Genomic DNA, 70,969 nt, shown 5'->3' on the forward strand with positions numbered 1-70,969 from the left:
ACTCTGAGAACTACATCAACAGCACAGTTAGCTAAATGAGCACTCTTCTCAGAAATACTTGGAGGAGTCAGATGACTGAAAGTCTCCAAAAGTAAAGGACTTTGAGGCAAATCCAGCTGATATATTTGTAATATGGTGCCAGCAAAATTTCCCCAAATGGCTAAAGAAAAAGGGAAGCATGAAAAGGGTCAGTTGGGAATATATGTGCACGTGGGGGAGGGGGGCAAAGAAAAGGCAAAACTAGCTGAGAACAGGCTCTATTTAAATTGCATACAGACCTCACACAAAGCACAGAGAATTGGTCAGTAGATTGAAGCCATCTGGCTGAAGGAGCCATAAGAGTAAAACCCTGCTGGAGATCTCCCCATCACGTCCTATCATGGTCCAACATCAGAGCACAGCACGGGCTTCCCCCACTCCGAACTCATGGAGTGAAATATGGGAAGATGAGGTAGAAGAGGATTGAAAATTTCATCCTTATGACACAGCCCCTGCTCTTTTCACAAAGTATGTTGTCCCAAGGCCTCTCCAATAAATCTCAAGCTTTGGTGGCAACAAGAGAAACTGAGTCAAGGCTCTACGTGCTGCAGCCAACAGCACAGAACACTGACACCAACAGCTGGCTTCAGGCTTCCATGACTCCCCAGTGAAAGACCACCCCAGGGCTCTCCTAATGTGAATGAACCAGAGGACTCCGATCTCTTCCCGCTCACCCTGGCCATTTACAAACAAGTCCGTTGCAGAAGGCAGATGCAGCATTTGTTACAGTGCAGCCTGGAAACATCTGAAGAAGCAATATTTTTATTATAAAAACATACAAATGTATTTTAAGACTTACAAAATGTATCTTGATTCATGTCTCAGATAAAGCCTCTGATTTCATTTAATGCAAATTAAGACTGCTTGTGTTTCAGAACACTGGAATCTGAACACTTAGCAATGCAGTGGTCTTTATGCCAGCCAACCATTACAAATTTAATGGGTTTTTATTGCCTGTTTTTCTGACGTCCCTCCTTCACCTGGGTTGGAAAATCAAGGCACTTAACATCTGGAAAAATTAAAGCTTTGGAAGTTTGCCAGTCTGATTGCCATAGTGTTGTTACAGAGTTTTTGTTCCTTATGATTCTTCCATGCAGCCCAAATATTAATTTCCAGAGCTCAAATCCAGTGCAAGTGGTTCTGTTGTTTTCCATCATTTTGACTTACCCACATAGAACATTCCCAAAGCATCAAAAGTCATCAGTATTTTTTAAACACTAAGAAGCTCGGAACTAATCATTTCTATATCAGGAATAATTTTGAGCAATCCTAAAGTCTTCTTCTCTAATAAATGCCGTCACTGAAGTATTTTTGCTGGTGTCAGCAATGCCACAGATACTGAGTATAAGAACAGTAGCAGTGAAAATGTATAAGGAGTGTGGTGGGGGGAGAAACAGAGCTGAAATGCTCTTGCAAAAGGAAGTTGGATTAATTTTCCCACTGGATTTTTCTTGTTTACACTTAGCTTGAAATCTTGGAAGGAAACGTAATGAAATTATTCCTTGGTTATTTTACTTTGAAAAATAGCCATATCCACTGGGAAAATAAGAAAACCTTAAAAATATAAACAAGTTATATTCAAGTGAGTCACTCGTTCTTCTACCCGAGTGCCATCTCTCTCTGCTGTCTTTGCAGCATTTCCTTCTTACCATCTCCAACCGCCTTTTCATCCCCCTTCACACTTCCAACTATTAATTTTTATCCCAATGTCATTCTTCTCCACCCTCTAAAGTCAGTTTCAGAAGCTAGCTGTCACTTCTTCATGGATGCAGGCATTTGGGGTGCACGGTTGTGGTGTGGAATGAGCCAGCCTTTCCTGCTGACAAGATGTGGCCACTCTTGACCAGACACCTGATTCATATGTGATGAACCCTGCAGGAGCCTCCATACCCTAAAGGACTCATGACATTCAAGGACATTCCTGTATCTTAGTGGTTGAGTAGGATGAACTGTATTTTGGTGCAGGATGATTTGGTATTCTCTTCCCTTGAGACTTACGACAGTTTTTGTCACATTTGTCTTTTATAATGAGAATTTTGAGTTTTCCAGCCTTTTGTTTATGTATTTATAAAATATTATAGTAATATGTGCTTTCTAAATATGGACAACTCAGTGGGATAAATCAGTGAATCTGTGTCACTGCCATTACAGCTGAGTCTCCCCAGAACAGTTCTAAGGATCTGTAACATATGTAATGTATGTACACGTCTAACAAGTAATTTTGAAGAGCTCACTAATTTTCCTCACTTAAAATCTTGGATGATTAATTATTGGATTTGAACACATTTCTTCTGCTTTTGATCACCCAACATCAAATTATAGACTTTAACATGAATTCTAGATGTTTTGCAACCTAGTTGTAACCAGATTCAGGTTTCCTAATTTTTCAAGAAGGGGGAAGGGCTGTTGGACGCAAAGAGAGCGCTGACCTGCACTGACCCCTTCTGGAAAGCACCAAGAATGTACCATTGGAAACAAACCTGCACTGGTCCTGGGGGTGCGTGTGGGAACTACTTGACCTAATAGCTTTTTCCATCTTGATTCCTGTGACTTTTAATCATGTTTGGTTGGAACAGCCTCGGCCTTCAGAAGCTATTTGCATGGGTAAGACTCTGGAGCAAATATACATGTCATCCATTAACATCCAGCGGACCAGAAAAGGCTCACAAGACCAGAAAAGCTTCTTTGTAGATGGAAGAAGATAAACTAATACCTAACAAGAAACAAGAAAAATAACAAAACATAGCCCCTTTAAAGACAAGAAAATAACACAAATTAGTATGAAAAGAAAAATGGAGCCTTACAAAACATCTATAATGTGTAATCCCAAAACAGTTCCAACAAGAGAATACAATTTCTTTGAGAACAGTCCCATAAAATCTCTGGAAACTGTGAGCAGTTAGGGCATAAGTTTCTCAGCTAAAATATGGTACTTCCTTGCTCCTGACCAGACCCACATTTGGGAGCACAGGTTTAAATTTTATTCAAAAGGGAAAGGACTAATTCTTCAACGGCCAGTGACATCCTGTTCTGCTCCTTGGAAACGTCCAGTTCTATCTAAACTGGATGACCCACCACAGTGCTGACAAATCACAGACCACGGCTGAACCAGCTTACAGAAAGAAAATCACTTTCTTTTCTCACATGTACAGGGACATAGTATTCAGGGCTATATTTCTTCTTCTCTCAACACAAGGGCTTGATGAAATAAACACATTCAAAAATTATCTGCAAGAAATCAGGAATATGTCAAATTTCCAAATTTGGAAATAGATTATGGGCTTCAACTCAAATTGGCACATGCTTTGTTTTTCTCCTTGGGACTCGATGGTCTGCACTACTAACAGTTGTAGAAATATTCACAAGACAAAAAAAAAAAAAAACCTCAGGAGAAAAATCACTCAAGCCAAGTATGCAGGTTTCTAAGAATGCAACAATCTTCCTTCTTTGCACTAAATTATTTGTCACTTAAACTCCTTTAGAGACAGCATTTGTTTGAAGGTGAGGCAAGCAAGTGGAGTACTTACTGCATTTGAACTATCACCATGTCGCTGGTCTCTTTTTGCCTGATCAAAAGCCACAATGCTGCTTAAGTATCTGCATTCAGAAGTCCCATGACACGGAGAAATTTTTGAACAGCCACTAATCCTTTGTCTCCTTAACTTTACCATGGTGAGCCAGCACCGTGCTTATCAACTGTTGATTTCCATCCCATAAAGAGAGCCATCCCTCAAGTTTTCCCAATCACAAGAGGCAACAAAGCCAGCAGAAGAAGTTGCAGTTATTTTAAGCCATTGAATAAACTCTTCTGTTAGGTTGTTTCTTCCCCTAGGATAAAACTCACTTTATAAAGAAAAAACCCAACAACCATCTCATAAAATTTTGACTTCACTACACCACTGTGCCCAGCAATGTTCCTTCTCCTCATAAGGAAATAATTCCCAGACTGGATGGCAGTAAATATTTTGTTTGGCTCTTATGTTTAAGCTTTTGGACAAGCTGAAAATCACCCAGCTTTTAGAAAACATTATATAGCATAAAGCAGTGAGAGAGGAAGAGGTCTCTTCTGGCAGGCATTCTTACTCAATTTGTTCTCTGAATAAATGGGATGGCCCTGCTTTCACTGCTTGGCATAAAGCACAAGAGTCTGGACAGAGGCCCTGCCTTCATTCCCACTTCTTTGGAAAGTCCCAGAGTTGAGAGCTTAGACTGCAACAGAAAGAGATTTGCGAAGCAGACTGTAACAAGAAGCAAGTGTAACACACAAGAAGAAGGAGATGTAAGGACCTCCTGTGACAGAAAGATCAAATTATATTTTACAATAAATTTTACATTTATGTTGTAGTTTACATTTTGCACCACATTTTAGATACAAACTTGGAAAAACATACAGAACATCTTGGGTGAGCACTGTTGACCACTGATGAAACAGAATAGCATGAATGTCCATCAGTGTGCATGACTCACAAGTGATTTTAATTTACTCTGTTAGTTTTCACTTTCTGGATTTTTTTTTAAAGAGTTGAAATGACAGAAAACAAACAAGCACTTGGAGAAACTCCATGAATGACCTTTGCTCTCAAGTACAGTTCAACTCAAGTACGCTCTTCACGATGATGCAGCATTCCCATCTAAGACAAATTGTTTTTCGGTATCTGAAATCCCAGTGGGCTATGTGGGTCTGAGCAAGCACCTCTGGGCTACCTTCCACCAAAGGCAGGTGTAAGAAGTCAAGCGATGAGGTATGCTAAGAAAGATGATGGGAAAAGTGATCTCTCAACAGCCTTCAAACTGTCAAAGACAAGCAATATTAAAACCAAGATGGAAAGTGTTTAAACTAGACGGACTCTTTACAAGAGTTAGAGCCTGGCAACACACTGCTTCAAATTGTCACCTGATGAAATGCACAAAGCACTGCAGGAACAGGCAGGAACCTCAGGATCCCTGGAATATACACGTGACACTGGTGATTTCAAACAAACCCCTTTGCCGAAGCCCACAACTGGCCTGAAACCCTCCATGATGTGGGAAGAATTCCAGAGTCCATCCAAACAGTGGAGCCATATAGTTGAAGTAAAACAACCTCTCAGCCTTCCCTCGCTGGAGACCTAGGAGATTCAGGAACTACAGCAGGAGTTTAACTCAGGTTTCCACAACACAAAGGCATCTCTACCTCTAGATTTACCTTCATCCTAAACATGAGCCAGCATGTGCCCAGGTAGCCAAGAAGGCCGATGGCACCCTGGCCTGGATCAGCAATGGTGTGGCCAGCAGGAGCAGGGCAGGGGTTGTCCCCCTGTACTGGGCACGGTCAGACCTCGAGTGCTGCGTCCAGTTCTGGGCCCCTCACCCCAAGGACATTGACGTGCTGGAGTGTGTCCAGAGAAGGGCAACGGAGCTGGGGAAGGGTCTGGAGCACAAGTCCTACAAGGAACAGCTGAAGGAGCTGAGGGTGTTTAGGCTGGAAGAAGCACAGGGATGACCCTGTTGCTCTCTACAACTCCCGAAAGCAGGCCGTAGCCGGGCCCGGATCCGCCTCTTCTCCCCGGCAGCCAGTGCCAGGACAAGAGGACACAGCCTCAGGCTGCGCCGGGGGAGGTTCAGGTTGGACAGCAGAAAGGGTGATTCGACACTGGAATGTGGCACCCGGGGCGGTGGTGGAGTCCCCATCCCTGCAGGTGTTCCAGGAAAGACTGGACGTGGCACTCAGTGCCGCTGTCTGGCTCCCATGGTGGTGTTCAGTCACGGGTCGGACTCGATGACCTCAGAGGCCTTTTCCAACCTGGCTGAATCTGTGATGCTGCGATCCCAAGACGATACACGACTGCCAAAACACCCAAGCCCACAAACAAACAAAACAAGCAATCAAAACCCAAAACAAACCCAAGAAAACCCAAGCCCAGTACGAGCCACGCTAAACTTAAAAGAAACCAACGAAAACAGTAAGGAGGACCAGCCCGCGAAGAAGACTCTGCAGGCGCCGCCACGCCCCCGTTCTGCCCCGGCAGCGCCAGGGCGGGGGGGACGCGCCCCGAAATGGCGGCGGCAGCGCCGCCCCCCGCCGGCGGAAGCGCCGTGACGGCAGCACCGCCCCCGGCAAGATGGCGGCGCCCAGCCTGCTGCGCGGGGGGCTGCGGCGGATCTTCTCCGGGCTGCTGGGGAGCCGCTGGGCCGCGCCGCCGGCCCGAGCCCTCCGCCAGGGTGAGTCCGGAGGGGGCTCTGCACGGCCCCGCGCCCCGCTGCCTCGCTGCTGTCTCGGAGAGATGGTCGCGGTCGCTGTAATTCGCCCTCTGCTCCCACCCCCAAAATGCTACTTCTTTCAGGCTGTATGGGTCTCATACCGGCTTCCCGTCTCTTTTTTCTTTTGCAGTCGTGGAGGTGACTGAAGGCAACACGACCACAGTAAGTCCCTGCACCCCTTTTCCTTGGTAGCTGCCTTTCCCGTGACTTCTCCCTCCTTCAGCCGTGTGTGTGTCCGTGCCCTACCCCACAAGAAATAAAGGAAAGAAGGGGGCCGCTTTTCTACCTGAAAGATCTCTCAGGGTGTGAAGGCAGAGCTACGGTAGGAGCTTGTAGCGGGTGCAGGAAACCGATGGAGGGTTTGGCTGCTGAAGGGCAGGAGGAGCACCCTGTTGCTGGTGACAGGTACCTCCAGTCAGAGCCACTCATGAGCACCGAATCCCTCGCCGCAGCCCGGTAAAGTCGCAGTCGCTGACCAGAGGCATTCAGGGTCTGAAACACTAGAGGCCATTCTTCAGAGGGGTTCGTTTTCTAAACTGGTGTCATTTGGCATCATCATGAATGTGGACAGGCACAAGGGAGGACTGCCTGTGGCTTTGTCACTCGATCGTGCCGTGGCACTTGGATGTGGCATTGCAGGACTTGTCTGTACCAGCCGCGTTGCCGCATGCATCTCACGCCTTTGGTCTGCGTGTTTGTTAACCGCAGTGTGTGCCGTACTGGCTTCAGGTGGTACAAAGCTTCTGTCTTACAACACACGTGGTTAAAAAAATAAAATAAAATATTGAAAGGGGTGTTTTCAAAGGAAGACCCTAAATACTAAAGGAAAACGGCTCCTGAAAATGAAGCAGAAGTTCTGAAGTAACTGGTAAAGAAGAGCATCTTAGTTACAGTGTAAGACACGAAGGAAAATATTAAAGCAGTAAAATTAGAATTTTTGCCTAGTCAGCACCATCTAATCTGTTATGCTTTTATCAAGTGAATTGTCTTTTTTTAGAAGCACTGAAATTACTGAAGGGGAAAGGGGAGTGCATTATTCTGCTCACATTGCATATGGCAGTAGTACTGTAAGCCTTGGTTAGTGAGGGATAACACAGATACTTTGATATATATATATAAAAGATGAGGAGAGTGAAGGAGGGATTTGGGAGTAGCTAGAAAATCATGCATTTAAATGTTAATTTCTATATACATAAATCATAAAAAGGGTTGGACTATTTTGCTTGCTAATGAAACAGAAAAAAACCTGCTTATTCATCCCTTTGAAACTCTTAATGATTTTTGTCACAGATATATTGTTGAAAGTTTTGTTGTATTTGTGTTAGCAGACATTGTCACGTCTGAAACCTGCATGGAGCTAAGATAACTTACTCTCTTTGATGTTACATACCTAAAATATATGGCAGTTGGCAATGTGTCATAAGACTGTCAACAAAAATAAGTTTAAGGTGTGACACTAGGAATGATGGAAAGTATCTGGTTTTTGCCTTCAAGTGCCAAACTATTAGTCTTTGCCCAGAAACCTGAAGAGCTTGCAAGTGTGATCTGAAGTTGTTTTAACCAAAACAAGAGGGGAGTGTGCACACCCACAAAACACACTCAGTGGATTGCTGTATTTTGCACTCAGTCAGTTTCAAAGGGATGTAAATTATATTCTCAAAAGTCCAAAACATCAACTGAGGCTTGAAGTAGAAAAAGTAAGCATTAAATTTGTAGAGCCCTTTATGAAAATAACTCTTTCTGAAGCTCTGGCTATATTTGCTGTGTAATATCCTAGCATCAGTCTGGAATCCATCAGTACCCCTAGATGAGGAAATGGTGTAAATTGACAAACTGAAGGGCTGATAGATTTCTCAGTGTGTCCGTTGGTCACCCAGTTTATCCTGCTAATTCTACATTGGTCTTCCCTGGATCCATATTTCCCTGTTCATGTTTCTGTGTCCTCATTTTTAATCAGTATTGAAGGAAGTGTTTGATGTGAACCAATTAATAAATCCCAGAGAAATACAGATTTTGTCAGCATACCGAGAATGTAGAGCCCCTACACTCCCTCTCAGTTGTTTAACAGAAGAATAGCAACTGAGTGGATTAACAGTATGAAGTCCTCAGCAGCTGGGAAATAGTTGCCAAAACTTGTACGCTGACATTTATCTCAAGAAAAATTGATGTTGATGTAGCATTCTGAATCTTTATTTATTTCCAAGATGGAATTACAGTCATAGTACAGCCTGAAGCCAGACTGGCAAGAATCAGAACTAGATACCCCAGCTTTCCTGAAAGTAACTTTACTGATTAGCAGAAAATTGGTAGATAGAAATACTGACCTATATCTTACATTTGTAGTTAAGTATTTGTTTTTGTAAAATTGGCTGTTGTACTTGTAGGGGGAAGAATCTTTCTTAAAAATGGACAATTCTGTCTGAGGTACTGAGATGCTTGAAATACAAGTACTTTACCTGTTTCCATTTTATCATCAGAAAGGCAGAAATGTGGCATATAAAATAGTTCTCTGAGTTCAGCTGGATACCAGCTTTCTGTGCACACTGACAGGAAAGGTCCTGCTTTTCTGTTCCCAGGTTTTCAGGCACAGAACGTGGTGGTTTCTTAAAAGTAACCTTGCATTCCACCCAGGTTTTCTTTTCAAACTCTGGTGCTTGCACTCTTTGAGGCTGACGGTTGGTGTTCAGAATCTGCTTTTAATCTTAATTTGACCAGAGAAAACTCCAAAATATCTTGGAGAAAAAAACAGCTTAGTTTTATTGTCTCTTCTGTTTTTTAGGGTGCAATTTGAGATAGCTCTTGCTTCCATTAGTAAGTCCTCAAAAAAGAAAAAAAAGACAAGTGCACATGTAGATAGACTTTGTATTTCTAACACATCTACGATTAGTCAAGTTCTTCCTTTACATACCTTGTACGTCTATTTGCATGTTACTTGTCAGAAAATTTGAGTATTAGACACCACCACTTTATAGTGATGTGGAAAGATAATTTTATAATCTCATAAAACAGTTTTTCAGAGAATTAAACTGGATAAAATATTGGTATTATTAAATAAATCTACAAGCCTCACAGACATTTCCTAACCATCCTTTCTTAAATTGCATTTTTTCACAGAGTTTTCCTTGCTGAAGATTTATAATCCAGCAAGCCCCTGCATGCTTTCAGCTATAACATGCATCTGCTATTTTGTGACATTCTCGTATTCTCAGAAAAAAAGTTATTTTAAAGCTTTTGGCTAAAGGGCCTCTACACTTTCAAGGCATGGTGGTTCAAAAGAGTACTGCAATAAATGGAATTCAGGTGAATATGAGAACTTCATACTTACTGTCAACTAGTTTACATTTAGAAAAACATACACAAGAATTTGCCAAAGGGTTTTCTATGCCCTTTGAATTTGTCCTTCTCCCCACAGTCTGTGGCATAAATAACCATACCAAAGGACTTGTATCTATGTAAAAGTGAGTTGAATGATGTAGATACTGTTCCCCTTACTTCCGCACAGAACTGGTCAATGTACTGTGGACTTGATAAAAAGTATTCCTTGAATCACAGGTGCAGGTAGAGCTGTACTCTGCCTGATGCTTTGAATTGTTTCCTAGATTGAAGGGAAAATTATAGAGGATGCTGAAGCACCACCTCCTCCAAACCCCTCTGGCCAGTGTCCCATCTGTCGCTGGAACCTGAAGCATAAGTACGATTATGTGGTAAGTTTAATGAAGGAGTTCCCCCAATCCTCATTGCTAGACAAGTATTGCTCTCAGATCTACGTACCCCACAACTTGTCCTTCTCATCTTTTCCTGGGTGTAGGAAAAATACTTAACTCCAGCTCTGCTTCTCTTGGGTGCAGCAAGGTTCTCGTACACAGTAATTGTTTGCCTTGGCTGATGGTGTTCCTGGGAAAAAGTATATGACCTTGTATCAAATAGGAGGTTTGGCCATCTGATCTCAAAAAGTTATATAGCTCCTCCATGCCCAGCTGCCTTTCACCATTGCACTTCCCAGAGAAAGAATGTAGCATTTAGTCAGTGGATACAGACCTAGCTCCAGAGAGGCCAGAAGACTTGACAAGGTCAATTATATGACTTTGAGCACTGTGATTTCTCATTTGTCCACTACGTTAATAACTATTTCATACAGCTTGTAAAACTCTTCATGAGTATGAAGGGGAGCATACATTTGTACTTACTTTGCAAGAGGAAAACCAGGTTTTATTCAAGCATTTTGCAGGAAATGCTAATGAGAAGTTTATTCACTAAAGAGGGGATAACTAACACTAAACCTAGAATATGGGAAGGAAATCCTCTGTGCTTTATAAAACCAAAGCACAACAGTCACGAACACTTCAGAATAAGAAGCATGATGCAGCAGATGCAGAATGTAACTTTACAAGAGGTCATTCAAACACAGAGTTTACAAAAGGACTAAATTCCCCTCTTGCATGCTCAAAACCCAGCACTGGAATTAGAAAAGAAGAAAACCAGACAGAAACATGCTGTTACTAAGATAAGGCAACAGAAAACTCAGAATAAGCTAATGTCAATAGGATTAGAGAGGGGGATACAAATACATTGGGGAAAAAGAAATGTTTGTGAGAAAGGCCATTAATGAGAGGAGAAGGGGACTGAAAGCCACACTGGTTGCAAAATGACTGAGCTGCTCGTGTGTAGTCATAGTGCACACATGCAAAGGAAAAAATATGTTTTAATATCTGTCTGTTGATGGCAATCTGCAAATGTAAAACAACAGGAAAAAAAACAAATACAGAAATTACTTAGGCATTGAATTAGGTACAGACCAGCAGCTCTGGACTGTATGTTGCCTCAAGGTCTTGAAAGAATTAGCTAACAGATACATTACTTCACTCATGAGATTATTTTGAAGCATGAAAAAAAAATCCTAGGGAATCACCAAATGGTTTGAAAAGTGAAATACTAAGTAGATAAGAGGGGAAGGAGAATAATGCTGATGATTACCAATTGGTAAGCAAAATGTTGCAAATCCCAAATAAAAGGTTTTAGCTAGGAGTGAAAGCAAATAGCCTGTTGGATAGGACTAATTAAGACTCATGAATTATGAAGAATATGAGTACAGCAATAGTACCAGACAAAATACTTGCAGTTACTCCGGAGAGGCGAAACAACAGATGTGAGGTGTAAATGAAATATGTTTAGTGTCTTTCAAAGCATGTGTTGCAGAAATGGAGGCATTTAGAATCCAGTGTTGTCAGTGATGCTTACTCAGGCTGGGTGCTATATTAAACAGTGAAATAAGTTGGGAGCAGGGGAGTATTTAGTGTTTTCTGGCCTGATTTCTCTGAGCTTGTGAAACCTGGAAATACAATGAATTTGCAGATTATAATAAATTTGGTGAAATGACAAATACCATTAAGCTTTCTAAAGTACTACAAAACCGAATCATGTCTGTTTTGTGTTGCACATGTTCAAATGCAGAGGTTCCTTGCAATTCTTTTTCATTGTTGCTGAATTGTGTTGTGATCAAAATTAACTAATTACTTGCTCTGGAAAATACTTTTTTAAGGTTCATATAGTTTTATGTGACTTTTAAATGCAAGAAGTAAACAGCATCATTAAACTAAGTAATTCTAAAGATTTACAGAAAGCATTCCATGAGTCACACATTAACAACCCTTGAGAAGCTATAAACTGATGTTCAGGGATGAAATAAGTTATGGCAGTGGATTACATCTTGGAAATTTATATACAGACTTACATAGATTCAGTTCCTACTGCTGTGTGTGGTAGAAGACTCCACTGAGTATTTTCTCTCCACTGGAGAGATAATCCATCAAGAACCAAAGAAGTTTTAGACAATGTGATTCTGTAGAATCTGAGTTCCAGGATTAGAAATTGGTCACAACAGACAGTGAGAAACATGAGTTTTACGTGTATTTGTAGAGTGACCTAAGTTAGGAGTTTTCTTCCACATTTCACTTTGATTCTTAGATCCTGATTTCCACTTTTCAGTAAGGAGGCAAGAGAAAACTAAATGTGAAGAGAGATTCTGTAGCTAGTCTTGAGAATCACTGCTAAGATAACTTCTAAGAAATCGTGGTACTGAGAGACAATCTAGGAACCTGTCCATCTCAGCTGTCACATAGATTTTTAATGCATGTGCATCTAGTGTGGATATATCCAATACTCCCTCTGGACAAAAAGCTAAAGAGAGCAGTCTGAAGTGGTATTTTGGAATAGTAGAAGTTTCTTACTTCCTATTTAGAAGCTTTCCTCTGTGGGGCTGATGAGAGCTAGGAGAAGTTTGAGTTCTGGAGTATACCACTTCTCTGTTTGTGTAAGTCCCTTATGTTTGTGAATGCTTTGCAGCAGTCACAGATTTTCAGGATTTTAAATATTAAGGTGAATAAAAATCTCCCTGTTCTACACTAAAGCACTCTGCTATTTTATTCTTTGTTGTAGCCATGATGAGCAGCAGAATCTTGAGATGCTTAAGTACAAAAGTTCAGGCATTTAACTCTGTGGTCAATTTAACAGTGGGACAATTTTCTCACTGATGGTTAATTGTCCTAAATGTCTGCAAATTGAGAGCAGCTATTTTTGTTAAAGATGTAGCCTAGTTCATACAGCATAACCTATAAGCTGAGCTTGGTGAGAGATTGGAATAGATGGTGGTTCCTTTGAGATTGATAAGCTGAGATCAGTCGGTTGCACAGAAGGGAAAGTGTGAGCTTTTTTTGCTTGGGACGCCTGTAATTGGACTGAATGAGGCACTATGAAAAGGGAAGTGTTGAATTAGCCCCTGAGGGAGTTGAGTAATATGACCTCACAGGACTTTCCTTTTGTCATGTGCAACTAGCACAGTCTAAAGTAGTGGCATAATGAGTTACTCTGGCTGTCAGAGAACTGGGGGACCAGTGTCTCCAAAGTCATTAATCAACTGAACAGGCATTGTGAGCACTAGCAGGTCATGATTCCAACCTGCCTCAGCTGTGGTGTAAAGGGCTGCAGTTGTCTTTGCCAGTTCAATCCTGATCCTCTGCTGTGGCTCAGGATAACAGAGCTTAAGGTATAGATTCCCACAGTTTGTGGTCTGCGTGTGTCTGTTTGTCCAGTGGAACTGAGATCTCAGTTGATGTTTTTACATATCCATCAGAGATCAATTATTTTGGTCATTATATGCAATGCAACTGTATTGAAACCTGCAATTCTGTTACAAAATGCGTGGAGAATGGTGTACAGCAGCTCCCAGGAGAAAGGAAAAACTAGACTCTTGTGTAACTGGAAATAATGACAGGCAGACTTGTCTGATACAGCCCTGTAGTAATTTGGCTGCACAGATAGAACTGTTCTTGTAGTAAATCAAAGTTTTAATGAATCCCATGTCAGTCAAGGGTCTTGCTTTTCAAAGTGTCTGCAGACATTAAAATGCAGGTGCCTTTGCATTTTGGTTAGCATCTATTCAAAGAATGTGCGGTATACAGTGCTCCATCTAGCAAGTTTGTCCAGCCCTTTTAGAAGTGGAGGCTAAACTTGTTTTTAGTTTTCCCCCCCTTATCCACTTCAAACATCATTAGTTTGAGTAGGCAGTAAATATGTCATCTTGCTTTGGCAACAGTTAGGGGAAACCTAACTGCAAGCTTTGCCTATTAGCCCTAGATTAATTCAGTCCAAGTTGTTTTCATCAAATGCTGCAGATTACAGGGGTGGGAATCTGAGTCCAGCCTCATGGGAGCTGTCCAGTGATTAAAGCAAATCCGCAGTTAGAGGCTTGGCTGTCCACTAGCACAAAATGTGAATTTCATGGAACATGACGGCACCATGAGAACTTGCCAGACATATTTTTCAGTTTGACCGCTCCACGTACTTGTTCGCTTCCCTCCACAGCTGCCCCATGAAGTTGGCTGTACCTGTCTGCCTTCTCCCAGTGGTAAGATACATCTGTGTGAATACTCTGGGAGAGGCACCTGGCCTGTTAACTGTGGGGAATCTTCAGAAATAGACAAACCTTTGGTCAAGGGTGCAGCATTTTAAGCCAAACAGTGTGACTGCAATTTGGAGCTGATGCAGCTGGGACGTGACTGATGATTTCAGTCAAGAAATTACTGCCACACCAGGGTGTTGGTCAGTTGGTGACACTGTTGGTCGGAGATGATAACAGAGAACAGATTTTCTTGATGTTTTTTCCCACAGGGAGAAAAAAAAAATATTATCTCCATTTGCTTCCCACCACCCCCCTTTGCATGGAAACACTTGATAACAAGCCTGTGACTCCATGAGGTGTGGTGGTAATATGAGGAATCACTTGGACCACACACATACCCTTGACAAGAGTGCATGGCCTACTTAGACTTTCATGGCTGCAAAGACTGAAACTGCCTCAAACTTGCCATCAGCTCTCTTCTTCCTCTTCTCCTCGGAGTAATGCAGCAGGCTAGTAGCAAAGTCTTGCATATTTTTCTCTTTCTAGGCACTTGGAGCTGAACGGCCCTTTCTCACTTAGGGAAGTGTTATGTGCTAAATGGCAAATTGAGCTGTTGGTGATTTGAAGATTCAGCTAAAGAAGAGGAAAAAGGGGGATGGAATCTTTCTCTAGTTTCCTGAATCCAGTCCAGTGTATTACAAGAGTGGTCAAAAGTCAGTGCCCTTGGACTGTTAGGCTGGCCTTCATACAGTTTCTACCAGTGCAGCTGGCACCATCTGGTCCCCTGGTTACTGTTCTCCTTGGCAGGCACATGTTTTAACTGGGCTGAGAGACACTCTGCTTCCCTTTTAACCATTGATGGCCTCCCAGGAACATGCTGCTAGTTGCTCAGCTGGGCTTTTCACATTCTTTGGATACAGCATCATTCTGTAGGGTGCCTGGTAAGTCATTTTGTATCAGGGAGACATTAAAGTCAGTGTCTAAATGTCAGTGGGCATACATGACATGCCATGTTTTCAAAGGAGCTGGATCTGAAAATCATTCTGAATGTGTTCACTGTAGACGAGTGGATGCAGAAAGAAAGCCGGTTATGGGAAGAAGGAAACTGCGTGTCATGAAGATATTGGCGAGGATGGTATTCATTGGGGGTGGGAAGGACAAAAACAAATTGCAAAACCCCCAAACAAATAAAAACCCTCAACTTTTTGTCTGTAACACTTGTAACTAACATTTTGACCCAGGTGACTGGAATCCATTTTTAATAAGGGTAGAAGGGAGCAACCTGAGAACTACTGGCCCATCAGCCTTACCTCTGTGCCTAGGAAGATCACAGAACTTTCCCCTGGAAGCTGTGCTAAGGCACATAGATGACAGGGAGAAGATTTGATACAGCCAACAAAGCTTCACCAAGGGCAAGTCCTGCCTGACAAACCTGGTGGCCTTCAGTGGTGGAGTGACTCCATCAGTGGACAAGGGAAGGGCTTCAGATGTCATTTATCTGGACTTCTATAAAGCCTTTGACATGGTCCCCACAATATCTTTCTTTCTAAATTGGTGAGAGATAGACTTAATGGCTGGACTGTTGGATGCATAAGGAGTTGGTTGGATAGTCACATGCAGAGAGTAGTGATCAACTGCTCAGGGTCTGGTAGACATCAGTGACAAGTGGTGTACGTCGGGGTCCTTACTGGGGACCAGTTCTATTTAGTACCTTCATTAATGACATAGGCAAAGGGATTGAGTGCACCTTCGTCAGGTTTGCACATGACACACCTGCGGGGCAGGATGCCATCCAGAGGAACCTGGGCAGGTTCAAGAAGTGGGCCTGTGGGAATTTCATGCAGTTTAAAAAGAACATGTGCAAAGTGCTGCACCTGAGTCAGCGCAGCCCCCAGTATCAAGACAGGCTGGGGATGAACAGATGGAGAGCAGCCCTGGGGAGGATGACTTGGGGGTGCTGGTGGATGAGAAGCTGGACATGACCCAGCAATGTGTACTCACAGGCCAGAAAACCAATTCTATCCTGAGCTGCATCAGAGAGTGGCCAGCAAGGCAAGGGAGGGGATGAACTCAATGATCTTTAAGGTCCCTTCCAACCCAAACCATTCTATGATTCTATGAGTGTCAGAATCCATCATTACCAGAAGGGCATCCTAAATTCCAGCAGCCCCCTTGACAGCTGAGCTGGTCTTGGGCAGTGGAGGTGGGCGAATAATTCCTAGCTACATTTCTGAATACTCACTTTATATTCACTTGTGATTATTTGCTTTTGCAAGGCCAGTAAATGAAAGCAGGAATGCTCCAGGGAGCTCTTCGTAAATGAGCAAGGCTGGGGGGTAGGAGCAGGTCTGTGAATGTGTGAACAGGCAGTCAGGGTCACCCAACATGAAAAGCAACAAATATTCTTTGTTCTTGCCTGTTGCCCTGGCTGGGGGGTGCAGAGTTCTGCCGTGCCTCGTTTGAACTCGCTCTGTCCGGACGCTCGCTGGCAGATCCCCTCAGCCTGCAGGCAGCCTCTGCATGGTCGTGCTGCCTCAACTAGGAACATACTTACAAGAGCCATGGACAAGTAAACTCTCAACCAGCGACAAGTCTGTCAACAGAAGGGGAAAAAACAAGTGCAAAGTTTCTGGAGACCCTTTAGGCCAACTTATGCTGATGTCAGGATGTCAAGGATGCCTGCTTATATTGGCCTGAGGAGTATCTTTGCACGGATGTTGTGTGTGGAAATGGAGAGCTTGGATTTGAATCCTGGGCTGTTGTACTGTGTACAGTTAATGGGACACTTGTGCAACAGCTGTTGCTGCTGTGTTTAAAATTTGTCATTCCAGCCCTGTGATACCATCTGATCCTAGAGATCCCTTTAATTTTGTTTTTATTAAAAGGACTGCTTTACATTTCTAGAGTTTTTAATTGTAAAGGTCAACAGCAGCGTAGTCTAAATGGTTCACAGACAAGCCCTCAGCATGCTTCAAGTGCTCCTTTCATCCACCATGACTGTCAGCCCCACCTAATGCACACACAGTTGAAGGACTGAGTGCAGCAATTTATCCTATTAGTCCTTACTCATCAGCATGTATTCTTTTCTTACATAAAGCTTCCTCATGCAAGATCTTGGACCATTTCCCTGTTCTCCACCCCTCCAGAGAGACCTGAGGAAAGCTCCACCATGGGAAATGAAATAAAAGTTTGAGGAGTAGATAGCAGAGAACAGTACTGCTCTGAGGGAACAAGGAGGGGGTCAAAGGTGATCTAACATATCTGTGAACTTTAGGACAGCAGCTGTGATGGCATTTCAAGTTGTGTAAACAATATCCATCTGTAGGTCTTGTGTAACTCTTCCTGAGTACCTAGGACACATTATCTTAGTGAGAATCTTGGAGCAAGTAGTGAAACAGTGAAGGAGCAGGGATTGCAGCTGACATCATGTGTTTATACTAGTGAAGTCAGAGGAAGACTCAAACCATCTGAGTGACCTTACTAAGCTAAACTGGCGGGCAGTGACAGCAAGCAAAAGCCATTTGTTGTCAAGCTGCAGACAAAATGCGTAGGGAGGAATCATTGTTTTGTTTTACATTGTTTTGAGTTCTGTACACAATGCAAGGCTCAGCACAACACCTGAAGCCACAGCAGTGAAGGCAGCTGGGGCACTGATGGTTTTGCCCTTCTCTCTCCCTCAGGATGTCTTGCTGCTGAGTCAGTTCATCCGTTCAGATGGAGGGATGCTGCCTCGAAGGGTCACAGGCCTCTGCCTGGAGGAGCACAAGAAGATTGCTGTCTGTGTGCAGATGGCTCACCGTGCAGGTACATAGCTCTGCCAGAGATAACCCCCGACTGTAGGGGATTTACTGAACCACTTGAAAGGGGTCTCCTGCCCACTTGGTGTAGCTCAGTGAGATGTCATTATCCAGTCACCCAGCAAACTTGTTACGGTCCAGGTGCTGGGACAGGGCGATGGAACAGAGACTACTTGTTCTGCTTTCTCTGTGGCCTGACTCCTGCCTTGACAGCAGACATTTATCCCTGTAGATGAGATGAATGTTGCAGAAAGATCTGGGAAGTGGCTCAGTCTCCAGTAACTAATGATTAAACACCTGCTTCTGAAATTACATGATTTACCTAAGCTTGACCTACCCCATTAGTAACATGCAACTCTGCCATCTGCCATGTGATGACTTCTTTACTTTCCCTGTGAGTGGGACCCTGGTTGATGCAGTCAAGAGTATTGTGCTGATCTTTATGCCTGCTACCTGAGTTGTATCTAAGTTAAATGGACTGAGAATTTTAATAGTCAGATTTTCCATCCTGGAGATGGAACCTGGACACCAGTGCCCTGTGTCCTCTGTAAAAGCCTCTGCAACGAGCCCAGGTGAAAGTGTCTTTGGTGTGTATTTCTTTCCTATACCCAGCACAACTTCCCAGCTTCTGAAGATAAAATACCCTTTCTACTGTACTTGAGCTTTTGCTGTGCTGTCCCAGTAGCAACCTGGGTTGCCTGGCTTATGAGGTGTAATGTGACTTCTGAATGCAATAGAAGCAAAGAGACACTGCAAAATATTCTCACATCTTTTTCTGTTTCAGGTTTGTTGCCAAACCACAGGCCTCCACTTCCTGAAGGGCATATTCCCAAGAAACCCAAGCTGAACAGGTGAATAGTCTTGTCTTTCCACATTTCTTTTTTATAGGAATAAATTGGAATGGGAAAAGCAGTTCCTCACAACTGGGTGAGAAATGCCTCAGGCAGCAGGGTTCATAAAGAGTGCTCAGCATTTTGGAGAAGATCTGTCACGATATTCTCTTGGCAGTCTTTTAAGGACAAGTCATATCTCATATAAACCATTTATTCACACAAGATTAAAACTGCCACACATGTTAGAGTCTGCCTGCCCTGTGCTCACCTCCTCATCACTAACAATCAGTAAGGCAGTCCCAGGAGGATGCCACAGATGGAGTCACAGCACCACAAAGTAGCTGAGGTTGGAAGAGGCCTCTGAAGATTGTCTAGTCCAAGCTCCCTGCTTAAGCAGAGACACCTAGAGCAGCTTACTCAGAGCTATGTCCAGCCAGGTTTTGAGTATATATAAGAATAGACCTTCCCCAGGTTCTTCTGAGGGCAGCTTGTTCCACAGAACCAGCCTCATACAAGACAGTGTTCTCTTACATTCAGACAGAATTTCCTTTTTAATTTGTGCCCATTGCCTCTTGTCCTGTCACAGAGCACCAGTGACTGGGGAGAGTCCGCCCCTCTCTTCTTTACACCCTCCCTTCAGGTGCTTACAAACATTGGTAAGACCTCACTGAACCTTCTTTTCTCCAGGCTGAGCAGTGCCTTCTCTCTTAGCCTTTTCAGCCCCCAGGAGCTAGAGAGTGCCCAGGCAGTGATAGCAGTAGTGAAGGGGGAGGGGGGGCTGAGCAGCCAGCAGGAGCCCATCACAGGCCTGTTACCTTCTGTCCCATCCCAGTTTCCTCCAGTCAGCGATTTGCCCTCTGCCTGCCCTTCCTATGCAACAGAGTCTCTTCCCCCTCCCCGACCTGAATGGCCCCTGGCCTTTGGTGGGAGAAGGGAGAGCCTGCAGCCGCCTCCTGCTCTGTGCTGGGCACTTGGAGGTGCTAATCCCCTGTTTATAACCTCACACTCTGTTTCCATGGGGATGTCAGAGTGGTGTACGAACCTTGCATTAGCAAAGCGTGGGGTTACCAGAGGCCATGGGGCTGTCGCTGGGAGAGCTTAGACTGCAGGGCTGAGCATGGCTGGAGGCTCCTGCATTTCAGGTCTGACTCTACAGTGGAGATTTGAGAGAGGGCCTTGGAAATGCTAGCAGGCTCCATTATGGGTATCAGTGAGGGTCAAATTAGAGGACTCTATGTTTGATGCAGCCCTGTAGACATCAGATACTTCAACTGCAGTAACTTCTTCCTTGTGTCTTACAAGTCTTGGGGATTCTTTAGTATCTGCGTCTTCTCTGGCAGCTGTGGGGTGGAGCACATTATCTTGTTAGCATTCACATTGCAACCCTGAGTAGCAGGTTGAGACTGGAAATGGTAAATGGCAGTATCCTGCTGGAATCACACCGGGACTCCAGATCTGATGCCCTGACTCTTACAAATTTTCTATAGATCCTTAGTAAGAATAAAGAATTAATACCTCTGAATACATTCTACATGCAAGTAGGTGTCCTACACCTCTAAATTAATCAAATTGGAGATTACTGCATTGCTAGCTCCTCCTTACACTACTCTAGTTTTTCTCTTCCAAAGAGGGAATGTAGCAGGCCCAGTGGAAGCAATTTAGAAAAAGAGAGCAGAGCTGTTTGCTGAGGATATGGAGTAGCATTGAAGTAAGCAGACTTTGGGTGGAGACCAGAGAATAGGATCAAGAAATGTGATTGAAAGTTTTGGTGGTGGGACTGACACTACACAAATGAGTCCCAAAAGCTAAGATAAAGTGCAGGAGTACTTCAGGAGTATTCTCCTGATCCCTCATGATACTGTCTCCTCAACCTGCTGGCAGGGGAGAGCTCTGTGTGTTGGAGCCTTGCAAAATCTTGGCCATTCAGTATGAGTTTTGACTGTGTGAACCCACACCTGTACTTCCCTCGTTGCTCTCTGGAGCAGTAGCTGGCATGGCATAAGGCAGGAGTTACAAATTGCTTCCTTCCTCTAGCCTGAAGTGCACCCACATGCTGAATGAGTGAAGTCATTTAGCTGGTACTTATTTTGGGAATGAAGCCAGAGCTCTTATCAGAAGTTTCCCACATAAATGACTTGTCCAAACTTACCTTGTCTTTGCCTCTGTACTTGTTTCCAAAGCTTCCTGTAAGTCTGCAGTTATTTGGGAGGCACTCAACATGTGGTGCTGCCAAATGCAAGTAAGCTGACAGGGGAGAAAAGGGGCCAGAAGTGGGCTTCAGCTTTGGAGTGGAACAAGCTGCCTCGTTCAGTGCCATCAGAAGGTGTCTAGGTCATCCTCTAAACATGTAATATCAGGGCTGTCCACCTGACTTACCTTGTTCCTTCATTGTGTTTATGTTTATTGGATTTTTAAGTGCCAGTTCAAGAAGGGATCAACAGGGTCTAAAGAGAGCCTATAGCAGGCAGTGCATTACACAGTTAAGTGATGTATTTTCCAAACCTTAGAGCTTCATCTCTTTTTGAGATCACTGTATTGGCTGTTCTGGTCATCTTTACTGCTCTGCTTAGAGGAGAGGTAGCAGTGCCTTTCTGCACTGTTGCTATAGGCCTGGGAATGACAACAGGGAGAAAGTGAGATGCCTCATAGTATGCTTGGGCCCCTTGTTAAAGCTTTTCCAAGAGAGAAACACAGGTAATATAGGCAATCTGTTGTCTCTTTACTCTGAATGGAGAAAGTTTTCACTTTTGTAAAGGAAGGGCTTCTGAGAAGTCACTGTCTACTCCAGATGTTACCTCACAGACTTCTGTGGGAATTTGTAGTGTCTGGGAACTGCTTGCCATCTTATACTGAGCTGAAGAATGTTTTGCTCATGGTAGAGCGAAACATTGACACACTACACCATCAGCTGCTAGAATGACAGCATGAAAGCCTAAGATAGCCTTAGGAACTGATTCCACTCACACCACCTGAGACTGAAGGAGATTCATCACGTCAATGTGAAGTGGGAGTCAGAGCCCAGTGCCTCTGCCATGATAGAGACCTGAACCTTGAATTACTGCATGTAGACTCAGAGCAGCAACCCTGGCCTGGCTGAAATCTGGAAGATTACTTCATTTGGATGAGCAATCCCTTTCACTTTTTTCCTGTCTGGCAGAGTTCTGGCTGGTGCTCCCTGTGGCCAGGCTTCTTCCAAGGCTGTGTCAGTGTTTTTGAGAACAGTTTAATTTGTTGCTGAAAGAGGGACAAATGAACCTGATGAAAAGGTGATGCTTCCCTTAAGACAGTACAGGTGTGACCACTACAACACGTCAGCTACATGGGAGGAACTCCACGGCTCGTGGGCAAAAGTATACTAAAGAAGTATGTAAAGGACTGAGGACTGCATTAATGTATACTTTTGAAAGCACTAAAAAAAAAGCTGTTCCTCAGAAAATTTTTTACTGCAGTAGTGGCTGTCTTGGCCAGCATGTTTGGCCCATGTCACTGTCACCCTGATTAAAGTGAGCCTACTTCAAATCCAAAGAGTCTGGCATGCACTGGCCAGCACCTAGCTGGGATTAAAAGGTATCATGCCACCATATGGAGCTATCAGCAAACTTCCTTGTTTTAACAGGGGTCAGGGGTGCTGACATGCCATTGCTTTAGTGTTGTGAAGTGTGGATTTATCGTGCAGAACCCCTCTGCCTCTCAAGAAGCTGCTCTTCTGGTGCTTATTCAATGTTGTTTTCCAAAAAGCAGAATTCCTGCTCTGTTTTCTGAACTGGTTGCGCTATCTCAATTGTACAAACTTTGGACATTCCCTTCTACATGCCCCAGATTTATCTGCAAAGAGATAAGGACTTCCCTGCTTTGCACTGGGTCAGTTGGCAGCTGGCCTTCCTCTACCCACTCCATCTCCTTACTGTTTCCACTACTGGAATTCAAGAAGAGCAGAATGCTTTGAGAACATCTGCCCTGCAGATCCTGCCTTATGCTTGGTTATACAGCTGTCTAGCATAGTATGCAACAATCACCCATGATGTAATGTAACACAGAGGAGGAGACTGGGAACTGCAGAAGGTGGCATAACTTGGAAGTGAAATGCTAAGCTTTGTGGTCCTGGAGGTGGTAGGAGATGTATAAGAACACCTTGTGATCAGAATTCAACTGGGAAGTATTCCACATCTCCCTCTTCTATCCCCTGCAGTTGGGACGCTGTCCAGGTGAGACCTGCCATGATATTTCTTATTTCTTGGACTTCAGTTCTTTGCCTTTTTGCTTTCTGCCTGATTTGTTTTTGACAGTGATGGCTCATGAATGTTACCACTTAACTGCTTTACTAGCTATGGTTCTTTTGAAGAAATGGCCACGAGAGTAACCCACATCATCCATGAACTCTTGAGTCTCATGTCCTCACCTTCTCTTACGTATCATTTGTCTGGAGAAGTTGGACCGTGAAAACAAATGAAGTTTACCCTGTCAATGCAGAATTACTCCCTACAGTTAATTTTCCTCATGTTTGGCCCAGTCTGGGGCTTTCACTCTTTCCAGGGGACCATTCCACAAGCAAATTTGTCTTGCAGCCAAGGATTGTTCCCTCATCCTCAGCTTGTATTTTCCCTTTCATAATTTCCTGCTGTTATTTCTGCATTTGCTCATGCTCCAGCCTGGCATGTTCCAGTTAAGTGCTGCAGCAGTAAAATATTTTCACTAGCCTGTGAGGGTGAGGAAGTTCTAAGCTATTTCACCAGCACTGTGTAGGGTGACAGACTGTTCCTATACTCCAGAGTCGTGTGTGCAGGCCACCACACACCAGAACCATTTGGGAAACAATCAAACTCAGCTGTAGGTCGAACTTCTTCCTTTCAGTAATGGAAACCTGAATAGTTCAGCAGTTTTCACCATGGAGGTTTTTGCATGGAAAATGTGGACTAACAGCCTATCCAGAACAGTCCCTGAATTCAAGCCAGCATCTAGATGCTCTTTTAATATGAATATAGCACTCATGTTCTTCTGGCAGGTCCGAAGTATCGTTTAAATTGCAATATTGTGAATTTGTTCCCTCTCCAAAAGGACTAGGGGATCTCACAGGTTCCCTGACTCTGAGGTCTGTCAGCAAGAGGTGCTGTAAGATTAGGGAGTGCTTGCTTCTGAATGCTCAGCTGCCACTCCATTTCCATCTTCCTACTGGAAGAGCATAACTTGGCACAGATAGTATCCAAGTCAATCCCTCCTCTATCACCTGAACTGGAGGAGTTGCTCTGTGTTAAGCAAGAGGCAGGCTCCCTACAAATTCCTCATGAATTACAAAGTTCTCAGGCTTTGTGGACACCTCTTGTCCCTGGGAGCAGAATCTGGTTTCCCTACTATCAGCATTTCACTCCAGCAGCATGTGGTTCCTCTCATCTGCATGGAAACTGTGTTGCGCGTAGCATGTGTATTCGAAAGCAAAGAGCCAGAGCCGCTGCAGGTGAGCAAAGCCAAGAGGTGTCATGGGAAGGGATGTGGCAGGGAGGAGGCAGTCTCGCCAGCACTTTGATCGAGTGCTTCCTGCAGTCTGGAGCCCTCTGCCTTCTGCTCTTAATCCAAACAAAAGCCATATTGAAAAAATTCAGTGAGGGTTCAGAAGTTCAGACTTGAGCTGTACCAACATGGCCTTTGCTTGAGCTGTGTACAGGATTATGGCTTTCCCATTTCCCTTACCCATGGAAGCCTTGTGCCTACTCCTTGGTATAAAGTGGCAGCCTCCAAATGGGGAGGCGTGCCCACTGAATAGAATCCATGAGAACAGACTTCCGCATTGCTACAGAGATTTTAGGCTATTAAAATGCAGGTGAAATAACCATAGTTGTTTCCATCCTGCTTATATCTTGCCTTTTGCCATCAGGAAAGTCCCATTAGGGTTCCTATCACACTTTATCCAAACTACTCATTTCTGCACTTGGAGTTTAGGAATTGTTGGGCTTGCTCAGGACCCTACCATACTCAAGGGGGCAAGCAGAGCCCCGAGGCGAATCACAGTTCCCAGGACTGGCAGTTCTGTCCCCCTTTGCCCAGAGTGGGAGCTCTGCACACTGAGGTGACAGGTTAGGCCACTGCAGACCAGCCACATTTTACATCCACCTGAAGGGTCTGTCTTGACAACTTTCAGCTACTTGAGAAAATTCAGACTGTGCCAGTGTGTGTTTGTAGGTGATTATAAAAACTCCCCAGGACAGACTTTGTTGGATACAATGAAAAGCAGGCAGACACGGCTAGAAAAGGGTGTACTTTACCTTACATGGATGGCAGAGTTTGCAGGAAAGTCTTGTGTGCTGGGCTTTGAAGCTCTCCTATGTGAGTTTTGTGGATTGTTTTTACTCTCAGAAAAAAACCCAGATCTGTGAAATCAGTAGGAAATGGGAGTTAGTCAAAGAGGAGAAGGAACTTTGTAGATTGACTGCTCTCAGGCTTTTGCACTGCTGAATCCAGGTAAAAAAAAAAAAAAAAAAAAAAAAAAAAAAAAAAAAAAAAAAAAAAAAAAAAAAAAAGCAAACAAAATAGGACAAGTTTGAGTTTGGGACAAAGCAAGTATTAAAAGCCCTAAAAGCAAATGTGCTCCAGGAAGGGAAAGCGTCCAAATGTCTGTTTCAGCTAACAATGAAAAGCCCCAGCCTGCAGTCCCCAAAGGAAGCCAAAAGCCTGGACCAGAGGGCTGGATTAGACCTGCTCAAAAGAGAAATAACAAAAGCTTTAAAATCAGGCCATTACTAAATCCTCCTTCCTATGCAGAATTGGGGTGTGCACTTCCAGCCCCCACACAGAAACAGAGGGATTTCTTAAAAAGCCACTGTCTGTCTAAACCTGCATACAGCATTGATGTGTATCTCACATTCACACATTCACTTCTCTCCCAGTGAGATCATTTATTATCACAGGAGCACTTTCCCGTAATCGTGTGGACACGTGACTAGAATTGCACTTGGCACACTGATGCATTAAAACAATTTGGGATTTTTTTCCCCTCCTTTTCTGTAAGTGTAGTTTTGCAATACCAGAATTTGTGCTATGGCACCCCCATTGCAGCAAGGGGAATATGAAAAGGAGGACCTAGCCCATGTGCCCATCTAATACTCCTACAGTTTCTCCCAAAGGAGCTGCATTACCATGGTCCTTTGCCAGATTCCAAACTGGGGACCTGTGTTTGGTCTCTCTGAACTCCCCTTGCACGTGAAATTAGAGACAGGAAAGTCTCTCCTACTTCCTGTCCCCATGCTGTTATATAAGGGATTCCTCTAATACACTAGCATAGCATTACAGGTCAGAAGGGACGAGTCTAATGCATGTGTAGGAGAACAAGTGGATGGATCTTGCTATGTACCATCACCCAGACCCCTCCTGCTGTTTCTTCTAGGTGTTTTAACTGTCATAAACTCATTAAAGCAAAGCATTTTGAAAGTGGTTTCATTTCAGAGGCGGAAAGCTCCACGTGTGATTCATTTTCAGTTTGTGCTGTTAGGGAGTACTGAGGAAGAAAAGTGCTAAATGGGCTGCTGTTATGTAGTCTGTAGCTGCCTGGCATAGCAGGCTTTCTTTGTAGTTCTCAGGAATGTGCCAAAAGCCTTCAAACAAATGTATTATGTGGTCTCTGTCCAAAGTTCTTAATACCTCAAATTTGCACGACGCAAAGCAAAGGTAAGAAAGCTTTTTGTGGGGAGGATGAGTGATTGAGGTTACATTAAGACCATGGGATTACTCAACAGAGGCATGCAAACATCGCTGGACAAAGTTTATCAGTCTGTTCCAAATTCTAATTTGTTGGAGCATTGTTTGTGCAGATTATGCTAAGGTTTTACTTTGGATCTTTATTGTCTGAAAAGACTCCTCTTTCTCTAAGGACCTCTGTTCCCCTCTCTACTGGTAGCAAAAGATTTAAAGCCTAACAAAACTCCAGGCCACCCAGCCACAGGGTAAGATTTCCAGTAACTGATTCTGGATCTGAAATCCCCTGCCTGTTTGCAAAGCCAAGTCTAAAACTTCAAATGGTAAAAAGCAGAGGATATTTGCCAACACTGTTCTTCACAGATTCGTAGTTGTGATGATAATTCCTTTTTAATACCTCTTACACTGTAGGTGCTGACTTCCTGCACTAGCAAGCTGCAGTAGTATTGTACAGAGAACATTAGAGCAAAATTGGACATATAAAAATACAAAACGAGGCCAGAACCCATTCCATGCAGAAGTAATAACAAATTATCCCCCCAAAGTAAATTTATTCATTTTTAGAAGCTTTCTCACAGAATTTAGCCTTTGTAATTAGTTTACCTTATTGAGACCAGCTGTTGAAATAACATTTCCCCTAGAGGCTGGATGCATTCAGTCTTGGACTTAGTTGCAATGAAGGGATTTGGCACTCCAGTTTAGCTGCAGGTGGACAATTTGCCAGTAGCCTGGAGACTACACCTGATTTGCTTGGTCAAACTGGAAGTCAAGCAGGTGCTAGTGGGTTCAATAGAGAGATGAGCTTAGAAATTCCAAAACAAACAAAATCTCCTTTCCAGTGGTGCCTTCTGAATTAAGGGAGCTCTGCTCATGTTTTTTCCTTTTATTAAGAGGTATGTTAGGGAGGCAAAGGCTATAGTGCCTTGCTTCTGCTTCAGTTGGAACATTTTCTTTGTGATCAGTCTCAAACTGAAATGTGTTTGTGTTGTTTTGACAGGTACCTGACCCGCTGGCCCATCAGGTCTGCAAAGCCCATTTGGAAGAGGGGCCCTAAGTGGTGCAAAAAGCCCTTTCCAGTCGGACACCCTTTGCTGAAGGATAATGTCAAATATACACAAAAGCCTCTCTGTTTAAACCACTAGTGGCCAGAACTGGCATAGTCAGTAAGCACGTTTGCTACATGTTCTGCTGGGTTTTTTTTGCAAGTTTGTCAATACCTCCAATTTTCTTATTCAAAAATTGTCCTTAGTACTCTAAATTGTGTCCAGCTGTGATGTCTTCCTCTAGGAGAATACAAGAGGCATCAAAGCCAAGTTCAGTGTGCAGGATTATTTGACAAAAGCAAGGGGCGAAGACTTCTCCCTCAAAGGCAGAAAGAATCTGAAGGCTTTTCTTTCTTTATGTTCCACAAATGGGTTTGGGAAAGGATGTTTCCTTCTTTTCCAAGTAGTGAGTGGGGTTTCCCCATTAACGTGTGTTTCAGATTTGCCTTATTTGTGCTTTTGTACCTGCGACACAGATGGAAGAAAAATCTCTGCAGCACTGTATTTTCTCAGCAGTAACAGAAATTTTTAATGACTACTGAAATTATTTTTTATTTATCATCTGAACTATCCATAATTTGCAGCAGAACACCTGTGGCAGTGGCAAATAGTGTGTCTTATATGTCCCCTTAAGAATTCCTGGCTCATGCTTCACTCATGAATCTGGCAAATACACAGTGTTGACATCCTTGATGACCTGGCCTGTTTTGGTTTTTTTTTTTGCCCCTGGCAAATAAATTTTTCATAACTCTTCTATGCCAGTGATATGTTTCTTCGTGGGATAGTTTGGAACTGATTATCCATCCTGTAACTAAAAGGTGGCACCATTTCTCTCCCTGTGTAGTACACATACAGATCTTCCACCTACCGACCATTGATAATTATGGGCCTGGTATGAAAGGCTTATTAAATTTATCATGGTCATTACTGTTTTTGCTCCATTTCTTTGGTATTTATCTGGGGGCTACAAATCAATACAGAATTTTTGTGTACTACTACGCCATTTAGCCTTGTATTGCTTTTATCAGAATCATCTGCTAATACCATCAGCATGGACAAGAACAAAAGGTAAGGATAAACCTGTATTATCCAGGAAATCAGATTAGATTTAAATGGTTCTTTTTACCCTTATTTTGTGAAATGAAAGCCCTAGATTCAGCCCCTTGAGCTGGGCAAGACCTTTTGCTTTGGGAGACAGAGCCAAGACTTCATTAACCATACTGAGATAAAATCTCTGGCTGACTGTCTGTTTTAGAAAGCTTTCAAAGCTACAGCCCTTCAGAAAGGAAAATATTTTTCTTTATTCTCATACATACAGAAGTTACTCTGTTTTCTAGCCCAGGTATCTCTGCTCAGTGAGCTTTGCTAATGGAAAAGTCACTGGATTAAACCATTGTCTTGAGATGAACCTAAATAAGCACATTTTTCAAGACCAGGTGAAACCCACAGCTATTTTTTCCTACAGTTTAGTGACATGAGCTGGAAAGACCTCTCTAATTTTGGTGAAATCTTAACATCTGAAAAGCAAATTATTCTCTTCAATATGCCTTTCAGGGTTTAGTACAGATTTCTTACAGTATACATCGGCTTTCTACCCTGATTCCCTCTGCTTTTATCATTCATAGGTCACAGCAGGTATTTGTTCATGTTTCCAAATTAGTCCTTGTGTAAGCAAGGTGCTTTTGTAATCAGACAGATGGCCTAGGTTTGATTTCTGACATAGAGCGTGCCTGTCAGGGAAGAAAATGCCATTTGTTACTATCTAAAGGATCTGCAATGACACATTACAGGGAGAGCTTGGTGCTAATAACGCCAAGGTTGTGTTCAATCCCCATATGGGCCATTTACTTAAGAGCTGGATTCAACGAGCCTTGTGGGTCCTTTCCAACTCAGAATATTCTGTGATTCTCTGAATTCAATCTGGAATTGAGGGAGGATTGCATACAATGCAGTCCTAGGAAAAGCATCAGGGCCAGCGTCCAGGAAGAAAAGAATCCTGCTCAAAATGCAGAGGCTTCACATTTTTATTAGAACAAGCAGTAAACAAAATTTCCTAAGTATAAAATCCAGATATTTTCTAGTTCTTGAGTCCTTTTCCCAGACAGAAGAGTCACAGCATGAAGGGCAGATCAAGATTCTTCTCACCAGTGCCAAAGTAGACATAGCCAAATTGCTTGGTCATTGGGACATGGTAGAATGTCAGTCCCAGCCACAGCAAGCTCCGCAGCACCACCACAGTGCCTCCCTTCTCCAGCTGGATACTCCAGGAGCCTGTGTGACAAGATGTGCAAGTGAGTCACTGGAAAAGAGAAAGAGGCAGTGTTCCTGCAGCAAGTTATCCTAAGCTCAGAGAAGGGCTGCCATGGGTTCTGCCTGACCAGTTAACAAGGCACAAGGCTGCACTGGTGTTTGTGACAGCTGAAAGGAGGGAATTTGGGGAGAACGTAAACCTCAATGCCCCCTTTTCCTTTTGTCAGTTCAGCACTGCAGGCTGCCCTCGTTTCCAGATGTCTGTCTGGGTTCACATAGTAGCATATTCCCATGGCTATGGTGATAATGTCACATGCGTCACAGGAAGGGACCCACAAGCTCCAGACTGGTAGAGCTGATCCCCAGGAGAGGCTGCAGCTATTCCTGGCTGTTTCTGAGTGGGCAGCAGTTACTCCAACAAGCTCTGCCACCTACTTGGTGTAGCTAATAGCTACAGAGAGCCAAGATGAGCTATAGCAATCCTGCATAGATATGAAATTTGTCCTTAAAATAAACTTTTAGCATTAGTAGTGGGAAGAGGAAGAAGGTGCTTTCCTCCTTTGGGGAAGACTGGTTTCTCTGATGCAGCAACTGGAAAAAAAATGAGAAAATGAAATGTAGGGTATTTCCTATCTGAGAAATTTATGGAAAAGGTTAATTCTCTTCAGTCTTTCTTGGCTTCACTGTTGAAGAGGATGTGCGTGGTAGGGGCAAAGGGATTAGTTTCCACATTAATTTTGTTTTGGCTCTACAGAAGAAGTTCAGAGCCAGTGTGAAAATGCAGTTTCTTCTGGATGCAAGGAGCTCAGAGCCTCTGAGTATTTATTTTGCATCTGACATGACAGCTTGGGAATTATGCCAGAGGGAGGGGGCTGAAGCATCAGCTTGGATTCAGTGCCAGAGGGCAAGGAGCTGCCAGGAGAAGAAAATACCAGCTTCAGCACCAAATCAGTAATGCCTAGAGGCTACGATGTAGGGAAGAAGGTTCCTGCTAAATCTCCACCGAAGAAAAAAAAGGAGCAGGCCCAGATTAAAAAAATGTGGTTGGAACTGTCAGGCTACCACTGGCCTAGAGTCAAGCAGTCTGCCTATCTATACCCAAAGCCAAAATCTGCCAGTTCCAGAATAAGCAGAAAGCACATAATGTGTTGGGCCATTTAGGCAGTATTCATCTTTGTAGATAATTTTAGGCTCATTAATTTTAGTCTCATCAATTTATGCTATGATTCATGCTTACTCATGTCACAGTTAGCCTGGGGAAGGGCTTCTGTGATTGCTGTCAGCTGCCTGTCCTCCCGATCCACTCACTTGTGACTCTTGGCCAATTTTAGTCACATCCAACAGAGAGCTGAAGGGCTTTAACACCCCAGGTTCCTACAGCAGGTCTCCCTGGGATGTGGCCCAAGGGCTGACTGCAGCTCCTGGAGCTTTGGTCTGCCAGCAGCTGCAAAGAAGCACAGGCTGTCAGGCCTGCCTGGCAGCAGCCAGCTGGGCAATCCACGTTTGTACAGCCTTGGGGCTCCTGCGTGCTCCCTCGCAGTAGATGCTATCTCGTGCAGTTCATGGCAAACCACAGTAGCTGTGGGAAGGAGGGGAAGTTGAGGGGAAACATTTATGTGGTGGCTGCAGAATCAGAAAGGAACAATACAATTCAAAACCCTGGAAAACCAGGTGTTGTGAGTTGTGCTGCTCTCCTGTTACCTAACTTCACTTGGTATTTCTGCACTTCTCAAAAGTACACCACGTGGACACCACTGTTTCCTCTGTCTCCTTCAGTAGCAAATTCCACGTTTGTTATACCATAATGTGCAAGTCTTGTGAAATCTCTGATCTGTTACCTTTTAAAGTACCCTTTCAGTCATGTGCAAATGTGGAACTCAGTGAACAGCAAGAATACCTACCTCTTTTCTGACAGACTGACTCAAGCTGCTGGACAGAAGTACAAAACAGACATGCACAGTCTTTTTTGGGAGATTCCTGCTTTGGAGAACTTAGTTCTGACTCACTCTTCTCCACATTTCCACTAAAGACAACTGGGGTTGCAGTAAAGCAGAGCACTACTTAATACCAAACGGTCAATAAAAGTGTGTGCCATCTTTTCACCTTCCTTGCACTGTGACATTCTTTACACAAGTCCTAGGTACAACATGAGCTAATACCTTCACACGCAGTGGTTTCATATACAAGGCAACCCTAATCTCCCATCCAGTCTCTCCAGTGACACTCGTACGGAGACAAACTGGACTGGATCTTTTTCATACCTGAAGTAAAAATGCCTATTATGGTTCAGCTACTGGGATTACAAATCCTGACTGAGGGAATCTGCATGTTCTTAAGAGATTTCACCACTTGGATAGCATGGAAATCCAGATGAGGAACACTTCACTACTGGGCAGATCATCCAGTGACTGAAGCGCTGTCAAAGAACAAGCTTTCCGTCTCTTCACTTTGTCTCTAAAAAGTTTTCAGCATTTGCTGGTGACAGTAGCATGACCATGCATAAAAGTGTTAATCAACAAGTAGCAGGCAAATAGGTCTCAATGTAATAGTGACAAGTGACTCTCAGTTTCTCCTCTGAATGACAGAACATGTTTCTTCAGCTTGAGTTTGTAGAAATGATCTACAAGTCTTTCTTCCAAATACTGGTGGTACTTGCTGCAGCTTTACACACTGGTTTGTGGGGAAGGGGATGACGACACTCTATAAACTTTTTGAAAAGTTTCTCTGACAAAAAGATAATGCAATGAGGAACTCTCATTGTCTTTGATTTAGGACCAGTCCTCTGAGAAGCAAGTCTGTCAGCAATAGGACTATGCCTTGCCTTGCTGGGTGGTGAAAACCTTTAGGGATTATCTAATTTGTTAATGCCTCCCAACATACAGGAAGCATCTAACAACCTGAGTACATGTGATAGCTTGTTTATATATCACCTACACAGATGAACCCTCCGCCCCAAATCGTTTACACAGAACGAAAAGAAATGCCTGGAGCATGACAGCTGGGAAAAGTAAGAGGGGAAACAGGGGTTTTAATGCTCTTAGGAACTATATCTAGATTTAGACATCTTTTTGTTGCATAAATTCACAGAGGATATAGAGTAAACCAAGTTCAACGTAATTAAATCCCCATATCTGTGCTCTGGGGCAATAAGAGTACATGGGTCCACAATCTCCTCAGAACATTTACCCAGTGACTCACAGGCTTATTATCTCAGCAGAGTATTCATCAACAGTTAACTCCACTGATCAAAGGAACTTCCCATGCACCTTCACATCTGGCAGAAATGGACAGATATTTGAAGATTACTCCGTTCACTTTCACGCTACATCTCTGAAGGCTGTGATGTGCAGTTTCTACATTTCCCTATCTTCTGTCCAAGCTGACAACTCTCAAAGGGCTTGAATTTGTCATTTCATAAATGTGAGACCTTTGGGGAATATTAATTGTTGTTGTTATACATCCCAGGTCTTCTCTGGCCCTTCATTCTGCATGTAGTTCTACACAAATATGAACAGTAAAGTTTTGCTGATGCTGCATAAGCCTTCCTGTGAAATGAGGGCCTGAACAAAAACAAGCAGGTTACGTAAGGGCAATCCCATCTGGACTGGCACAACATAGGCTGAGAACAGGAAAAAATTACAAGAAGCTGTCTGGAGCTGTAATGTCATTTTCACTGACATCCTGTTTTCAGCCAGAATGATGATTAATCCTAGAGCTGCTTTTTATTCTGCAGAGCCAAAGAGTAGCAGCAGTGCCACCTTCCACCTTCTGCTAACTGGATCACTAGAGACATTTTTCCAAACTAATCATCAAAGGTGATTTTTTCAATATACTTTTCCAGACTGGACTTTTGCAACACACAAAACCCATACAGAAACTGCATTTGATACACAATGCTGGTGTATCCTCTAAGAAGAGATTACATTAAAGTTCTGTAACCTCTCTGGGTTTTTTGGACTTTTTCGTAAAGAGAAAAAATTAGGGCCCATTATCTCATCACTTTTTTTTTTCCCATACCTCACCACATTGGCAGTATTTGAGGAAATGGTGCATAAAGCAGAATTTGAACTTGTGAGACATGGAGGAAGTTGTTCTCTTGGAGAGATACAGGACGCTTGTGTTCTCTTCTATCACAGTTCAAATCTCACAATATTCAAACAAGATGCTTTTTTGGGGGAAGGCCTACCTTTCTTGTAGGAGTTTAAAATATTGATGTTGTAAATCACTCTAGAAGTACTTTAAACTGTAACTAATTAACAGTATGCTATAACAGCTTAAAATGAATATGCCACCTTTTCTTCCTTGAGAGAAAGTCTTAGAAATGCATTTAATAATGCAATATAAAAAGGAATGAGAACTTTGAAAATGAAATGCTACTTTCGTCCTTTTTTTTTCTTTTTCTCTCTTTTGTTTTTTGAACTTCTGTGCTATTACAGATGGTTGTTGGGGTGAAACCATTGCATAGATGGTTTCAGGTCTGTATTACTATAAAAATACAGAAGTGGGCTGCTGGGTCCAAATCCTTTCCATCACTATCTGAGAATATTCTATGGCAGTCCCTGTGTCAGACAATATGTCTCTTACTGAGAGACTGGGAAGCTCAAAGCATCAGTCTGTAAGGAACACCAAGATTCCTAGATAAAAGTTGTCAAGAAAAAAAGATTTAAAGAATATTATTATTTGCATTGGAGGAAATACAACTAGAACTAGGAGACAGTTAATGTTGGATTTCCTAGACTTAAATACTGATTTTAACTTGCATCTCCGTGTGTGCTGTCTCTAAATCAGGCAGCAGAGTTAACTTCACTCATCATGTAAAGCTCACTGAGATGCAGGGAATTGGTCATTGCTCTCACATGAGAGATTCCTGCTCTGGTGAAGTTCCCAAAGTTCAAAATACATTTCTTAAAAGAGCAAGTTAATATTTAAGCTGCACCCAGCAAACTTAAGAAAGCCAAGCACGGTCTGTGCTGAAACTATTGCCTGTTGCTGCTCCAGAAGGGAAGGGAGGGAGCTGCTGTGTGGGAGGAAAGAGCATGGGAAAAGTATCTGCTGGATGAAGATCTAGAGCTTCCTATTCCCTCTTTGGATCAGGCTGCAACCTCCACCCCTCCAAACACAGGCAGGAATTCTGAGGAGTTCCTCACATCTTTCCCAAACAAGAAAGTGCTTTGAAGATCCTGATGCTCACCCAGTGTTAAACCACTGCCTTTTTTATGGCCCTTCAACAGCTGCCAGAACACCAGGGCTGAATTTCAAAAGTCAACCTCCTTCTTAGCTTCTTCTTCCTTTCCCGTCGCCAATAGAAATCCCTGTCTCATCCCCCATGTCTGCCTCAACTGTGGGCTGAATCTTGTAATCCACAGAAGCAATAGGGTGCGTGAGACATGAACATTTAAACAAAACCCTTTTAAGAGGGCCGTTTGCAGAAGAACTTTCCTGCTGTAACTGGTCCACTTGCAGTATGACCTCTCATAACACTGCTGCTTTGGAGGTGGTTCAGCAATGCCTCATTTCAGTGCAGCCTTGAGAAGAAACAGCTTCAAGAGCTAGACAGCCTGATGGAGAGGCTCCACGTTGCAAAAGCTCAGAGGGTCATAAAAGTGACATTATCAATTCCTCTTCAAAGGAGGCAATGTCTCAAGGGAAAAGCAGTCACAGCATGGTTGCACTTAGCATTAACACATTATGCTGCCACAAGAGCAGGTTACAACATCTATTGCTGCAGTTAGTCCTCCGTGAGAGTCAAGTATGGAGTTACAGGACAAATATTAACACCCAGAGAGGGGCAGCATAACCATTTCCCTCTGCAAAAGCAGCCGCTGCTTGGCTGCATGACCCCAAGCACTTAGAGCTGACAAAGCTTCACTACACCCGTGGGATTTAGCTTCCATTTCCCTCCAACAGAAAATCCTACTCTGGGAAGAGCTTCCTACTTCTAATTTGTTGTCTGTAGGGAACAAAGACAAATTGCAAACCAGAGCAGCTGTAAGGAAAGGTCACCGTGCCTTGGCTCTCAATAAATTGTGCCACACGGACGTTTCACACACAGCCTACCAGCCAGAAGGACACATCCAAACAGTCCTATGTGGGGCCCAAACTCCTTCGTGCCACTTACTGGCTGCAAACTAAATCTCTTCCATTTGTTTGACACACCACCTGCACCCCATATGTTAACACTGCTGTCAATATTTCCAATTCCCCATATAACTATTTAATAACAATTAAATAAAAACACAGACTGGTTGCAGGTTCAGTACTATTTTTAAAAGCCTTCATAGCCAGGAAAGCACAGCTTACAGTCAGATGCTGCCAAGCAGCTCTTGCATGGTCCTAATGCCTTCTATGTCCTTGACACACAAATACCACCATGCCCAAACCCCAGAGTAAAATGGTCAAACTTTAGAGGCTTTTCCTCTCCCACTGGGGAGGCCTCTGCAGTAGAAATTTTTTCAACAGGCCCAGGCCTTCTATTTACACACAAAGAGCCTGTTTCCTGCTGACAAGGAAGACTCAGGGATTGCAGTGTTCTCCCAGATATACGGTATTCAGGTACCTCCAAGTAAAAATTAAATTCAGGCTGTACTTAGACATCCAACAGCAATGCTGCTTAATACAGCTGAAGCAACCTCTGCCCTTAAGCCCATATCCCCACCCTCATCATTCTTCCATCATAGAGACCACAAAAGTGTTTATTTACTGCTTAGTGAGTCAGGTTGGGGAAACAATCTGGCTGAAAAATATACTAGACAGAAATAACATTATTTTTGCAGCTGGAATCTGACTGCACAGCCGGCAATGCCAACACAAAAGAAGGAACAATACACAGATATAAATGAGCACCAGAGGATGGGAAGGACTGAAAAAGCTAGCACTGAATCAAATTAGAGCCTCTCTTATAGCCCTGTTAGTTTGCCCTTTAGTCCTAAATCCACCTGATAAAACAAAACAAAACAAAAAGACTGTAATTAAGAGAAAGATGCAGGCTGTGCAGAAAGCACTGCAATAAAGACTTGGAACAAGGCTGTGCACTAGAGGAAACAGCAAAACCATTTTCAATCAAAACTTATAAGGAGTAGGAAAACCTGATTAAAATCCATGCTATTTGTATTCTGACAACTACAAATACAGATCACTGAATCTTGGGGTTTCTGTACTAAATTTAGAAATCTCTCAGAGTGGCAAATGACCCCCTTCCAAAGCACGAGGTTATGCTGGATCTCATCACACTCCATATTTCTTGTTCAGCTGGTCGCTGTGGAAACGTTTTTGGAGCGTGCCAGGAGTCACGTAGCATCTACCTGGGGAGCCCCTGCATTAATCCGTCACCTTCGTGGGTTTCTCTGAGCCCATTGGTTGGTGGGAAGAAAAAGGAGTCTCTCGCTCCTCCCTGCTCTGAATGAAAGACGCTTCCTCTAAATCTTGCTACAGGATTTCAGGCTCAATTCAGCTTCTTTGGGGCTTTTGTCACCAAACAAATGTGATGTCTTTGAAAGAAAGATTAACAGTTTGATGAAAGGATGCAATGGGCAGCTTTGTTCTAGCCTGCTTCCCCTAGAGCTTTTGGTCACTGTCACTTTCTTACCCACGGGAGAATATCTGTCTGACTCTCAGAGGAGATTATGGCCACCTTGTAAGATTTTTCCTCTCCTGGTAACAAAGCATTGGCCACTTTGAGGAGGTGATAATGATGAACAGGGGCTGGATTAGGGGCAAAGAACCTCACATTGATCTCTGAATTCTGAAAAAACACAAAGGAGTCGATGCTGGGATTCAAAACCCACCAAATGCTTAGAGCACATCCAGTTCGCTCTCCTGCAGGAGGGGCAAGGCCACAAGCCCTGTCAGTCCCCCAGTTGTAGTTCTTACCTCATCATCAAATTAGCAAAACTAGTTAAAAGGGCTTGGGATGAGGAACAGATGGCACAGATTATAAACTGTTGATGTTTTTGTACTACACTAGATACGAATTCTGGACCAAATTACCCCAAGAGTTTACCAGTTTCTGAGAATACTGTCACACTGAGCATTTTCACACAGCACAGTGCAGTGCTAATTCTGAACACTAAAGGCTAAGCATCTTTTAATGCCTGTGATAGCCTAGCTATTTCTGCTAGGCTATCGCATACAGCATAACTGCTGTACAAATACACCCAAAGATGAACTGTCCCTTATCCTTTTCCCTCTACACACTGCCACACACCCCTTCAGCATGCAGAATTTCAGTCCATAGGATATTTGTGTACGGTAAAACAAGACAATGCCAATTGGCTTCCTCCTTTCAAAAGCTCCCTGGCCAAATGGGCAGCAAACAGCAAAGCAAAGTTTTATGCAGAGCTTGCACCAATGCCCGTGACTGCACAGGCAGGAGCTGCCACTCCTTGGAGCCTCTTCAGAAACAGATCACTCCTAGCAAAAGCTGACCTCATTCTGACTTCAGTTACACACAAAATGTCTTAGGATTCCCCCGACAAGTAATTTTTCATCATTTCTTAGAGAAAAAGTTAGGCCAAGGCTGACTGATGTGGTGATAAACTTGCAGCTTGTGGTTCTGTAAGGCCTTATCAGCATTTCCCATCATTTTAGCAAGAAGTTCATCTCCTTTTTATGTCCAAGGAACCAGGAGCTTAAATGGAGGCAGGGTGGGTCATGATTTCTTTCACTGAGGAGAAAAAAACCCTTTAAATAAAAACCTTTTCAATCCTGGAAAGTTGCTACAAAGACTGTGCTTCTGTCCTTATTCTTTCCCTACAGCAGTCTGGAGGATGAAGGACTCCACAAGGGCTCTCAGTTGATGGGCAGCCCTTTTCCAGTATAAACTCATCCAAGGTCTGACTAAACAAGACCCTGATGTGATACAGACCTAGGACCCAAAAGCCTTGAATGCACTGCTTTATTATCCATAGACACAGAGCCCAAGGAAAACAGGCTCCTTTGCAGTAATCAAAGCAGACCATGATCAGCCAGTCAGAAGCTCTAATACTAGCTGGCCCGGGAGTCCTCCTGCTGTACTGCCACATGAGAGGTTCCAGTCTGATCTTGAACTCCTGAGCTGGCAGCACCCCAGCAAGTAGGAGGAACAGCATCTTGTCTTGCTCCCAGGCAACTTTCTTGGGTCACTGCAGGAATGGCCTTAACAGTCTCTACACATCACTTGCAAAAATTAAGAGTGACCTACTTTTGAAGAATGTAGAGAACATGTTTATATATTGTGTATGTCCATTCGTACACATGTGATCTCTAAGGATGCTGAGAAAACTATTGAAAACCTAGTGACAATTCCAGAAATTGCCTAAGCTTGAAATGGAGAGAATATCTATGTACCTACAGTTCAGGAGGCCAGTATGCTACACACAGTCTGGAAACTCAGGACATACCTTTTCCTTGATTTGATGCTGATCCTGTTGATTTTCTTTCTCATTTTACTTTCCCGTGGTTTCCTTTTCTGTGCTCAGCACTGACAATGCTGGCGCCATAGTGCACCCTGCTGGAAGGCAGCAGCTAGAGTCATCCCGGAATTATTTCTAGGGATGGCTGACTTCAGTTTGAACAGGAAAATTCAGGTACCAATGCTTTTACTAACAACCCACTAAGCCAGCTATTGGGTTCGATTTTCAGATCATAAATCCTACTGTTCTGATGAACACTCATCTGGTTTTCTCATTCTCTAACACTGTATTCTAAACCTTATTTGTCAAAACCACTTGTGTTAACGTCAGGTAACTCCATGGGATTCTGTAGTTCAGTTTCACACATTCACCAAGCCTAAGGATCACATCTTCTAACGAGGGATGAGGATAGCTGTGAGCCATGCTAGGTATTTCAGTCAACATTTTCGCTACCTCTTTCCATCCTTGTGAACATCAAGTACTGCCCTCTCATTTATTATGAGTCTTTTAGTTTGGATTTCAGTGAGACAGCTTGAAAAGCCTTGTCCCCGTGTGGCTCTTGGCAGGCTAAGGAGTAAAGTGCTCTTGCTCTCGGCTTTCACAGTGCTGGGGAGGTGCTGCTTATTGTTAAGCAATGAAAGGGGAGGGCTCAGGTCACATCTGTGAAATGTTAGTGGAGAAGGGAGGCTGGGTGAAAGTAGGTGGCCAGCACAGCATAGCACTTCGCTGGATTTTGCAAAGCCACTGGGGAGATAGGCAGCCATTTGTCTTAGAGCCCTGATAAAGGGCCCTTGCCTCTGGTGGCTGGCCGAGGGCTGTAAATACCTCTGCAGACACAGACTCTTCAAATGGCTGGAGACCGAGGCTGATAGGGGATTAATCGCCTTGAAGGGAGGAGGGAGGGGGAAGGGGGATCGAAAGCAAGTTAATTAGCTGGGTTAATGTATGGAGATAAAGCAGGGTCGTGCCTCCTGGCCTTCTTCCTTCCTGCACCCTGACTTTTGGGACAGCCATGATGGGGCTACCAAAATGGCCCTTGAGAGCAGCCACAGAAACTATCTCCCACTTGGAAATGCAGTCCCTTCATCTTCAAGGACCCATCAGGCACCAGCTTCTGCTAAACCGATAAAGACTGTGCTAATGAACCTCAGATGACAGGAAGTTAGTGTTCTAACCGAGGCTACTGTTCAGCAAGCTTACAGAAAAGCTCGTGCTCAAAGTTTTCAGCCGAATAAATGGCCACAAATCCCTTTGTAATGCTCCAAAGCCTCTGCACTTTTGCATGAAGAAATAGAGCTACAATCCAGGTGGCTGTCACTTCCTCCACAGTCAAATGGTAAAGGAGCTGGAATGATCTTCTGTCTGGGCACTTCTACCCCACCTTCATCTTGAAATGGCAAGTAGACAAGACTCACTGATTCACTCTGCCACTGTATACCTATTTGGACTGATGCTATGAAATGTCTCTCCCAGCAATACACAGTGACACAATGACAGTGTCAGGAATCTCCTCAATGCTCTTTTGAGCCCTCACATACCATAGTTCAGAAAGCAACGCCAGCTGAAATGAGCTGACTTGCACTTGGAACCCATTGTTACCTTTGTGTTACTGTCACTGACAATGAAGAAGTCCAAGCTGAACATCACCCTCCATGGCCATCATCAAGTTTATGGCCAGGCATACCGGGAATCTGGACTCCTACATACCACTGCCCATTAAACTCAAGTCACTTACGCATGTCTGGGACTATCAACTTGTATTTGCATTTGACTGAAACACAATTCCCAGGAAGACATCCAGCATGATGTTAATATACCAAGAGACAAAGGCTCATCCATTACCCTTGCTAACTGGTAATCTTTTCACTCCTAGAAATTGTATCTTGTTGTTCATTTCAGCTGCTGATTCCTGTTATGCCTTTCTCTGCTATAATAAATAGAGCTTCAGTACCTAATACTTGAACTCCACTGAGTATTTACACAGTGTAATACAGTCATTCTCACGGGCTTTTCCTCAAGATAAACAGATCAAACTGTTTATGTCTCTCACCAGCCCTTGAATCATTTTGTGACTCTTTTCTGCAACTCTCCAGTTTTGCAATGTGCAGTAATACAGTTATGATTCCACTAACAGTATATGCAAAAGTAAAGTCACCCCCCTGTTTCTACTTGTTTATGTATCTGCAGATCAAGTTACCCTTTAAAGTCTCAGGATCAGTCCAGGAGCTGATGTTCACTGGGTTGTGCCTGGATTTCCTTTCAGAGCCACAGTTTCTAGAATACAATTCTCAAAGTCTGACTTACAGTCCTTACTTTCCTTATGTGACTTTGCAGGTAGGTACACGAAAATGTACTGTGTTTAAGTAAGCTCAGTTTTCCACATCTCTGTATCTGTCCTGATCTTGTCATTATTTGTCTCTCCACCAATCCTTTACTTTTACATAATTTATAAGTAAGTTGAAAAATATCAGTATTGGCACTGGTCCCTTTCTGACCTCTCCCAGAAATACACCCATTCAGTGAATTCTGAATCACAACTGCTAAGGAAGATCAAATTTAGGGGAATAATTCTGCAATGCTGGGACTTATTAAAGATTATTATGCCACAAGTCTCCCGAGATAATGATTTCAGAAGTAACTTATCTGACTTTGCCATTTTAATGTTTTTGATCCCCAGGAAATGTTGTTTAACTCTACCCTCCCTTAGCAAACAGCCTGAAAACTGTCTGAAATATTATTTTGTTGTCTTTGCTTGATGCAAGTCCATATTCTTTCAAAAAAGAAAACAGAAAAACATTGAGCTCTTCTGCCCTTCCGCATGCTTATCAGCCTTTCTACCATCACCATTTAGTGACAATTTCCAGTACCTTTACTATGCCTTCTTTTCTTCTCAGTACAGTTTAAAAAAATCTGCCTTACTGTTGTCACGGAGTACTCCAGTTATTCTGGCTCCCTTTGTCATTCTCTACTCATTATAAATTCCAATTTATATCAATCATTAATCATTCCAAACCTTCTGCATTTCCTTTTACATGTCTTTTTTTATTCTAATTTCTACTCTCAATCTGCAAGTGAACTGTGGTAGGTTTTCAGCCAAAGGCAGCTATTTACTGACTGGGGGGGGTCACGACTTTTGAAGAACGTCTTCTCATATAAATCCTATTTCCACTCATATCTTTTCCTATCTAGACATACCTTCCCACCTACATCAGTTTTTAGCAGTGTTCTGTTGGTGTCCCTTATCTCCATATCAAAGTAATCTGAGTCAGCAACCTGTAACAAACCCAGAGAGTCAAGTTATTGCTTTTCTGAACTGCAGTTTGAAAGTGCCAAAGATCTGAATTCTCCATTCCTTGTCTCACTTCCTTCCAAGCCTTCCAATCTACACTAGTACCTCAGCCTTTCACTCATCCCCTTTCTTTATCCTTGCAGAATGGGAAACAGTCTGATCTGATACCAGGGTAACAGTAAAATCAACCTTCCCCCTCCATTTTCACTTCCCCCATCATTATCCATGCCTGAAAAGTGTCTGTTATTTCATACCTCCACAACATTAAGTCATCAAGTGAAAATGCTATAGGCATGCTAGGAATTATTGCTATTTGCCTTGCCATTCCATTATCTACAAGCAGATGTAAAACTGCCACAGCCCTAGTTCCTGAAATACTATGTCCAGGGTTCCAAACTCCATGCAGCAGAAAGGACAACGCTGGCAATGTGCCAGGAGCTGAAAGGCCACATCTAATTGTGCATAAAGTTGAACAGATTGTCTGCTTAGACTAGAGCAAACAAGCTTATCTTTAATGCAGACATATGGCCAGCAAAACCTACAGATCCCAGCATGCAACGTTTTGGCCAGCTGGCCATTTGGATCAGGATGAAGCATTACATGATCTGATGCTGTGGTGACAGAAGATCTGTATCACAACCCCTCCATGTTCATGCTGACAAGACAAGGTTCACATTTCCCACTTTCCTCTAGAATCATTTTTAAAAGTACATTTTTTTAAAAAAAAGCTAAGTCAGTCACTCGTCTGTGGGAGCTGAGACACCAAGAAAAAACAGACAGAATGATTAAAGGAGGAGCAGCAACATATTCTGAACTTTTTAAGTGCACAGATAACCTGATAGATAGACAGACAGACAAAATCTGGGACCGGCAAACTCCACAGATATCGCCGGTAAAGATAAGAATGGCAGACAGTTTTGTTGCAAAACTCCAGGTTTTCCAATTTTGCACTAAAACTCTGCTTTTACCATTGTTGCCTTTATTCAAACCAGTTTTAACTTCCTTTCTTCCCACCTCTCAGCTGTCATATAAAATGTTCTCTCTGCCTCCAACTTTCCATTCTGTAAGACACCTCTGCTCTCCTATAATGACACACCATATATCTTATGACAGTTACCCCCTTGACAGCCATCACAGATGCTAAGTCTCCAATTAATAGGGAAAACTATTCCAACAGAGTTGTTACTTTTAGACAGGTTAAAATCAGCCCTTAATCTCTCAGTTCTGTTCTTTAGGTCTTTCAAGATGCTAGAGGAGTTTAGCCAATGCAGGCTGGGAGCTTCACTCCAATGTCACTTACCTCCAGATCACTTCTTATGTATTTATTGAGAAAAGAGACAATTCTAGCTTCAGTCACAATTCTAGATGCAATAAATTTGAAAATTCCTACTTCTGATCTGCCGATAATTGTTCAAGACAGGATCTAACCAGGAAAGGCAATAAAAACTTTGGGTCAAAATGAGGGGATTTGCCAGAGCTATGAACAACATATCAGTAAATAGAAAAAGCACTATCTACTTTTTCTGCTCTTTCAGGACCATCATGCACAGTCAGAGCTCAAGGAAAGTAATCTGAGAACCAGAGTTTGTGTATCTCACAACCAGGAGTGACTCTGGCAAAGCCATGCTGATAAAATCAGCAGAAAGCCTGATTTGTGTCTGTCCTGTTTTTTTTCCCCCCACATTTTCACAAGCAACCAGTACTTTTAGGCAACCAGAATGCTTGTTAAAGGAGGCTGGGTTGATCTTTCTTTAATGTCAGAGCTCCTATCTGCATATGATAGAATGCAATTAGAGAGGCTACATGCCTTGCTGATCCTGTAACCAATTCCTGTCTTACCTCCTTCACCTGCTCCTTCACCCCAAATTCACGACAGGGCAGGCAGAGCTGCACAGGCACCATGATGAATCTTCTCTTCCATTAAGGAGCACTCATCTGCATTTTAGCTGAGATAGCCTTTCAGAGGCAACTTTTTCAAGGATACTGAAATCTACACTAGCAGCAACACCCTCCCGGGCAGGGGGTAAAGGTTCATGCTTACACAGAGTCAGGCTGCCACAGGAACACAATCACAATGGTGGCACAGTTGAGGCCCACTTTCTATCTGCCACCAGGTAAAATACAGCTACAAGTCAAATCTGGAAGACTTTAACAAAACCATCTTCATGTCTAACACATGGTGTGTCTCCCTCCCGGGAGGGAGGGAAAGAAAAAGAGGGGGGAGCAGTGGGCAGCCAGTAGCAAAACCCAAATTACCATACAAAACTGGAGCTAAAATTTTCTTAAGAGATATCTAGGATCTAATCCCTCTTGCAAGTCTGCTTTGAGTCAAAAGGGCCACCTCAATGAGCCAGCGGATGTCAAAATGTGGAGTCTCCAGACTGCACCTCTGGAGAACATCTGCATAAAGACACTGCCAGTAAGGTGAAGAGTGGTTTAGATTTTAGTGGTTTATGCTCTGTCAAAATGGTTCAGAATTCAGACAGGAGTTCATATTTTCAGGGGTTTTTTTTGTTTGTTTGTTTGTTGTTTTTGGGGGGTTTTTTTTGCCAAAGGGAAGACTGGGAGAGGGTAGAAGAAGGGGTTAAGAAAAGAGGGGAAGGGAGGGAGAGAGAATCTGCAAAGCTGTTTACAACACTGGCAATTCACTGTCCATCCACTCAATTCCATCTGGCACAGGCTGCCTGGTATCCTATCCTACTACTGCCGGACAGGAATAAAATACCAAATCTAAGTTTGAATTGTTTCCATAGAATCTCCTGAGACAGAGGACATGAAAACACTTGGTCCAATCCAAAAAATTGCAGCAAATCAGCAAAAAACAGACAGAAACAAATAACAAGCCACTCCCATGTCTTTAGAGTAATATCCTGCCAGAGGGATCCCTGGAAGAGAGTTTAAATATATTTGCAGTTGTCCAGCAGAACAGTAGAGATGCAAACTGAAGATACAATCCAGCATGCCTGTATGATTTTTCTTCTCCTTTCACAGTGTATAATCCTCCACAGTACAGAGTATTCCAACACAGTTTATCAAAGGAACATTTGAATCCAGCCTCTCCGAGATATCAGCTTGGTGTTAATGAGCGCCCATTAAGATAAAGAAGAGAAATACTGGGTGGAACAAGAGGTGACAAATACTTCAAACTACATAAATTCCCTCTATCACTGGTGGAGTTATCTCTCCCAATAGGGTCACCAGTTGTCACAGGCTTTACAGAAGTCAGGAGGGAATATGGCACTGAGACAGAGTGTGATCAGACCTGTTGTGAGGATGTTACAGCCCTGGTACACTTACATCTTTCCATTGTAAGCATTTAGAATTGCATAAAACGGGAAGTAACTACAGTATTTAGTAAAGGATAAAGTTTCTTTACAGATTCACAGACTCTTCTCTTACCACCTCTACAGTAACTCACACCAGTCCCTTAAGTGTTTCCAAGGCTACTCAAACTTCTCTATTGCCTTCCCTTTCATTGCATCTGTTGATTTTCCCACCTTTACCTTGTGGGATATCATGCTCCAGAGAATCTAGAAAGTCAGTGGATGGGTCCAGATCAGCCTTTTCCAGCAGGGTTTTATTCTTCAGGTTAACAGGATCAGTGAAATGGAAATAGGAACTTAACTTTTTTGCCTCCACCAAAGACAGACCTGCAATCAGCCATTGGTGAAAATTAATACATACATGAACGGACTAGGGTAACATTGACTATACTATCAAGTATAGCATTGTTTCTCTAATGCCCATAGCCTAGGACAGAATGACAATCTTTCTCCAGTAGACTCCACAGAAAGCTTGTCAGAAACAGGTGTCAGCACTCCCTGATGCTGTGCACTGCAGACCATACTGACTGCAGCCCCAGATAACCAGCGGGTACCAACTTGAGGACAACTTTCTGTGCCCATTTGGTTATATCTTATATCTAAATGGACAATTCACTACTTCTACAATGGCTAAACACTGCCATAAACTACAGTTTATACAGACAAATGACTCAGTTTAATGACTCAGAACTATTACTGACTCTCTTCCCACCTTCCAGAGCTGAATCATATACCTGAACATTAGTGGCACTGGATTGTCTCCTCCCTGTTCATCTTATCCAAGGGGGGGGGAAAAAAAACCCCCACAACAAAACCCCCACCAAAAACAACAACAAAAAAACCCACCACACACACACAAAAAAAAACCAACAGAAATCAAAACATCACAGAGAAAGTAATCGTAATTTACAGCCTTTATGATCAAAGTACAGTTGATCCTGGTAAAGACAATCAGAATTTACCTTCGAAGTGTCTGTTTTCATGCACAGACCCAAGAGGAGTCTTCACAAATGCCCCCCGGGGGACGATACCAACTTCTCTGTCTATCTGTTCTATCGTAGCTATGAGGCGGGCCTCCTCCTTCATCACAGGCTTTAAAGAAAAATAGGGAAAGTTTAAAGGCAGGACTTTCCTTGTTTTCATTTCTGAAGATAAACTTGAGGCGACACAATGGACCTATCATCTTGGAGTCCAATGGCACTTAGAGGACCTCAAAAGGCATTTGTCTCCTAAGATAGGACAGAAAACACAGACAGTTTAGGCTCACCAGAGATCTAACTATCCATCCCTTCATCTATTCCTTCCTCCCTCTCAATTCATCTACGCATGACTTGTCTATTCATTTATAAAGAATGCTGCCCGCAGTTACAATTAAAGCTTCAGAAAGCACAGTGAGGATTTGTACCAGTTGTGCATAACAAAGCATAAGGGATATTTACTATTTCTGAGGCCCGTTGAACTCCAGCAAAAACTGAAGCAAGAGTTCAGTCAAGAAGCTGTTGCTACACAATGACAGCAAGGAATTACAGACAGAGCTACAGAATATTCTGGGTTGGAAGGGACTCATACTGATCATTAAATCCAACTCTTAAGTGAACAGCCCATAAAGTGATTGAAACTTCAACTTTGGTGTTATTAAGTGCTGTGCTCTAGCCAAGAGGAAATTGTGTTCTCTTGCCTGACCACACGTTCGTGCGGCTCACCACAAACGAGGAGAAGCCACCACCTGTCCAGCGCGAGGGGCACAAATGTAGCCAACAGAGTTCGGAAACGTTTTGCTGTATTTACCTCCTTACCACTTTCAATCAGTTTTGCAGCAGCTTCTGTGTTTATCTCGGCCAGGCTGTACTCAAAAGAAGGATCCCCCTGAAAGCGGCCCTTCACCTGCTCAGCCAGTGCACGCATCTCCTCGGTGGCTGGCGTTAGGAGACTCCAGTCCAAGCAGTTTGAGCTGCCAATGACAAGCACGACTCAGGGCCGAGCCCGTTAAAGAACAGGGCTCGAAGCAACTTCGCCAGGCCCCTGAGGGCACAGCGAGGTTCCCTCCCGAGAGACGGACAGCAGCCCCGACTCGCACAACCCCAGACCGGCCCGGCCGGTCCCCGCTCCCTGGGGCGGCCCCCGCACCTGTACAGGCGACTGCGGGGCGCGGCGAGGTCGGGGCCCAGCCCCTCGGCGATGTAGTACGCGCCGCGCACGCCCTGGATGCAGCCCCAGAACCAGACCCGCTCGAAGCGGTAGTCGCGCTGCAGCAGCGGCAGCGAGGCGCCCAGCGCCGCCCGCCGCTCCGGGCTGAGCCCGGCGCCGCCGCCGGCCACCAGCGCCAGCGCCGCGGGCAGCGCCAGCGCCTCCATCGCTCCGCGCGGCCCCGTTGCCGGGAGACCGCGGCCTGCCCGCCCCGGGTCAGGCCGCGCTTCCGCCGCCGCAGCGCCCGCGGGGGCCGTGCTCAGCCGAGCCCGCCCGGGACACGGGGCCGCTGGCACAGAGCGGCAGCCCAGTCGGGATGAGGTCATGGCTGCCTGCCTGCGCTGTGTTCCTCGGTTCCGAGAGGCCTAAATCCAAAGCCAAGTCCAAAACGGGGGCGGGCATACAATTGCCTTGCTCCTTCAGAGGGATACCACAAAGGGCTCCGTTTGCTTTATTTCGTACATGGACAACAGGAGGAAAATCCCCTTCCGAAGCTCACTGCTTAAAATGTCACTCCTACAGATCCTGAGGAGGGCCATGGGATTGATAAGAGGACTGAAGCGCCTACCTCCTCGATGAAAACAGGATGAGAAAGTTGGGACTCTTAAGCTCAGAGAAGGTTTTAAGGAGACCTCATAGCAACCTTCCACTACCGATAGGGAAGCCAGAGTGGGACTCTTCATCCAGAACTGTAAGATAGGACAAAGAGTGATGGGCCCAAACTGAAAGAGAGGGAATTTAGGTTAGATATTAGGAAGAAATTCTTCACTGTGAGGGTGGTGAGACACTGGAACAGGTTGCCCAGGGAGGCTTTGGATGCCCCAAGCCTGGCAGTGTTCAAAGCCAGGTTGGGTAAGGCCTTGAGCAACCTGGTCTGGTGGGAGGTCCCCCTGCCCATGACAGGAGGTGTTGGGACTAGATGATCTTTGAGGTCCATTCTGATCCCTTAACATTCCATGATTCTGTGATCTTATCTAGCTCATGCACCTTTATAAATAAATGGCTTATTTATAAATTACTTTAGATTGCTCTTTGGCAGTTCATTTTGCTGAATCACAGACATCCAGGAAACAGCTTCTGCCCTAAAAATCTTGCCGTCCGGCTTAACACAAAATACAATAAATAAGTAATGAGATTGTGCAGCTGCTTAGACAAATAGAATTTGTTTGACGTCTTCAGGAAATTTAAGCTCTTATGTGTGCGTTGTATAAATAAATACGTGCATGCACTTACATTTCAATCCATTGTAAAGTCATAAATTCTTTCTTTTTCATCCGTTTCCTGTTCACTTCTAAGGAAAACACTGATCCTGGGACCGCTGCCTGTAATGGTTGTCACCTGATTTTCTGTCAAGTGATATGTTTAATGGGCTGTACAGCACACAAGCTGACCCATTAGCTTTACTTCCCCTGTACAAAAGGCAGCTCAAATTCCTGAAGATTAACCACGTTCTCTTTGACACGAATCAGGTAGGACACACGGGAGTGACCATAGACTTTTTGTCCTCACTGCTGCCTACCTGTGCCTGATTTGCTCAGTGGAATAGGAATTTTCAGGCTTTGTAGACTCATTTAATCACTCATTTCTCTAATAGTGTGTGTTAGTATTTTTTGTTAGGGCTACAATTGACCAATAAACAGTAGAACTGCAAGCCAAACTCATTTCACATGACTCAGAGAGGCAACGCAAAATTATGATGAATTTCTGCCACTGTCAACTACAGCTGGATTCAAACCAGATGCTAACAGCTGAGAGGCTCTTTAGCCTGTTTTGGATCTTCTAAGCCACCTAGTCTCTAGTCTTTGCCTGCCTTGACTGAAGATTATCAAAAAGAATATCTATAGCTTAAGGAAATTCTTCCTGATTCAGAAAAGTCTGGTGGGTAACTCTGCTCCCCTTTGTCTTGACCCCAATTACTAAACACTGATAAGGATTGGGAGGTAAGTGGTTGCATTATTTAACAAATGAAAGGTCAAAAGCGCTGCTATTCAGTAAGGTCAAAGGTTACCATCACTGTTATTAAACAGTTCAAAAGCAGTTTCTCCCATTCCTTGCCATCCCAGACTCAAACAAGGAGCGCTCAGCAGTGGGCAGACAGGAGGGAAGAGAAGCACCAGGCATCATTCAGCTGGCATCTGGCTAGGTGGCATTTCTGAGACACCTGCTTCAGCAAGGGGAGTTGCCATAGTGCAGCACCTCAGGGGACTCAGTTCTCCTGCCTCTGCAGAGAACACGCACATACCTGTGTGCCAAACAGCTTCAGCTTCTCCCAGCTCCACCCTTTAGAGCTGGCATCCTTTTGGGGGAGAAATCAGTCTCAGGCTCCCTTCCACTCATCTCAGGCAAGGTAGCGAAGCTTACAGAACTGATCATCCTGAAATACGTGTGAGTTGCTGCTGTGCGCACAATGGCTCCTGGTTGCTTGCACACCTTCATAAAACATTTGAAAATACCTTTAGTGATGTAGTGAAGTCAGCTCATCTTCCTACGTGTTCTTTATTATACCTCATCTCTGAAGAAAGAGGAATAGCTATCATTTGCATCCCATGTCACTTCCGTTTCTGCTGGTACAAATTAATAAGGCTGTCCTCAAAATACTCTTGCAGAACAACTGTTGCACTGTCCTGGGCATCCATTGGGCTGACATTGATCACAAGTTATAGTGCTATCCATCACCAGCTTTTTTGTGTGGTGGGGACAAATCTGCAGGTGGTTCTGATGCAGCAAATAATGGATAAGGGTTATTCCTCCCAGGTGTGTTGAGTATAAAATCTGATTTTCCTTCAGATCATCTCAAAAGTTCAGACTGTTTCTGACTTCATAAACATTGCAGCTTTGAATCATTTTCCTGCTTGTAAGTGATTACTGCTAAGGATAGTAAAAGGTAGTAAGCAAGAGAGGAAAATACGGGGTTTTTGTCAACAAGGAAGGAAGGATAGATGGCTGCTTGTCAGAAGGCGAGGAAATTGTGGATGACAAACAGCTGAACAAACTGCAGGACCTGCAAAGTGAAGCCTTGAGCTATGCTGTGCATAAAAAGTAAGGAACCAGAGCCAAGTGACGGTTTGACAGCAACAAAACAGATCAGGAGTCTCCCTACCTGATACAGTACAGACACCTTCCTCTGTCTTGGAGATTGTACAAAATATAGAAAAATGCTGGAATACCTTCAGTGCCCACTGTTCAAAGGAAAAGGGTGTGGGTCTTTTGGCTTGTCCAGGACCTATGCTGCTTTCTCCATTAGAGGGACCTGAGCTAGCTGTGTGCAGTCATGGGGAGACACAGAGCGGAAGGGGTGAAAGTGCATTGTGTGCCGTGAGCTGGACTCCTCCACTTCTGGAATGCCTGCAGTAGCACTCTCGGAGGCAACTCAGCAAGAAATTGGGCTAGTAGGTCAGGATGGGAACAGCTGTGCTGAGATACAGAGAAAATCTGCAGGATGACTGTCACAAGCCTTCCCTGGGGTTTCTCTTTGGCATAATCCTGAGCAGGCAACATGCCCCAAAAAAGTGGTTATCCTGCCTTACTCAGGAAAAGACAAGCACAAGAGCCAAAGAGCTTTGTCATTTTGTGACATGAAATTTTCTGTCTTTAAGGTTTGTTCCATGCTTTTCATCACTCTCTTAATAGCATCTATCATACTGACTGCTCTTGGCACAGGGGGCAGGTAGAGTTTACTGGGGTAAGAAATACCAATGTGCTGATTACATCATCCTGCCCAGGCATCACTCAAGTTGCTGTGGTAGTTCTAGCTGACAGCTGAACCCACATGTCTGCCTTGGCTGTTTTTCAGGTACCCAGAGGGGTGAGATGTAGCACTGTGACTGTGCACACACACATGCTGCCTGTGGGACTGCTGACAGCCTGAGGAGGAAGGTGCTGTTGAGGAATCCTGGGAAAGACAAAACAGCAGAGGGAGAAATTGCTATGTCAGTGTAATTCTGACTGTGGTTAGGCTTTAGGAAGATTTAATGCATTGGTATAGGTGTTATCCACATTGGAATGGGTGTTATCCAGCCCATCATTTTATTGTCTTGGCACTAGGATTTAATGTATTCACAAATAACTAATACTAATACTAATAGGCTTTTTCATACATCCTACAAAGATGGGCAGTGTATGAAAGATTGCTAAATTGTTTTGGTGATTCCCTGGAAGCAACTTGCTCATGACAGTCCCTGGTCTTTATAAGCTCAGCTTTTAGGACTGGCACTCGTCTCTACAAGCTGCAGTTGCTACAACAAAATGGTAGAAGAGCATGCCTTATGATGCAGAGAGATGAATGATTTAGGCTTTTCAGAGCCATGGCCAAGACTACACACCACAGAGAAGAATGAACCAGCAGCCAGCAGTAATCACAGACTTGGTGTAACAAGGTTTAATCAACTTGTCCTTGGAAGAGAGCTCAACAAGTCTGAAGCTTTCAGGTGGCTACAGGCAGAATCTCTCTAAAGTGTTTAAGCAAAAATGCAATGAAGACTGGGGTGATGCCTGATGCACGTGGCAAGCTGATGATAGGATGGGTGTTTCTGGCCGAGCACCTGAGAGCCCAGAGCAAAAGGAAGTGCTTGCAGGGGAACTCTGGGATCAGAACAATTGACAGGGCAGATCTCATTAATTAAAGACAAGGTTTCCAAAAAAATATTCTTCTTGTAGTAAGCTTGGGTTTTATCCAGGCAGAGCTTATTCCTGTTGGAGACATCTGCATGTCTCTCTTTGCCAGATAGTCAGAGACCACTGGCCTTTTCTCAGTGTCACTTTCTACAGTGATGGCCATTTTCAACAGGTTTTTTGTTGGTTTTTTTTCCTCTGAAAATACCTCCCAATATGAAATTTTTTACTCACTCCAAGGCACCTGCTTAGGTCTTTTAACCTTTAAAAATGTGCAGGAACCAGAGACCAACTCAGGTGGGGTGTGCAGCTTCAGATAACTGTCTGTGCCCTCCAAGCATCAGACATCCAGAGAGGTATTTACATCCTCATCTTCGGGGCACTGACTCTTGCCAGCAAAGCTTAGCCATCTCCTGGGCAAGCCTTTTGCCTTTGTGTGGATTCAGTCTTCCACCTGCTGCTGAAATACTTTGTTTTAAGAACCCAGCTGCATTGTGCTGACATTTGTATGTGGTTTCTATTCCAAATAGTAGAGATGAGCCAGATAAATTATATCAAAAAAGGGGAGGAAAAGAGGGTTCTTTGCACAGCATCTGCTGCAGAGTCTGTTCCTCCACATGCAGTGTGTGGCCCTCACCCAGGCAGCCTTGCAGCTGCACCAACAAAGGTGGGGTTTCCTCGTTTTTACTGCAAGACTGAAAAATATGTTCTGTCTAATTCAGGAGAAAATGTTACTCCTCTGAAATTTCCAGCTTTTCTTTCCTGCCTCCAACTCAGCTCTGGGCAGAGACTGAGGAAATCTGAGATGACCCGGGAGAAAGAGCAGCAGAGACCTCTGCCTAAACTGTTTGAATAGATAATACCCTTTCCAAATGCTGGCACCTGGGAATCCTTTAATGACTTGGATGGTGCTTTGGGTAGACTGAATATCCTTTCAGAAACAGAGGCTTATTATTTATTTATTTGCCTTAAATCCTGCAAGCAGTTAGAAAGTAACCCTTTCTTATGTTGCATTCCTGCCGCTGTGCTGAATGTTTGAGGCCGAAGTTTGTTCTCATTTATTCTGATTTGACTACAAGTGTAAATCTATATTAGGGCAGACACTTTACATCAAATTTTAAAAGGGCAGAATTTGTCTCTATACACTTAGTAATCTTAAACACAGATTTCCCATTCATAAGGGAATTATATGTGAAAAATTCCAAATATTAAATGGATATGTGCTTCCAACATAGCTATTATGAAAAGCTAAGTAATAATTTGTAGCTGAGAGGATAGGGTTGTCACTGAAAGAAGTAGTAGACCACCCTGTAGAAAGTATTTTGTCCTCTGCGTTGGGATATTGTTTTAACAGCAACCTTTATTGACATTTCTTTATTGACAGAGCTCTGGTAGGAGTAATTTTTCTTCTTGTCTGCATAGAGGTTTCCATTTGGTCTAAAGAGAGAATGCAATCTCTGGTTTCATGAGTATGCATGAAGACTCTTCTTAATAACCTGATCCAGAGTCCTAATCCCCTAACATTTCTTTCCTACCTCTCTCCTTCTTGTCTTGATTTTTTTGACATTGTCTGCATCACTCCCAAAATCTGATCTACTCAATAAAATCACAATTTGTAGGCCTGAACCGCATTCTTTTCAGACTCCTGCCTTTCATGGTTTCCAGTTCTTTGATCTTTAAACAATTCATAGCAAAACCCAAAACTCTGAGTTTGTTCAGCACCTTGCACATTGAATCCCCCTCCCAGTTTGGCCTTTAGTCTATATGGGATTACTAGTGGTGTCACAATAATAAGTACCAGCTTGTTTTCCTGTTACATTTGCCTTTGCTTCTACCAGCCTCTACCTCAGAATTTCCTGCAGCAGAGTGACCCCGTCCAGCAAGGTCCAGAGGTCATTGCAGATCTGAGCCAAGGAAGTTTCCTTATGACAGTAAGAGAAACCACATGCCCAAGTCCCCCCGCGAGTTTGTCAACGCAGCAGCACAGGAGTATGCTCATGAAAGATGGTGTGGGTCTCTCACAGGCAGTTATTTGGGCTTCATAGCCAGTCACAGGGCAATTTCCTGCTTAAAACAGCTTGTGAGGTGTAGAGGTGCATGTGAACTGGGAGGCCTGGGGCTGTTTTCCAGCTTGGAGGCCCAGATGTGCACTGCATTCACATGCTGCTTGTTTGTCAGGATGGGTGTGTAATTGTCTGCCCTCTCTTCTCTCTCCTCCCTACCATGATTCCGGCTTTCCATTGGAAAGGAAACGGATTGAGGGCAGGAGGGTGGGTGGTGCAGTGGACTCCTGGTTTAGACTGCCTCATAATTTCATCATTTCATAATTTCAGTTCACCTCAGACTAATAACAGCACATTGCAAAGCTTGACCTGGCTCAGTAGAATCACTGTGGGATGGGCTGTTGCCAACATCCGAGCACCTAAGGCATGCAGACTGGGACTGTGGTAGTGCTTTTGAACCAAATTTCCTTTCCCAGACAACCACCACGAGGAGTCCTCAAGCATTCTTTGTTTTACAGGAAGCATTACCAGCAGGGATAAGCTAAGGTATAATTGTTGTGGGAGAGAGCTGTTAGGGTCAATACTGACCAATTTGCCTAGTTCTAGGACTTTGGTGGGTCTCTGCATGCAAGTGCTTAATGAATTTTAAAATACAAAGCCACCTAAAGTTTCCTTTTCATTTCACCACAGCTTTATTTTCGCCCCTGTTAACCCAGAATCACATCCTTTCAGCTCAAGATAATTTGTCTTAGAAATTTTGGGCCACAGTGATATGAAGTTGGCTGAGGGAAGGTGAATGCTGCAGCCATTTTCTAAACATCATCTGCTTGATGTACACAGAAATAGGAACTCAGGTATGCTGTTAGAAGTGTGCTTTGCTGAGTGGATGGAAGAACAGTGCTGTGAAAAAAACTGGAATCGGGAATAGGTTAAAATACAGGTTTAACAACAGCCAGAGGCCATTGGTCCAACAGAAGTCAGTGTCAAAGCTTTCTTTGATTTTGCTGGATCAGGATCCCATCTGGAGAGGGCAGATGAGGAGTCAGTGGAACTGCAGTTGCAGTTACAGCAGTAAAGCAGTGGTGGTCAATGTTTTATATAGAGAAACAAAATTACAAAGCTACAGTATGAACTTGATGAGAAAGTTGAAAGGGGTTTTGAGGTGTCTACCTGTTCTGAAGAGATCACATCATGGGAGATGATTAGAGCACAGCCTGGGCTCTGGCCACTGGGAGTTCCTCTCACCCAAAGAAAACTCACAGCTGTCTCACATTACTGGCTAAAGCAGACTCCTAAGGGGAGAGATTCCTCACAAATTACTTGTGAGAGCACAACAACATGGTTCAAATTCCCTGAGGACTTCTGGTTACAATTATATAACAATACTAAAGTCCACTGAACTGATGGCTTAAGCCAGAAGTAACCTTGGGTGATGATGAGCTCCCTTGTATGTTGTAGAAATCCTACCTGGTAAATAATCACAAGCTTTGCACCCACCAGGGCAGCCCCCTGCTCCCTCAGTAGTAAGAACATCAAGTAGTCGTTCCTACCATATAGGAGGTGGTTTGGGAGAAGGCAGAATGAAAGAAATCTCTTTTTGTTTAGTTTAAACAACTCCTCCTTGGGTACTCTGAACAACTCATGAATAGTAAATAACATTATTATTTCTCTTCCCCGCCACTATTTTTAAGCAGCAACTTTAATGCTAATAGAACCTGAAGGTAGCAAGAGAAGCTTTTGTTTGTTTGTTCAGTAAGTGTTTTTTAAAGTTCCTCTTAAAATTATATTTTAGAAGGGTTTTTCTTTGCAAGGTTATTACTAGAAAAGACCTGTAGTGGATGCAAAATTATCTCTCTCTCTCAGGTAGTATGTTCAGAAACAGACGTGAATTGTGTTCTACGGGCAACTCGTTGACGTCTTTTATTGTTACAGTTGTTGGATCAAAAAAATAGTGGAGGTAGTGGAGACAGCAGGCCTTTTGAGCAGCCTAGGAGCAGGCAAACAGCAAATGGGAATTTCACTGAAATGATTTTATACAGCAAAAGCTTGGTACACAGTGCCCTCTTTGTTCCACAGAGAAGAGTGCATCCCTCTGAACCCTGTTGTTGCAAGAAATAAGCAAAATCCTAGCTAAGCAGTACGTTGAAGGGATGCCAGCCGTTCAACTTGGCCTCCTCCTTAATCTTTGTGTGTTTGGAATTGCTGTGCAAGTCAGGGCTCCTCCAGGCCAAAGTGGAGACTGCAACAAATATCTGAGCTTAAACATTTGTGTCCCTGCAGGAAGATCCATCAAACATGGACACACAAGCCTTTGCCAGCAGAAGGGCTTTGACCTTCTGTAGGAGCACTAGAACTGTGTTTGCTTCAAATGCTCTTTCTGTTGAAAAGCTCTTGGAGTTTGGAGCATTTGAGGGACCCAAATGCAAGGACCCAGTGAGATCCTCTGTGCCTCTACTAAAGTTCAGCCAGGCTTATCACAAGCTGGAAATGTCTCGCCTCTCCTAATTTTAGTAGCAACAAGAGGATGGGTCTTTTTGGAGAGCCCTTCTCACTGAAAGAAACACAAAATGCAGACACACCAGGAGCTAAGAGTTTTCGCACTCCAGGAAAACACGAAGTTTCTGAGTTAGAAACAAATCTGCATGGGAAGAATCTGAAAGTAGCCTATTGCCCAGTGGTGTGGAAATGCATGTGGGGAAAAACGGCGCTCGGCATCCGTGGATGCGGCAGCTGCTGTTCCTGGCGCGCACGCAGGTGCTGCTGAGGCCTCAGCTGCTCACAGTTCCAGGAACTGGAGGAAGAGGCAGCCAGAAGGAGCAAAGAAAACACAGATTGGATAATCAGGAAAAGAAGATAAACTGTGCTGAGTGGCAGCTGGTCTTTAGAAAACAGGCTGTGTAAATACCCCAAGGGCCTTGTGCATCATCCCTGGGAAGCTAGTCCCCAGAGGGGGACTCAGCTGGATCACCACACCACTCCACACTGGAGGTATGTTTACTTCTGCACAGTCTTCAGTGTTTCCTGTGAGAACATTCCCCTGCTCATAATCAGTATCTGCTGACCTTTCAACAAGCAGTGTTTCCCTATTGTGTCTATACACATCTGTCTGTGCCAGAAAAAGCCTGCAAATAAATTATTTACTGCTTATCTTCTTCTGAAGGCAAAGGTGCAGTCCAGTCTCACTTTTTGCAGTGTTGAGGGGAGAGACCACCGACCAAATAACAGGATTTTGTCTTCAATGCATAGGTGACATCAGTGTAGTTTCTCTACCTGTGTATAATGGACACAGTTTGTAGGGAAAACTTGCCTGGAATGATTTTCCACGTCATATATACTGATGGCTCTACTGATGCTTTTGCAGCGGTAGGGAAGGGGGGCTTTTAGAAGAGGAATGCAGCTTACCAGCAGTGTTTCAGTGCCAGCTGTTAATGTTGCCTCTGGCTCTAATTGTGCAAACCATCCTTCCACGAATATTTGACAAAAGGTATCACCAGTTTGTGCTTCTATTAACCTGTAGGTCCATTTTGTGTCTGCTATATCCCTTTCTTTTTCTGTTCATCCTTTGCTGTGTTTCTCGCTTCTCTCTCTGTCCTTCCCATGGTTCTCCAGAAATGTGCTTTGTAATGTTCATTCCCTGCAATTCATTTGTACTGGTGGACTTGCCAGGCCTGGAGGCACACAGAAGTTTTGGCACTGGCTCTGATGTGATCTTGAGTGATCTTGGCAAAAGAACTGACCCCAGCCTGGAGTTGTGGGTTTCCTTATAGGGTTCTGCAGAGGCCCCACAGAGCAGGGGTGACCAAAGGAGAGAGACAGCTGAAATGATTTGCTATCAAGCAGTTTCTTTGTCTAAGCTGAGGTTTGGAGCAGAAGAGCAGTGCTGTCAAAGCAGAACTTAGGGGCCCTCTGGCTCTGCTTGGCGCTTGGGCTGTAGCTGTTGTAGCAGTGGCACCTTCAGTCATGCATCATCCAAACCCTTGGTGTCCCTTTCACTGTCTCTAGGCTGTGGTTTTCACCCAACTCTTCCATGCTTTTGGTACTTGACACCCAAAACCTGCTTCAGCCAAGGAGCTATCTGGCAGAAAGCTTTCCCTGACTGACTTATTCTAGGTAATTAATAAATGAGAAACTCTGCCTAGTGCAGTCCATACCAGTGGCTTGTGAAGTCCATACCAGTGGTGCTGTAGACATGCTGTGCTTGGTGCCTCACACAGACAACATCCCTGCTCTAAGAAATTGTCAGCTGGATTTAGAAGTGAAAACTGAGAGGAAGAAGAGAGATATGCTCCATGGCTGAGATCTGCCCTGTTACCTAGAGTAATGCATGTTACCTGGAGTGTTTATTTCATGCAGGGGAAAGGAGCTGGGGTTTAGCTGTGTTTAGCTTAGTTGCCCACTACCAGGCAAGCAGCAGGTAGTGGGAACAAACCAGGGAGTGGAAAAGTAGCATAGAGAATTAACTTGCACATTCATAAAAGCTGAAAGGAATTAAACGCATGGTGACTCCTGGAATCTACTTCTGAACTTACTGTTCCACTCCTTAGTCCTCTAAGATCCATACAGCGTCAGTTATGGATCTGCGTCATCCCTTTGTTTATTGGCTGTTCATGGTGCCCACAGACTCCAACTGAGAACAGATAATTATTTGTATTTACTGCAGTACTAGGGAACTTGTGCTGTGTATCAAAATCTAATTGTTCTAGGAATACAAACAGAAAACACAGAAGCACAGGGAAAAAAAAAAAAAAAAAAGCAAAATTGCTTTTGGTCCAAGAAGATTAAAGAAAAACAAAACAAAACAAAGCAAAAAAAAAAAAAAAAAAAAAAACTGGAAAGAAGAAAGCATTATCACTTCCTTTTCATGTATGGGAACTAGAGCATTAAGAGATCAAATAACTTGGTCAAAGTCTTAGAGAGTGTAGGCCAGGAAATGAACCCAATCCATCACTAGCCTTTGCTTGCAATCCCATCTCTTCTTTAAATAAGGGCTCTGCTCCACCTGTGCAGGGAATGTGGTCACATAGCTACCAGGGAATAGTCTGAATGGGAGCACAAAGCTCCCAGTTTAGGATGTATGTTAGACTGTGGTTTTATAAGGGGTAAGAACTAATGCTGCTAATGACTGGGTACTCAATTCCATAGATCCACGAGAAGGACTCCGATTATATCCACTTGCACCTGTGACTTGCCCAAATCTGACAACTTACAGAATGTTAAATCATCTAAATACTAACGCCAGTGTTTTAGGACAGAAAAGTGGGGAAACTAAAGACTTGGAACAAAAATATGGTTTGAGCTACTTATTTTTAACAAAGACTGTCTTGAATATCCTCTTGAAGAAAGCCTGTCTGGAAGCTGCTGAGGGATGGAAAAGGCAGCTTGTTTTTCCAGAAGCTGAAGTGGTTGCAGCCACTTGTTGTGTTGCAGGTGCGCAGCGGGCATGCAGCTGGTGGCTCCTGTGAGTCCATCAATTTGGCACTGTCGTCACAGCTGCTGGAGATCCATTCCTGTATCCTGCCCTCTGTAAACAGCAGCTCATAACCACAAAGCATCGGGCGTCTCTGGTCCAGCATCAGATCAGGGAGCCAGAGAGCTGCTTGCTGAAAGCTGCTTTCTGTTTGCTTGCAGACATGTCAATATTTACTGAGTGAGGCTCCACTTTTGCCCAGCTGGAGCATGACAGCTTTGCCACTCTTGTGCTCAGTGGCCCTATCTTCCAGCATTAACATCAGGAGGTGATGAGTGACCAGGCTGGCCTGATAAATGGGAAGAGATCTGCAAACAGAGAACAGCAAACACTTCCTGGGGGGCTCAGGACACCTGCTGAGAAAGATGCTCTGTTTTTCAAGGATCAGGTAGCTTCTGATGCTGTGCCAGGAGAGACACAGGAAAGAGCTGTTGAAGGTGTTGGGTGCTGGGGAAGGCCCAGCTGTGAGCAGGGGTACACGGTGAGCTGTTAAGGTGCACAGTGCCACCTCAGAGCTGTAGCTGTGCCACTGGGCTTTCAGCAGAGCCCTGTGAGTGCAATACTGGGGGGAAATGAAAGTCCAAGTGGTGTACCAGCGATGTTCATCCCCTCTCCTGTTTCTGATGGGAATGGGGTAGGCAGGATGCCGGACACACTTGTGGGGAAGATGCTGTCAGTGGCTGGAAGGCGTTGAGCTCTGCTGCACAGTTACAGCTGCAGTTCCTCAGTTATCAGATGTGTTTGAGTGAGCCATTATATGCAAATAAAATCAAGAGGCCAGTTTCTGACGTTTAGTGTTCAAGCGTAATTCTCTGGAATTTCACAGCTATTTGAAGTTACTTTAGTGGTAGACACATTACAGCTAATGGTTTGAATTTGGCCGGAGCTTACTGGCATGGTCTGCTCTGCATTAGGTGGACAATAGCTCCCAGTGGTGGGGACTGGCAGAAGGGAGGGATTAGTAAACAGTAGAAAAGGCTTAGAGACACTGAAGGAGAATACTCTGAAAAGGATAAACTGTTAATTTTGGGATTCTTCTAGGTTAGGGTTTTGCTTGTTTGTTTATTTGTTTTTGTTTTTTGTTTTTTTGGTTTTTTTTGTCCTTCTCCATCAGGACCGTAGGGAAATTTAAATGACTGAAAACTGGCCCTTTTTATACAGTGTAAGTGACAGGATGGCACAATAAGTTCTCCAGATTTGGCTGAGACACCTTCAAATATCTGTCAGAGATGTCAGTGTTGGTGGCAGCATTTCCGTGAGGATTTAGGAAACTAGAGGGTCAGCAAGGAGGATATGAGGACAGGGACTCCAGACATTATATAGAATCATAGGATCATTTATGTCGCAAAAGACTTCTGAGATCACTGCGACCGGCTGTTGACCCAGCATTACCAAGTTCACCACTGAATGGAAACAGCAGAGTGCAGAATAAGAGAGGCAGTGCTAGATCAAGGATTGAAAGAAAAGCTATTAACAATGAAAGGAAGACAGAAAAATGATATAAAAATGGTGAGTAATGTAGTTTATGCCCTAAGTAGGAAATAAGAGTTTTAGCAGCTGAACTGTGTATACGGCCAAGCAGTGTCAGTAGCATTTTCTGTCTTTTCTAATGCCATGCTTTGCATCATGGCTGGTTTAACATGGTGTGGGACTAATGACCCAGAGGTTCAGATTGCTTTTCCTATTATGGATTTGACATTTCACCTCAGTGGGGCCCAGCATCCCACAGTGTTCATGGGCAATCATTTAAACGGATTTTCACAAACAGGGTATGAAACTAGCTGCCACACCAGAAAAGGGTACCAGCAGTGCCACACTCAGTACGGTCATTCAGGGAGCAGTGCAAGGCTGCAAGGATCCCAGCCCTGCTACCCTGATCTAGCAGAGCCTGGGGCAGGCAGCAGCTGCACTGGGCTGCCTCCCAGGAGCAGGGTGCACAAGAGGAGCCAACATCTGTTCCCCTTTAATCTCTTGTTCCTTTATGTTTCGGTGTAGTGCTTTTGTGCATAATGAGTTGCATGCTCTGGCACATCCCCAGCCACTGTCCTGGATGGTGGTTCCTCAGGGAGGCAGGGCTGCCGGAACTCTGAGCCTGGGATATGTTAGGAGGTGGTGCAGGCTACAGACCTCAGCGTATTTCTGATGGCCCCGCTCCTCCTGCCCCACTGGACTTGGCAGGATTCCCAGGGCTCACCAGACCCCGTCGGGAAGAGGCTGAACCATGAAAGTCGGTTCCCCATCATGTCACTGCTTCCAGTTAATTTGATTACAAGGGGTGCAAGTCAGGACAGTGTCCAGGGCTTCCTTTCATCCACACCCTGTTACGCAGTGTCTGCAAGGGGAGCGCCTGCACGCTCGCCTGGAGCCACCGATGCTTTTCACCTCACACGGATGCCGCTGAACTCACTCAGATGCTTTAGGAGAAACGGAAAGGGGAATAATGTACTAACAGTCTTCCACAAAGGCCTCATGCTGTCTCAGCTTCCACCATTGCTCAGGAAGTTTACTGGGACCCTGGTAAGGGAGCTAAAGACGGTTTCTTGATGAAAAAAGTAGTCATAGATACTCTGTGGCATATTTCTCCATTTAAGCCTGTGCTGAAGGAACTCGCAAAGCAGCATCCAGGGCAGCAGCCTGGAAGGTCACGGCTCCGTGTGAAACAAAGGGTTTAGACAGACTTTAGGAGGGGAGGCTCTTTTCTCTCCAAGCAATGTATGAAATTCCAGATCATTTCCTTCTGCCTTGGTGTTTGATGGTGGGCCTGCAACTCCTCCAGGCTGGGAAGCACAGAAGGATAGAATAATTGCCTTCCCCCTCTGAACCTTTCGAAACATGAGAGCTGGTATCCTTACAAATGTTTGTCATCCAGGAAATCACCAGCAAGAGGAACATACACAGCACTGAACCTAGCTGAAGTAGTGAGGCACCAGCTTCTGCATGACTGCATGCTGCAGTCAGGAGCAGTACTGATGACAGTATCACACATGGAAGAGCAGTTCAGACAGTAAAGAGATGTCAGGAATACACAGTGGGACAGATATTGGAGGGTAGTGAACCTAGAGCAGGTTCCAAAGGATTGTGAAATGACCCTTCTCCACATCCAGCTCTAAGACAAATCTGGCTGGATCTATAGTCCCAAAACTCGGAGCAAGGGAGGATGAATAAAGCATGAGGCCCTAAGCAGAGGGAGCTCCTGGCTTCCAGATTTTCCAAACCATATCACTTAGGCCAGCATGTCTGCTTGGGTGGATGTGCTCTCCTCTTGAAGTCAAAAGAGGAAAGGGAGCAAGAAAAGACCTGGAAAGCAGAGCTGCTTGCCCTGCTGTGCTGGTTTTCGCAGGGATAGAGTGAATTTACTTCATGGTAACTGGTATGGGGCTAGGTTTTGAATTTGTGATGGAAACGGTGTTAATTACATTGGGATGTTTTCTTTATTGCTGAGGGCTTGCACAGCAAGGTCGAGGTCCTTCCTGATCCTCAACCCCCTGCCACCAGCAAGGGGACTGGGGATGCACCAGAAGCTGGAAGGGGTCACAGCCAGGACAGCTGACCCCAAGTGACCAAAGGGACATTCCACACCATGCAACATCATGCTCAGTACATAAGGCTGGGGGAAGAAGGAAAAAGTGGGGACATTTTGAGTGGCTGTGTTTTATCTTCTCAAGGCACCATTACACACAACAGAGCCCTGCTTTCCTGAGGGTGGCTGAGCACCTGCCTGCCTATGGGGAGCAGTGAATGAATTCCTTGTTCTCCCTTGTTTGTGTGTGTGGCTTTTTCTTTCCCTATTAAACTGTCTTTATCTCAACCCACAATTTCTCACCCACATGAAGTTGAACCGTGACACCCACCCACACATCCAAGAGGCAGGAGCCAGTGGTGGCTGTGACCTGTTGGTGATGCACCAGAGGATATTTGGGCACCTTTTCCTGTCCCCATCTTTGTGCTGTGTGGAGGATGCTGGATTTCCTCACACCTCCTTCCTTGGGTCTGTGCATCAGGGCAGGTTGGGATGGCTGGGGAGCACATGTAGCTTTGGAAACTGTGGCTGTTCAAGGGCTCAGCCCTTTGGTTTTTCTTTCATGCTCATGACAGCTTCATTTTCCAGAAGCCAGTGAAAACAGGATATGATGAAATCAAGTGAACCTCTCTGCTTCTCCCAGGAAAACAGCCTATAGGCAAGGACCCTACAAAGCCAGGAAAGAACTGCCAGCAAAATCAAAACTTAGCTCTTAGCAGTGACTTCCCCTCCAGCTAGGGAAACCTCTGCCATGTCTTCCATAAGAGAACAGCTTGTATCTCCCCCTTCATGTCGCTGTACAGGTCAGGTACTTGCATGCCAGACACCCTTTGTATGTTGCTTTGCAAGAGTAGAATGTAAGGGTAGGAGAAACCAACAGAGAGCAATGAGCACTTTAGTACCAGTTGTTCCTTTCCACTTCTGATTCTCCACTGAGAGATGGCCAGTTTGGGAACCTGCAGAGGATGCTGATAAAGAGCAGATGGGGCTTTAACTTACCAGAAAGGCCATGGGTTAGTACTCTCTATTGGAAAATCACTTTGCCTTTTTTTTTTCCTAACAATTGCTTCTAGCTTTGCAGGTTAGGGACATGTCTTATGGACTTGCTCTGGGTCCTGGCTCCTGTGCTATGGAGGCATGAGAGCCTTTTGGGCACAGAGCTGCCCACACCAGCTATCCAAAGGACATAAAAAGAAATTTGTCCTCTTTCCTGGGAATCAGTGGTTCTCTGAACAAGTGAACCCTTACTTGGTTTGCTTTTGCTTAAACAGAGATACAGGCTTGAATCAGTATTAGAGTCAAAACAAAAGCTGTTTGTTCTTTGATTATTAATCTTTAACAGAAACCTGTAAATAGTGGACTGTGGGGATAATGCTGTACTGGACACGGTGCATTAGTGCCTCCAGGATCTGAGATACAGGCTGATGTATTTAAGTGCTGACTTCTCAATCTCAGGGAAAAAAATATTGATGCAGACTGTAGGAAAGGTGTCTGGTTAGCTGTGTTTGCAAATAATCTCTCTGAGACAAGACAATAGATTTTCCATATTTTTTTTCTTCTTTTAAGACCTGTCATCATTGATACAGTTCAGTTCCATAATTGTACTGTTAGAAGAGTTAGGGTTTCCTTTCTTAGATGTGGGATCTCAGAAGGGAAGGAGGCATTGCTGTCTTGAATTGCTTTTTGTTTGGAGGCAATTTAGTTACTTAAGCTTGCTTTGCTTCCCAGATTTTCAGGCTCTGTCACACACAGGGCATGCCTACCCCAGCATCCGTGTTTAATTGCAGCATAACAACTGCGTATAAACTCTAACAGGGGTGTAGTAACAGCAGGACAGAAATCCAGGGAGGCCCGTCAAGTCCAGTCAGGGGCTTGAGCAAGCATGTTAGACCACACTGCTGCAGCTTGACTGCTGTTGACACCCTGACTCTTGGAGTTAGATGAGTCTGCCAGTGCGCCATTCCCTTCTCCAACTGCACTTTAAAGAGGAACATCTTGTGGATCCCTCCACAAAGTCCTGGTATAATGTGACATTCTGCACACTGGACAGGTTTTCCAGGGCTCTCTAGTGGCCTCAGATCACCCTGAAGCTTTACATTCCACACTTTTTAAGATCATGAATCCCAAATCTATGAAGGGGACTCAGTTCCCCTCCTCACCAGAAGAATAATTCTCCAGAATCAGAGCAAATGGTGATGTGTCCCATGGACTGCCTCCAACCAAGGGCTCAAACACTGGCATGGCAAAGTGGAAAAGTAGTCCTCGTGTGAAATCAGTGTTGCTCTAGAATCCTGAAATATGTCACCGGCTGGCTTTACCCACTATTCACCTCCTGACAGTCAAGTATACTATGAGCTGCTCTTCTTGACCAAGAATTTCTATTCCTGGCCCATACTATGCTTACTCTAACAGAGCCTTGATCTTTCATTAGAGAAGCAGGATAGGAATACCTTCCATTCGCAGCCCAATATATCAAATGAAGGAAAAATGCAACAGAGAAACTACTCACATTTTCCTTGCTTCATTTCCACCAATAACTTATAGTTCTCTCTTCCTTTACTATGCTGAGTCATTTCTCATCACTCTTCAAAAACTTGGAGGCCAGTATTCCACTGCTAATCAAACTAGACTTAGGCAAACTAGATTTTGCTTTTGTTATGTTTTTCTGCATAGGATCTCTGCCTCCTAATCAACTTTATTGCTGTTCTTTGATCTGCTTCTCATTTGTCATGATTTTTCTGGTAAATGGGATTCCTTGAAATGAGCACACTATCCCAGACTTGGGAGCAATATTCCAGACATGAGTCCTGCATGTCCCATTGTGTGTGTGATGTTGCCCTCAGGTGGTTACTCCATAGAGAAAATGCAGCCTTAAAAAAGCCTTTGATATTTCAAGACAGATTTGTAACAGCCCAAGGTCTGCAGAAACCAGGACTACACTGGCTGGTTTTGATTCTCATCCAGTTTTCTGCATTTTAAGTGTATTTCCTAATGTGGATGTTGCTGTGCTTGAAGAGCAGCAGGAAGAAGCTCAGCTTTAGTGAGCTACACAAAGCTGAAAGGGAATCCTAGGACAAGAGGCACAAGAATTGAGAGACTTTCACCATTAACAGCTTTATTAATACTGTTTTTATCACCACAGCTACTTGTCTTGGTCACACTTTCCAGCAATTCTTGAGACTCTAGAGTCTCAAAACTATGTATCATAATATCAGATTTCCATTCTTTATTACACCAGGTGTTGTGTAATTCCTAGATTATAATTCACATAAAGTCATGGAAGATGCCACAGGGTGACAAGAGACTTTGCTAAAGGTCTAATTAGAAATTCATCGTGCTGTCTCTCCCCTGACTATGCTCTTTGCAAAGCCAAACCATGGTGTTCACTCACTCCCTTCTCCCATCGAAGCCTCCACTGTCTCATTCATTATGGTGCCAATTTTTTCCAGCCTTTTCTATTCCTCTCTGCCCCTTTGTTATGGAAGTGGTCGTGCCTATCACTGATTTCAAGCTAGAGACACAGAGCTGATTTGTTTAGAGATTCTTTTTGTAGTATATGCCTTCCTGACCAGTTTAATAGATGACAATTTGTTCTGGTTTTATTTTGCTCAGCACTGAGCTTCCTCTCTCCACACTGCACTATTCTCCACTGAGGTGCCCAAAGCTTTTCCCACAGATCAGCTCCAAGCCTGAATTTTTTCACTTAAATATTAGGTAACTGAAGTACATTTTCCCAGCTTACCTTACTGGCATACAGAGAGTTCCATCTGCCATCACTTTGTCCCACTCATCTAACTTTTGGTTCATCCCCACTGAATGCAAATGCCAAAACGCTCACTTGGTTTTAAAGGAGTGGCATTTACTAGGGAGGGCCTATGGGATGTTTTACCAGTCACTCTTATCTTGCATTGATTCAGCCACCTCACTGAACACTTCATCCTTTGGATATGGCACAAAAGTGAGCTCTCATCTCCCTAATGGCACTGAAGATTTTGCCATTGAAACCAACAGTACTGGACCATTCTTCACTACTGTGTCTCAGCCCTGATCATGGGAGTTGCCTTGCAAATCCCATCAAGTGCTAAGTGCTAAGAAATTGATGCTTTCTTCTGTATTTTCTTTCACAACCTCCCTTTAGTTCCGTGCTTCCCACAGAACCAATGCTTGTACAATCACTTGGTGTGTCTGTAGGTGTGTCCTCCAAGTAATGTCTTGATCTGTTTGCCAATTTCAACAACTTCAGCAAGCAGAGATTTCAAAAATACTTCTGAAAGGTGTTTCTACATGTTTCGTGAAAACTGATGGGTTTGGGAGGTGCAGGGGGAATTTTATGAACACACCTAGAGAGAACAAAGTCTTAGAACAACTCAGTTAGAAAGTTTTTGTGTTTGTACTTGCAAAATACAAAGACCTTGTGTTTGCAAATAGTAGCTGCATTTTGCAAACACATGTAGAAAATGAGGCTTCATTAGTTCTGCTGCTTGTGGAACTGATTATTAATCTTTGGCAAGGATTCATCCTGCAAGCTGTTGTTGCCAAGTTTTCTTAAGAGCCACTTGCAAAGGGCTTTATCTTTGTACCTTTTTGGAAGGGCCAGTCAGTTATGTATGCTGGGATTTGACCTTAACTAAGTCTTTGCAAGAATGCTGAAAAGATGAAGGGAAAAAATATACTTACAGACTAGTTGGTAGAGTCTTGTTTACTGTATCCAGACAGATATGTTAAAAAACAATTCCTGCCTATTTTACCAGCTGTATTGTGGGTCTTCCTACAGGGCTTGAGGTCCATAGTGCTATTTTCTTTAGGTGAGACGTCTGCAGTGCTGTTATTACATTATGCTCAAACATGCCTGGTTTTCCAGACTAGCTGTTTTTAATGAAAAAGGAAAATTATATCCTTATGTTAGAAGTTCAGCTGATTCAGTCTTCATTTTCTTAATGCCTCTGGACCTGAAGAGGTTTTTCAGATTACTGTTGTTGTTGTTGTTATACAATGTAGGCATAACAACTAATAATGGACAACAGGGCTACCATAGAGAGAATAAATAATTACTCAGAAAGGAGACCACAGAAGCATTTCCAGATAGCTAGTGCAGTTCCCAAAAGGGGAGGAAATAATGCACAGATTCAGAGCAGAAAAGTCTCCAAAATTTCCATTGAAATGAACAGATCGTGAGACCGACTTCTCAAAACACACATCTTCTCTTGTGCATTTCCTCAGGCCTGCAAAGGGAGCTCACACTGCAACAGCCCCTTGGCTGCCTCCCAAGCCAATGGTGGGAGCCCTGTGGGTGCCTAATGCTCAGCTGATGTCTCTGCAAAACTGTGCTTAAATCTGGGCTTCTCCTTTCCCTCCCGAAGCCCTGCTTTGTAAGGGCTAATTCTGGGGAGCTGCCTCTGCGGAGCTATGGCAGAGCAGCAGGACAGAGAACCTGCCTCTCTCCTGCAATGCACCTATCCCCCACATCCCACAAATCCCACTGATGCTCACCAAAAGCCACGCCAGGAGTTTGCCAAGATCAAGATGGAGAAAAGGAACTTGGGATCTGGCCTCTGGTAACAGTTACTATTAAAGAATCCTCAGCAGCAGTAATTCCCCTTGAGAAGGATGGGAATCATTCTCTGTCACTTCTTTTTGCCTCAGTCAAATTTGATAATTGCTTTTTTAGATTTCATTTTGTAAATTATATAAATTATTGAGTATAGACACCCCCCCCCCCCCCCCCCCCCCATGCATAGTGATTTTTCAGCAACCCTTTGTTGAAGATATGGCCTTGGTTTCTGCCACCAGTACTTCTGTCACTACAATAATGAAAAAAATCACCCAGGATAATATTTTCCATAAGACATTTATATCTATACTGTTGCACAGATCTTAAGACCAGTCCTTCCCTCAAGTGCATTATGTGGTTTTAATGATTTTTTCTTTCTTTGCAAGATGGTAATTTTACGTGGCTTGGAGCGATGGTTGCAGGAGATACATAGTGACCTACTAAATCTGTAAGCCAGTAAAAATGGCAAAACCGACCAGGGTTTAAATTTGTTTCTCTTCTGATTGGATGGAGTTTCCTTCTATACAAGCAATTCTTTGTGTCCAGGCTGCTGTGCACCTGAGTTAGCTGGAGCCCACAAGGCTCCATCACACTTCCCAAAATGCCAGCAACACGTCCAGGCCCAAGGGGGCTCTGCCTCAGGTAACGCTCCAGGATTAGCGCTCTCCGTGTGCGGAATAGCAGGAGCCGTGTCCCGGAGCACAGGAAGGACCTGTCCACCCGCCTTTCAGAGCACGGCCGGGACCATCGCCTTTTGCACAGCCAGGCTCTGAGCCCGAGCTCCCGGTGCCTGCTGCCTGCCTCCCATCACCAAGATCCCTGAGATTATCCCTGGGGTATCACTGACCTAAATACACTGGCTTGGACTTGAAAGTTGCCTTTGTTTTTAATGATGCCACGTCTCTATAATCCAGCACACGTAACAAACCGCCTGTTTCCAAACAGCTGTTGTGTAACTCGGCTCCCCACCCCCAGAGATGTTGCCTGCCATTCATTTAATGGGCTCGGTTTCACTGGGAAGTGCCTGGGGGAACCTCTTAGCTCCCTAATTAGGAACAGAAGAGGCCAGTCCTGGAGGTAGCAGTGAAACATTTGTGAGGTCTCGTGACAATAAGGGAGGCAGAGAAGGGGCCGTTTCCAGCTGGGAAAACATTAACTTTTATTCAACTTGAAGTGCAGAACAGAGGACCGAAGAGAAACTGTTGGAGGGAAGGTACTTGTAGAAATTACGAGGCTTTCTGGGCAAGAAAAGAGCATTCGTGAAGGGGGAGGAGGGAATGAGAGAGATTATCCAAGTGTCCATTGCTCCTGCATCTTGAGTTTTATATAAAACCCCGTGGAGAAACGCAGCGGCCTCGTGGGCTGGCTGCCGGTGGAGACAGGAGCGAGGCATTGCTGCGATCTGCTCTTAGTTGTTTGAGCTGGCTCTTGTTAATAAGATTCAGGAATTAACAGCTTGGAAGTGCTTAGGAGGATGTGATCACTGAGGCTGAGGACAGAGCCTGCCATTCAGCACTGGAGTAGACTTTGGTTCGAAACAAGCCTCCCACCAACCAGCTGAATGTCCTGTGACCTTACAAGGAAGGGCAATACTTTTCTGTTCCATTGACGGTGTGGTGATGTGCTTGGGGCCATTCCTTAATCCCCAGGACACAGCAACATGTGGTAAGCTCTCTGCATTTCCCCATGCAATGACATTTCTGGGCAGGGCTTTTTCATACAATACCAATTGAGAATAGTTCTGGGGGTATGGACAGTCCCAGCTTTGATGCACTGGACCTTGGGGACCATTCCCTTTCCAAAGTGACGGAGGGAAATACATTATTCAGTATCTCTGGACTGTGGGA

General features: G+C 44.0%; 2 protein-coding genes and 1 long non-coding RNA gene across 5 annotated transcripts; 1 reads left to right on the plus strand and 2 right to left on the minus strand.

Annotated features, from left to right (window-relative positions):
• Positions 1–6,124: 6,124 nt before the first annotated feature.
• Positions 6,125–28,286, plus strand: MRPS18A (mitochondrial ribosomal protein S18A). The gene is made up of 6 exons (XM_040058338.2): positions 6,125–6,240; positions 6,410–6,441; positions 9,879–9,983; positions 17,857–17,980; positions 18,758–18,824; positions 27,487–28,286. The coding sequence occupies exons 1-6, from the start codon at positions 6,141–6,143 to the stop codon at positions 27,629–27,631; spliced, it is 573 nt and encodes a 190-aa protein (XP_039914272.1). The 5' UTR covers positions 6,125–6,140; the 3' UTR covers positions 27,632–28,286.
• A 1,240-nt stretch (positions 28,287–29,526) lies between these two features.
• Positions 29,527–48,137, minus strand: RSPH9 (radial spoke head component 9). 3 transcript variants are annotated; one of them, XM_040058335.1, is made up of 5 exons: positions 47,911–48,137; positions 47,572–47,734; positions 46,746–46,875; positions 45,964–46,110; positions 29,527–29,803 (listed from the first exon to the last, which is right to left on the minus strand). In XM_040058335.1, exons 1-5 carry the CDS (start codon positions 48,135–48,137, stop codon positions 29,643–29,645), a joined length of 828 nt encoding a protein of 275 aa, XP_039914269.1. In that variant the 3' UTR covers positions 29,527–29,642. The 3 variants fall into 3 exon arrangements, with proteins under 3 accessions (XP_039914269.1, XP_058275712.1, XP_039914270.1); XM_058419729.1 differs by lacking the exon at positions 29,527–29,803 and adding an exon at positions 30,264–30,373; XM_040058336.1 differs by lacking the exon at positions 29,527–29,803 and adding an exon at positions 39,186–39,269.
• A 108-nt stretch (positions 48,138–48,245) lies between these two features.
• Positions 48,246–50,627, minus strand: LOC131378508 (uncharacterized). The gene is made up of 3 exons (XR_009207624.1): positions 50,476–50,627; positions 50,213–50,400; positions 48,246–48,659 (listed from the first exon to the last, which is right to left on the minus strand). It is a non-coding gene; the product is annotated as an uncharacterized LOC131378508 (long non-coding RNA).
• Positions 50,628–70,969: the final 20,342 nt, after the last annotated feature.

The sequence above is a fragment of the Hirundo rustica genome, chromosome 3, assembly GCF_015227805.2.
Source record: "Hirundo rustica isolate bHirRus1 chromosome 3, bHirRus1.pri.v3, whole genome shotgun sequence".
In the NCBI taxonomy this organism is placed as follows: Eukaryota; Metazoa; Chordata; class Aves; order Passeriformes; family Hirundinidae; genus Hirundo; species Hirundo rustica.

What these genes read in the sequence shown, in the direction of transcription:
- MRPS18A (XM_040058338.2), top strand. Translation starts at nt 6,141, where the DNA reads ATGGCGGCGCCCAGCCTGCTGCGCGGGGGGCTGCGGCGGATCTTCTCC. An exon ending in CTGAAGGCAACACGACCACA is followed by an intron (nt 6,442 to 9,878) that starts GTAAGTCCCTGC and finishes ATTGTTTCCTAG; the next exon opens with ATTGAAGGGAAAATTATAGA. An exon ending in AAGAAACCCAAGCTGAACAG is followed by an intron (nt 18,825 to 27,486) that starts GTGAATAGTCTT and finishes TTGTTTTGACAG; the next exon opens with GTACCTGACCCGCTGGCCCA.
- RSPH9 (XM_040058335.1), bottom strand. Translation starts at nt 48,137, where the DNA reads ATGGAGGCGCTGGCGCTGCCCGCGGCGCTGGCGCTGGTGGCCGGCGGC. An exon ending in TGATTGAAAGTGGTAAGGAG is followed by an intron (nt 46,876 to 47,571) that starts GTAAATACAGCA and finishes TTTTCTTTAAAG; the next exon opens with CCTGTGATGAAGGAGGAGGC. An exon ending in TGAAAACAGACACTTCGAAG is followed by an intron (nt 46,111 to 46,745) that starts GTAAATTCTGAT and finishes GGCTGATTGCAG; the next exon opens with GTCTGTCTTTGGTGGAGGCA.